This window comes from Struthio camelus, chromosome 6, assembly GCF_040807025.1.
Source record: "Struthio camelus isolate bStrCam1 chromosome 6, bStrCam1.hap1, whole genome shotgun sequence".
NCBI lineage: Eukaryota > Metazoa > Chordata > Aves > Struthioniformes > Struthionidae > Struthio > Struthio camelus.
The window spans coordinates 18,094,576-18,159,584 of NC_090947.1; the positions used below are offsets into that span (position 1 = coordinate 18,094,576).

Sequence of the window (65,009 nt, forward strand, 5' to 3'; positions counted from 1 at the left end):
AGGCCGAGGAGTCGGCAGCGGAGGCTGGTGAGTTGAGCAAGGGCATGGGCGGGAGGTGCGGTGGCGGCTGGGAGGAGGTGTTGCCTGCCGGGGCTTCTTGGGATGGGAAGTGGCAGGCGAGTGTTTGGTGCGCTTTGTTTTTGTCTTGCCAAGGAGCCTTAGTGCTGGTAGCGTAGAACAAAGTGGATCGTTGCCTGGGTGGTGCGCGTTCTCTTTTGCCCGGTGCGGGAGCCCGGAAAGGCGACTCCTGCTTTCCCCCTTAGCAAGGGTTGGTGGTAGAGCTATAGAAGGACGGCATGGGAGGAGAGCCTGTGTTGAAAGGGGCCTTGAGAGGTGAGTGGTGCCAGCTGTTTCCCCCCCGCCCGCCCCGAGGGTGACTTGTGACAGCGGAGCAGGTTCCTCAGGGCTTTGTGCAGCTGGTTGGCTTTCAAGCGCTTGCCTTTTGGCCAAAGCTGGCCTTTGTGCTGTTCTCCTTCAGCTCGTGCGGAAGCCGGAAGCCGGAAGAGGAGTCGTGTGGAGCTGCGGGTCAAGAGCGAGCAAGGCCGAGAAGACGGGCAAGAGCTGCGGATGGCACTCTGGGCACAGGAGGGGCCGGCCTGCAGTCAGGGCGCAGGTCCCACGAGGGCACGCGCGGCCCTGTGGATGGCGGCCTTGGCTTTGAGGCGGGCGCAGCCCCTGCCCCCCTCCCGCCCGCCCGCCGGCCGTAAGCAGGGCCGGGGTCTTGGGCTTTTTTTGGCGCGCTGCTTTTTTGTTGCTCCTTGTGCTGCCTGGGGAGAGTGACAACCCTGTAAGGAGGGTGAGAGTCGCTTTCTCCTCGCTCCAGGGGGAAAGGGAGCTCTCTGGAACCCGCTCGCAGCCGTGTAAGCAGGGCAGGGCCGGGCCCCTTAGCGCCCGCCCGCCCGCCCGCCCGCCCGCATGTGCGGCTTTCTGCCCGCTGGCAGTGAGGCCAGCGTGAGCAGCCCGTGCAAAGAGGGGTGCGTGGCAGCATTTGCCTGCCTGCACCCTGCAAAGCTCCTTGGCGTGGGGAGTGCCGCGGCCTCCGTGCAGCCTGGGCGCAGGCCCGAGCTCGACCTGCCGCTCGTGGGCGAGAGGACAGGTCCTTTGACGCTGGCTGCCCTGGGTTCTCCTCCTCTTCTGGGAAGGCCTTCTGGGGGGGGTGTGCGAGTGCGTGCGTGTATGTGGGTGCGCGCGTGCCGGTGGCTGCCTGTGTGCGTGCGAGCTTGTTTTGCTTTCTCTTGAAAATCGCTGCAGTATAGACAAGCAAGGCTTCCCAGGAGCGGAAGGAGAGCCCTGTGCACCAGCGGACAGGTCCTGCCTCGAAGCCGTAGGAGCTGAGGGAGAGCTCCGGCTTGCCCCTTCTTCCTTGAAGGCAGGCCACGGAGGCGTGTTTTGGGCAACGGGACCTGCGTGTAAGCAGGGGCGAGGAGTCTCTCTCTGCCTGTGTGGCCGCCTGCCCTGCTGGGAGCTTTGCGAGTGTGACGGCCCTGTAAGCAGGGCGGCTGTCACGAGCGGCGGAGCCCCTCGTCGCCCGGAGCGGCTTGAGCTGCCTGTAAGCAGGGCTCAGGGGCCTGCAGTACTGCAGCCGGCTGCTTTAGCCAGCAACCAGGAATGACCCCTGCCAGCTTTAAGCAAGGGGCAGGCGGAGGAGCTGCTCCCCTGGGAGGGGGCAGCCCGGTATTTCGTGCCGCTTTTTGTCTTGGCGTGACCAGCGGCAGCTGGGGGGCTCCAGGTCTTTGCTTGGGCTCCTGAAGACGCCTTGTGCTGCAGCCCGGATGGCCAGCCCGTCGCGTGGGTGTAGGCCAGAGCCCCCCGCTGTGGGGGGCTCGGCGCTAGCGCCGGGCCGCGGGGGTGACCGCCCTGTCGGCAGGGTGCTGTGTGTCCCCCGTGCGCCGCTGCAGGTGCTCGGAGCAGCCCCCTGTAAGGAGGTGGGCGACTCCTGCCCCTGCCTTTCCGAGGCGCGGGCAGGGATCTCTGGTGCTGGCTGTGCCCTGCCTGTGCTCAGGGCTGGCACCGCGGCTCGTCCGGCCTCTGGCCTTTGCGCCGCGCCGCGCTGCGCCGCGCTGCGCTGGCTGTTGAGAGTCATTCCTGGTGCTGTGGGGGAAGGTAGAGCTCTCTGACCCGCTGGGCGCCCACGTCCCTGTAACGAGGGTCTGGGTGGCTGAGGCTTGCCGGCCAGCTGGCAGCCCGCTTGGGGGGACCGCCCCGTAAGCGGGGTGTGCGTCCGCGCGCGCCTTGAGTGTGGGCAAAGGGGCCTTGTCTGCCCTCTGGGAGCAGGGCTGTGCGGGAAGGCGGCGACTGGCTGGTGCCCTGGGGTGCCCAGCACGATGCCGCGCAGGCGTGGCGGAGCGAGCGCCCTGTAAGCAGGGCTGAAGCCTCGGCCGCCACGGCTTGTTGCGCCCGGCTAAATGTGCCCAGAGTGCCAGCCTCGGGGCGGCCCCCATCTCTGCGGGCGCCGCTGCAGTCAAGGAGGCCGGGCGCCTTGCGCCCGGCAGGCGGAGGCCGAGGAGTCGGCAGCGGAGGCTGGTGAGTTGAGCAAGGGCATGGGCGGGAGGTGCGGTGGCGGCTGGGAGGAGGTGTTGCCTGCCGGGGCTTCTTGGGATGGGAAGTGGCAGGCGAGTGTTTGGTGCGCTTTGTTTTTGTCTTGCCAAGGAGCCTTAGTGCTGGTAGCGTAGAACAAAGTGGATCGTTGCCTGGGTGGTGCGCGTTCTCTTTTGCCCGGTGCGGGAGCCCGGAAAGGCGACTCCTGCTTTCCCCCTTAGCAAGGGTTGGTGGTAGAGCTATAGAAGGACGGCATGGGAGGAGAGCCTGTGTTGAAAGGGGCCTTGAGAGGTGAGTGGTGCCAGCTGTTTCCCCCCCGCCCGCCCCGAGGGTGACTTGTGACAGCGGAGCAGGTTCCTCAGGGCTTTGTGCAGCTGGTTGGCTTTCAAGCGCTTGCCTTTTGGCCAAAGCTGGCCTTTGTGCTGTTCTCCTTCAGCTCGTGCGGAAGCCGGAAGCCGGAAGAGGAGTCGTGTGGAGCTGCGGGTCAAGAGCGAGCAAGGCCGAGAAGACGGGCAAGAGCTGCGGATGGCACTCTGGGCACAGGAGGGGCCGGCCTGCAGTCAGGGCGCAGGTCCCACGAGGGCACGCGCGGCCCTGTGGATGGCGGCCTTGGCTTTGAGGCGGGCGCAGCCCCTGCCCCCCTCCCGCCCGCCGGCCCGCCCGCCGGCCGTAAGCAGGGCCGGGGTCTTGGGCTTTTTTTGGCGCGCTGCTTTTTTGTTGCTCCTTGTGCTGCCTGGGGAGAGTGACAACCCTGTAAGGAGGGTGAGAGTCGCTTTCTCCTCGCTCCAGGGGGAAAGGGAGCTCTCTGGAACCCGCTCGCAGCCGTGTAAGCAGGGCAGGGCCGGGCCCCTTAGCGCCCGCCCGCCCGCCCGCATGTGCGGCTTTCTGCCCGCTGGCAGTGAGGCCAGCGTGAGCAGCCCGTGCAAAGAGGGGTGCGTGGCAGCATTTGCCTGCCTGCACCCTGCAAAGCTCCTTGGCGTGGGGAGTGCCGCGGCCTCCGTGCAGCCTGGGCGCAGGCCCGAGCTCGACCTGCCGCTCGTGGGCGAGAGGACAGGTCCTTTGACGCTGGCTGCCCTGGGTTCTCCTCCTCTTCTGGGAAGGCCTTCTGGGGGGGGTGTGCGAGTGCGTGCGTGTATGTGGGTGCGCGCGTGCCGGTGGCTGCCTGTGTGCGTGCGAGCTTGTTTTGCTTTCTCTTGAAAATCGCTGCAGTATAGACAAGCAAGGCTTCCCAGGAGCGGAAGGAGAGCCCTGTGCACCAGCGGACAGGTCCTGCCTCGAAGCCGTAGGAGCTGAGGGAGAGCTCCGGCTTGCCCCTTCTTCCTTGAAGGCAGGCCACGGAGGCGTGTTTTGGGCAACGGGACCTGCGTGTAAGCAGGGGCGAGGAGTCTCTCTCTGCCTGTGTGGCCGCCTGCCCTGCTGGGAGCTTTGCGAGTGTGACGGCCCTGTAAGCAGGGCGGCTGTCACGAGCGGCGGAGCCCCTCGTCGCCCGGAGCGGCTTGAGCTGCCTGTAAGCAGGGCTCAGGGGCCTGCAGTGCTGCAGCCGGCTGCTTTAGCCAGCAACCAGGAATGACCCCTGCCAGCTTTAAGCAAGGGGCAGGCGGAGGAGCTGCTCCCCTGGGAGGGGGCAGCCCGGTATTTCGTGCCGCTTTTTGTCTTGGCGTGACCAGCGGCAGCTGGGGGGCTCCAGGTCTTTGCTTGGGCTCCTGAAGACGCCTTGTGCTGCAGCCCGGATGGCCAGCCCGTCGCGTGGGTGTAGGCCAGAGCCCCCCGCTGTGGGGGGCTCGGCGCTAGCGCCGGGCCGCGGGGGTGACCGCCCTGTCGGCAGGGTGCTGTGTGTCCCCCGTGCGCCGCTGCAGGTGCTCGGAGCAGCCCCCTGTAAGGAGGTGGGCGACTCCTGCCCCTGCCTTTCCGAGGCGCGGGCAGGGATCTCTGGTGCTGGCTGTGCCCTGCCTGTGCTCAGGGCTGGCACCGCGGCTCGTCCGGCCTCTGGCCTTTGCGCCGCGCCGCGCTGCGCCGCGCTGCGCTGGCTGTTGAGAGTCATTCCTGGTGCTGTGGGGGAAGGTAGAGCTCTCTGACCCGCTGGGCGCCCACGTCCCTGTAACGAGGGTCTGGGTGGCTGAGGCTTGCCGGCCAGCTGGCAGCCCGCTTGGGGGGACCGCCCCGTAAGCGGGGTGTGCGTCCGCGCGCGCCTTGAGTGTGGGCAAAGGGGCCTTGTCTGCCCTCTGGGAGCAGGGCTGTGCGGGAAGGCGGCGACTGGCTGGTGCCCTGGGGTGCCCAGCACGATGCCGCGCAGGCGTGGCGGAGCGAGCGCCCTGTAAGCAGGGCTGAAGCCTCGGCCGCCACGGCTTGTTGCGCCCGGCTAAATGTGCCCAGAGTGCCAGCCTCGGGGCGGCCCCCATCTCTGCGGGCGCCGCTGCAGTCAAGGAGGCCGGGCGCCTTGCGCCCGGCAGGCGGAGGCCGAGGAGTCGGCAGCGGAGGCTGGTGAGTTGAGCAAGGGCATGGGCGGGAGGTGCGGTGGCGGCTGGGAGGAGGTGTTGCCTGCCGGGGCTTCTTGGGATGGGAAGTGGCAGGCGAGTGTTTGGTGCGCTTTGTTTTTGTCTTGCCAAGGAGCCTTAGTGCTGGTAGCGTAGAACAAAGTGGATCGTTGCCTGGGTGGTGCGCGTTCTCTTTTGCCCGGTGCGGGAGCCCGGAAAGGCGACTCCTGCTTTCCCCCTTAGCAAGGGTTGGTGGTAGAGCTATAGAAGGACGGCATGGGAGGAGAGCCTGTGTTGAAAGGGGCCTTGAGAGGTGAGTGGTGCCAGCTGTTTCCCCCCCGCCCGCCCCGAGGGTGACTTGTGACAGCGGAGCAGGTTCCTCAGGGCTTTGTGCAGCTGGTTGGCTTTCAAGCGCTTGCCTTTTGGCCAAAGCTGGCCTTTGTGCTGTTCTCCTTCAGCTCGTGCGGAAGCCGGAAGCCGGAAGAGGAGTCGTGTGGAGCTGCGGGTCAAGAGCGAGCAAGGCCGAGAAGACGGGCAAGAGCTGCGGATGGCACTCTGGGCACAGGAGGGGCCGGCCTGCAGTCAGGGCGCAGGTCCCACGAGGGCACGCGCGGCCCTGTGGATGGCGGCCTTGGCTTTGAGGCGGGCGCAGCCCCTGCCCCCCTCCCGCCCGCCGGCCCGCCCGCCGGCCGTAAGCAGGGCCGGGGTCTTGGGCTTTTTTTGGCGCGCTGCTTTTTTGTTGCTCCTTGTGCTGCCTGGGGAGAGTGACAACCCTGTAAGGAGGGTGAGAGTCGCTTTCTCCTCGCTCCAGGGGGAAAGGGAGCTCTCTGGAACCCGCTCGCAGCCGTGTAAGCAGGGCAGGGCCGGGCCCCTTAGCGCCCGCCCGCCCGCCCGCCCGCCCGCATGTGCGGCTTTCTGCCCGCTGGCAGTGAGGCCAGCGTGAGCAGCCCGTGCAAAGAGGGGTGCGTGGCAGCATTTGCCTGCCTGCACCCTGCAAAGCTCCTTGGCGTGGGGAGTGCCGCGGCCTCCGTGCAGCCTGGGCGCAGGCCCGAGCTCGACCTGCCGCTCGTGGGCGAGAGGACAGGTCCTTTGACGCTGGCTGCCCTGGGTTCTCCTCCTCTTCTGGGAAGGCCTTCTGGGGGGGGTGTGCGAGTGCGTGCGTGTATGTGGGTGCGCGCGTGCCGGTGGCTGCCTGTGTGCGTGCGAGCTTGTTTTGCTTTCTCTTGAAAATCGCTGCAGTATAGACAAGCAAGGCTTCCCAGGAGCGGAAGGAGAGCCCTGTGCACCAGCGGACAGGTCCTGCCTCGAAGCCGTAGGAGCTGAGGGAGAGCTCCGGCTTGCCCCTTCTTCCTTGAAGGCAGGCCACGGAGGCGTGTTTTGGGCAACGGGACCTGCGTGTAAGCAGGGGCGAGGAGTCTCTCTCTGCCTGTGTGGCCGCCTGCCCTGCTGGGAGCTTTGCGAGTGTGACGGCCCTGTAAGCAGGGCGGCTGTCACGAGCGGCGGAGCCCCTCGTCGCCCGGAGCGGCTTGAGCTGCCTGTAAGCAGGGCTCAGGGGCCTGCAGTACTGCAGCCGGCTGCTTTAGCCAGCAACCAGGAATGACCCCTGCCAGCTTTAAGCAAGGGGCAGGCGGAGGAGCTGCTCCCCTGGGAGGGGGCAGCCCGGTATTTCGTGCCGCTTTTTGTCTTGGCGTGACCAGCGGCAGCTGGGGGGCTCCAGGTCTTTGCTTGGGCTCCTGAAGACGCCTTGTGCTGCAGCCCGGATGGCCAGCCCGTCGCGTGGGTGTAGGCCAGAGCCCCCCGCTGTGGGGGGCTCGGCGCTAGCGCCGGGCCGCGGGGGTGACCGCCCTGTCGGCAGGGTGCTGTGTGTCCCCCGTGCGCCGCTGCAGGTGCTCGGAGCAGCCCCCTGTAAGGAGGTGGGCGACTCCTGCCCCTGCCTTTCCGAGGCGCGGGCAGGGATCTCTGGTGCTGGCTGTGCCCTGCCTGTGCTCAGGGCTGGCACCGCGGCTCGTCCGGCCTCTGGCCTTTGCGCCGCGCCGCGCTGCGCCGCGCTGCGCTGGCTGTTGAGAGTCATTCCTGGTGCTGTGGGGGAAGGTAGAGCTCTCTGACCCGCTGGGCGCCCACGTCCCTGTAACGAGGGTCTGGGTGGCTGAGGCTTGCCGGCCAGCTGGCAGCCCGCTTGGGGGGACCGCCCCGTAAGCGGGGTGTGCGTCCGCGCGCGCCTTGAGTGTGGGCAAAGGGGCCTTGTCTGCCCTCTGGGAGCAGGGCTGTGCGGGAAGGCGGCGACTGGCTGGTGCCCTGGGGTGCCCAGGACGATGCCGCGCAGGCGTGGCGGAGCGAGCGCCCTGTAAGCAGGGCTGAAGCCTCGGCCGCCACGGCTTGTTGCGCCCGGCTAAATGTGCCCAGAGTGCCAGCCTCGGGGCGGCCCCCATCTCTGCGGGCGCCGCTGCAGTCAAGGAGGCCGGGCGCCTTGCGCCCGGCAGGCGGAGGCCGAGGAGTCGGCAGCGGAGGCTGGTGAGTTGAGCAAGGGCATGGGCGGGAGGTGCGGTGGCGGCTGGGAGGAGGTGTTGCCTGCCGGGGCTTCTTGGGATGGGAAGTGGCAGGCGAGTGTTTGGTGCGCTTTGTTTTTGTCTTGCCAAGGAGCCTTAGTGCTGGTAGCGTAGAACAAAGTGGATCGTTGCCTGGGTGGTGCGCGTTCTCTTTTGCCCGGTGCGGGAGCCCGGAAAGGCGACTCCTGCTTTCCCCCTTAGCAAGGGTTGGTGGTAGAGCTATAGAAGGACGGCATGGGAGGAGAGCCTGTGTTGAAAGGGGCCTTGAGAGGTGAGTGGTGCCAGCTGTTTCCCCCCCGCCCGCCCCGAGGGTGACTTGTGACAGCGGAGCAGGTTCCTCAGGGCTTTGTGCAGCTGGTTGGCTTTCAAGCGCTTGCCTTTTGGCCAAAGCTGGCCTTTGTGCTGTTCTCCTTCAGCTCGTGCGGAAGCCGGAAGCCGGAAGAGGAGTCGTGTGGAGCTGCGGGTCAAGAGCGAGCAAGGCCGAGAAGACGGGCAAGAGCTGCGGATGGCACTCTGGGCACAGGAGGGGCCGGCCTGCAGTCAGGGCGCAGGTCCCACGAGGGCACGCGCGGCCCTGTGGATGGCGGCCTTGGCTTTGAGGCGGGCGCAGCCCCTGCCCCCCTCCCGCCCGCCGGCCCGCCCGCCGGCCGTAAGCAGGGCCGGGGTCTTGGGCTTTTTTTGGCGCGCTGCTTTTTTGTTGCTCCTTGTGCTGCCTGGGGAGAGTGACAACCCTGTAAGGAGGGTGAGAGTCGCTTTCTCCTCGCTCCAGGGGGAAAGGGAGCTCTCTGGAACCCGCTCGCAGCCGTGTAAGCAGGGCAGGGCCGGGCCCCTTAGCGCCCGCCCGCCCGCCCGCCCGCCCGCATGTGCGGCTTTCTGCCCGCTGGCAGTGAGGCCAGCGTGAGCAGCCCGTGCAAAGAGGGGTGCGTGGCAGCATTTGCCTGCCTGCACCCTGCAAAGCTCCTTGGCGTGGGGAGTGCCGCGGCCTCCGTGCAGCCTGGGCGCAGGCCCGAGCTCGACCTGCCGCTCGTGGGCGAGAGGACAGGTCCTTTGACGCTGGCTGCCCTGGGTTCTCCTCCTCTTCTGGGAAGGCCTTCTGGGGGGGGTGTGCGAGTGCGTGCGTGTATGTGGGTGCGCGCGTGCCGGTGGCTGCCTGTGTGCGTGCGAGCTTGTTTTGCTTTCTCTTGAAAATCGCTGCAGTATAGACAAGCAAGGCTTCCCAGGAGCGGAAGGAGAGCCCTGTGCACCAGCGGACAGGTCCTGCCTCGAAGCCGTAGGAGCTGAGGGAGAGCTCCGGCTTGCCCCTTCTTCCTTGAAGGCAGGCCACGGAGGCGTGTTTTGGGCAACGGGACCTGCGTGTAAGCAGGGGCGAGGAGTCTCTCTCTGCCTGTGTGGCCGCCTGCCCTGCTGGGAGCTTTGCGAGTGTGACGGCCCTGTAAGCAGGGCGGCTGTCACGAGCGGCGGAGCCCCTCGTCGCCCGGAGCGGCTTGAGCTGCCTGTAAGCAGGGCTCAGGGGCCTGCAGTACTGCAGCCGGCTGCTTTAGCCAGCAACCAGGAATGACCCCTGCCAGCTTTAAGCAAGGGGCAGGCGGAGGAGCTGCTCCCCTGGGAGGGGGCAGCCCGGTATTTCGTGCCGCTTTTTGTCTTGGCGTGACCAGCGGCAGCTGGGGGGCTCCAGGTCTTTGCTTGGGCTCCTGAAGACGCCTTGTGCTGCAGCCCGGATGGCCAGCCCGTCGCGTGGGTGTAGGCCAGAGCCCCCCGCTGTGGGGGGCTCGGCGCTAGCGCCGGGCCGCGGGGGTGACCGCCCTGTCGGCAGGGTGCTGTGTGTCCCCCGTGCGCCGCTGCAGGTGCTCGGAGCAGCCCCCTGTAAGGAGGTGGGCGACTCCTGCCCCTGCCTTTCCGAGGCGCGGGCAGGGATCTCTGGTGCTGGCTGTGCCCTGCCTGTGCTCAGGGCTGGCACCGCGGCTCGTCCGGCCTCTGGCCTTTGCGCCGCGCCGCGCTGCGCCGCGCTGCGCTGGCTGTTGAGAGTCATTCCTGGTGCTGTGGGGGAAGGTAGAGCTCTCTGACCCGCTGGGCGCCCACGTCCCTGTAACGAGGGTCTGGGTGGCTGAGGCTTGCCGGCCAGCTGGCAGCCCGCTTGGGGGGACCGCCCCGTAAGCGGGGTGTGCGTCCGCGCGCGCCTTGAGTGTGGGCAAAGGGGCCTTGTCTGCCCTCTGGGAGCAGGGCTGTGCGGGAAGGCGGCGACTGGCTGGTGCCCTGGGGTGCCCAGCACGATGCCGCGCAGGCGTGGCGGAGCGAGCACCCTGTAAGCAGGGCTGAAGCCTCGGCCGCCACGGCTTGTTGCGCCCGGCTAAATGTGCCCAGAGTGCCAGCCTCGGGGCGGCCCCCATCTCTGCGGGCGCCGCTGCAGTCAAGGAGGCCGGGCGCCTTGCGCCCGGCAGGCGGAGGCCGAGGAGTCGGCAGCGGAGGCTGGTGAGTTGAGCAAGGGCATGGGCGGGAGGTGCGGTGGCGGCTGGGAGGAGGTGTTGCCTGCCGGGGCTTCTTGGGATGGGAAGTGGCAGGCGAGTGTTTGGTGCGCTTTGTTTTTGTCTTGCCAAGGAGCCTTAGTGCTGGTAGCGTAGAACAAAGTGGATCGTTGCCTGGGTGGTGCGCGTTCTCTTTTGCCCGGTGCGGGAGCCCGGAAAGGCGACTCCTGCTTTCCCCCTTAGCAAGGGTTGGTGGTAGAGCTATAGAAGGACGGCATGGGAGGAGAGCCTGTGTTGAAAGGGGCCTTGAGAGGTGAGTGGTGCCAGCTGTTTCCCCCCCGCCCGCCCCGAGGGTGACTTGTGACAGCGGAGCAGGTTCCTCAGGGCTTTGTGCAGCTGGTTGGCTTTCAAGCGCTTGCCTTTTGGCCAAAGCTGGCCTTGCCCGGAGCGGCTTGAGCTGCCTGGAAGTGTTGGGTCCTGTTCATGCTAATAAGACTCTGGTGCCCATTATTTTCTCAGTGAGTATACCCTCAGTTCCCTTTTGTGTTTGTGGCCCTAATCATTTACTTTGAGGTACCTGGAATATGAGACTTACAAACGAAGAGGAAGTAGGTGACATATATGTGGAGTAGACTTATAGTTTATCTGCAGGTTTGTTGTGGTTCTGTTTTTCCTAAGGTTTTGCAGATTTTTAACCTGAATTTATGCATCTATCTCTTTCAGCACCTTCATGGGTGAGGAAGTAATGAGAGCGTAAATTATTTCTCAGGGGACAGAGATATCCCTGATTGTTTTCAGCTTCAGAGCACTAAAGGTTATTTTTCCTCTGTCTGTTTGAAATGTTTCTGTATCTGCAGCTCTCCACTGAGAATACCAATTCTTTAACAAAATTCTGTATAAAACTCTTATATTTTTAGCAGTTTTCAAACCAACTTTGCTCTAACAACTGTCAACAGCGTTGTACTGCACTTTTTACTTTAAATTTGTATTAGTCACTGGAGTGTTGTAGTTTATTTCATGATGGTGTGTCTTTCTTTCCAGGCAGTTTTTGAATTTAATCTCAGGGATAATGTGACATTAGACTGTTGGAATCTGTTGATGGTAGATATTTTTGTGGAAATTTTTGAGCAGGAATTTTTTGATGGTGGTACTTTTTTGTGGAAGTTTTCCTGTAAGAATTTGTTGATTATGCACTGTTATTGTAAGAGGAGTGATATGTTTTAAGGCACAGTATGGAAGAAAGGATGCTAGTTTACTGTGTATTGGTGAAAGTTGGACAATTTGTAAGGGACAGTTAGGTGCAGCGTGGCAGGCAAAGCTGAAGTTGTCTGTGCAGTGCTGTGAAATGGTTGTGGAAAGTTAATTTGAAGTGGGTTTTTGAAGGTGAGGAGATTCCTTACCCAAGGGGCTACTTGAGCTTGTTTCCTTTTGCCTAAATTGGCTGAAGAGGACTATGTTCAACTGAAGTGTTTCTCAGTACCTTAGTGGATTACAAGCTTGAAACTTGAAAAAAATTAAGAGAATATGTACTAATTATAGAAAAATTTGGTCCTGTGACCCTGGAGAATATTTTAATGTAATATCCCTATGTACTCCATATAATGAAGTGTTTAAGTTCAAAAAAAAATCTCCCTTCTTTTTTAGGCAGACACAGAAGTAGTAAAATACAGGGGTTTTTTTATTTTTATTTTTTTATTTTTTTATTTTTTTTTAGTACTTAGCTAAATTATATACCACTGTGATAAAGGTGAGGGCTTGAATATGGGAAAAAGGTATTTAAGGGTTGCATCCTGTTTGGTGGAGGTGATGTCTGTAGTTGGGTTGCCGTGAAGGAGCATGAGAGTCATGTTCTATTTGGGATAGGCAGTTAAGAACAAGTGCAGAAGAAATGCAAACTTATTTTTAATATGATTTAAAGCTATTTTTTCAAGTCTGGGGCTAGCACAGCTGAACTGTCTAGGCTCTCTTTACAATGTTCTGTTTTGGAACGATAAAACCTGAAGAAAATTAATGCAACAACTGTAGTGGTAGCTTTGCTTCAAGAGGAGACATGTACCCATGAGCTAGTTTAAAAGAAAAATAAAAAGTTGTATCTATACTTTACTGCATTTTGGTGTTGTTTAACTAAGGGTTTTTTGGTATGCTTACTGGATAATAGATACGGAAACCTATTATTGCAAAAATTCAGTGGCAGATAAGCAGTAAAACAGTATGTTATTTCTAGACCTTCAAACCTGAAGGGTTGTGCAGTAATATTCCAGCTTTCTTTGGATTTGGAAAGTTGATGTGGAATAGGGTGGCTGTACAAATGTTAAAATATGTATGAAGTATTTGAAGCCCAAAGAAACTGATAGTTTCACAGTCCATTGCAAGTAATTGGTTATGGTAGAAAGCTGTAGTATGCGTAGAACATGCAGAATATTGCTAAGCTGATTAAGGTAATAGAAACGCAAATTATAAGCCACTTCCTGTCAATTCAAAATAATGGATACACTAGGAACTGAAGTGAGAGATACTGAATGAGGTTATAGTGTCAGCACAGATCCGCTAATGCAGATTTACATCTCTGCTCATTTGGCCAAGGCATATGCAGTTTCTTTGAATTAGTCTGTAGTTTGTTTTTGCCCTTTCTTGTTCAACAGGTGCTTTTCAGTATTATCAAGACATCTAGAAGGGAAATATCCTCTCCAGCAACTGTGAGGGGCAGAAAAAAAGGTTTTTCATTATTCGCTCTGGGGGATGGAGAGAGACTGCAGCTCTATGGTCCTAATACAGCTGCCATGAATTAGAGTTCTGCCAGCAAAGATGAAAGCCCAGCCTGTCACCTGTGAAGATCATTAGTAAAATTTTCATTGATTTCTGTGGAATTAGAGGTTGAATGCAGTAGCAGTACCATAAAGAGCCAAATTGTTCAATGAATGGAGAGCTGAAGGAGCCTTGGTTTTCTAATTCTGAAAAAGAAGTACTTTTCAGCCTTTGCTTACAGAAGTTCAGCTAACTTTTCCTGGGTTGAGAGAAATCTGCCTCATCGTTTGTGCAGGCTCTTATTCCGCTGGTATTCTTGAAGGTCAGTGTCCCTCATCTTAATCTGAGTATTGACTTGGCATTCATGTCAGATTCCTGTTGTCTGTAGAAAGAGCAGTTTAAAACACCTCTTTATGAGAGGCCGGTGTTAGAGACAAAGTGCAAACTCAGGCCCAGGGTTGAAGAAGTGCTCAGCTAGGGCAAAGAAGTTAAAGAATTAAGCAGTTAATGAAGTTTTGGAGATCTCCTCTGCCTTTATTCCACCTTATAGGCTGATAAAGGAGAAAGATTAAACAAAGTTGATCAGCAGGTATTTTGACAGTCTGCTCAGTCCTTTTTTCTACTTCCTGCTAGGTTAGAAAATCCAGATAATCATAATGGCTGTGTATCATGAATGGTTGCTTTTATACCCATGCTGCAGGTTTTTTTTTTTATTATTACCTTAATAGATTTTGCTTCTAGAGATGCAGCTGGGCATTCAAATGTCTTGGGGGATAGTTAGAGTTTTAAATAACGTGGGAAATATGAGGACTGATCTCTCTTGATTAGCCTAGTAAGAAAAAATAGCAATAACCCCACAACTTTCAGTTGAGTATTGTGTGATTCACCTCAGCCTCTACCTCAGACCAGAGGTAGTAAAGGTGCCACTCTGCAATGGGAGCATCCTTAGAACTTCCAGTGGTTCCTTGCGTAAAACTACTGTCTTAACAAGTCAAGAGGGTGATTTCTGAGGGGAAATGGAGGGAGTATATACACGTGGAGTCCTTGGGCACCAATATGGTTGTTAGAAAGAGGTAGGAGTAGTGTAAATTCAAAGTATGGTCTTGCTTTGTGATACAGTCCGAAATTCATCTTTTGAGTACACCATGAGCAGTGTTGGGCTCTAAACTGGGAGCAGAAGCTTACAGTAACCTTGGCAAACAGGCTAGTATGGTAAAAGGACTGACTTCCAAGAGATATTTGGTGCACAAGATCCTATCTGCATTTTAGTTTCATAGAAACACCAGAAAGAAATGGAAGGTAGAGCTGTGTCTTTTTTGAGCATCTATATTCTGGCTCTGTTCAAAAAGAGAATTGTCTCGGAAAACAGGGTCCCCACAGCCTTAAAAGGCTCGGTGTTGTCTTCTCCCCCATCACTCCCAGTTCTTCAGATAGAAATCCAGACTTGTGTGCCAGCTGCACACAGCTGTTTCCACTGGGAGAAGTTTTTAACTGATGTGATCTCCATCAGGTCATTACCAAGCCAGTATAGACTTAAACCCCTTGGCTAACCCTGCTTGATAAAGAGCTCTCTACAGGACACAGCTGGGTAGTACTGTTTTTGAATCTGTGGCAACAGCTAGATGTGAGATGTTTTCCTTTGGCCAGCAGGTTAGTATTTGCTACAGGATCAGCTGCTCAAAGGACAATTGCCTTCTCTAAGAGCAGATGGGGGTCCTGTCAGGAAATCTAGCTTGCTTCCCACTCATGCTTGCCTCGGAAGAAGCAGGGTGTTCCAGGTGTTTGCAGCTCTCTTCAGGGCCTGATGTACTAACCAGTCCGAAAACATCCTGCAGAGAGTTGTGCTTATGGAAATAACCCTGACCATAGAGTGACCTCCCATCTTGACAAGGTTGGAGCAGGTTTTAGTCCCAAGGCAGTGTAACAATTGCTCCTTGTCCCCTCAGCACCAGGGACAGGCAGCTCACTCCGTCTTCCATTTCTCAGGTCTCTCACTGCATTTTTTTTTTTTTTTAAACGTTGACATCTTGTGGCTAATTGTGCATATGACAAGTTCATGGGCTCCCATGGAGATGAGCTCATTCCATGTTAAATCATTTTTATTCCCTGTGGGATCAGTGGTTATATCTGTGGGTCAGATGGACTGGAGCTAAAGGAAACCAGATACAAAATCCGTGCAGGTGCTGAGGCATGAAGAGACAATACTGGTAAAGCTGCCATTCAGCCAGCCTCATTATCCCAGCTGCATTTCCAGCCTGAAGTCAGCACTGTCAGTAACTGCTCGGTGTCACCAGCACAAACATCTCTCCCTCCAAGCAGGCCTTTCATTGGTACCTTTGCTGTGAACAGTACAGCTCTTCTTACTCTTTACTGGTTATCTGAAATGTTGATTTGAGACAAATCATTAACTTGTTATATCTCAGAGCATTTTCTGTCCTGACTTTGGGCAGCACCTGCTAGAGGCAAGTCTTGGCCTAATCTAGGGGGCTTTGAGACAGGCCTAAGCAGGAAAAAACAGGTTTTTCCTCACTAGTTGGAGAGAAACAGGAAATTTAATGTGGTAGGTAAGTCAGAGCCCACAAATGTTTCATCTTCTAAGCCAGGTGGAAATAGCTAGGACTTTTTTTCCCTCTAGATTGATTTTTTTTTTTTCTTCCCTTTCTTCAGATGATGGCAACCCATGCCTGAATGTAGGCCGGAGCTCTTACGTTGGGACTAGTAGGGTCTATCCTTAACAGAACTTTATAAACCTTAAAGTTTTTCTTTACTGCTGGGTCTTACTGGTCACATGCAGTAGTGGCTTAATACAATGGAGGTAACAAGTTTTCATAGTTTTGGCTTTTTTAACTAAAGCTTTTAATGTGATTAAGCATGTTAGAGAGCTCTTGTGCTTTTTTTGTGCCCTGGCAGAAGTTCTAGTGGATTTTTGTCCGCTACCCCTAAACTTGTAGAGGTAGGCATGTAGCAACTTGGGCACTAAAGCAGTGTATAAGAGGAAGCTGCAAGGTTCTTTACAAAATAATGGCTAAGGGCTTTTTTCCCTCTCTTTTCCTCTGTATAACAGCTAAATATCCTTGTTTTTTGAGCATTGTCTTGATGATTAATAACTTATGCAGTTCCTGTTTTGTACAGTATGGTTCTCTTAAATCTCTGTTTTGCTATGCATGCCCACACGGAGTAAACTTAGTTGAAAACTTTCTGTTGAGATCCTCACCAGCTAAAAAGTGTTAGAACCTCCATCGCTGAGAACTATTATTAATTCTTTGTGTTTTTGTAATAAAGACAAGCAGATGGTGCAGCTAGTGGAAATTTTAGCTTCTCCTCATCTAATAAACATGTATTTTTCTGATACTTACCTGATCTGAGGCATACCAAGGAAATACTTTGTAATATAGTCCTCTCTTTTTCTAATTATTTAGCCCTTTTGACCCAGTTACTTTCAGGCTGGGTTTCTCAATTGTTCTTAAGTGGCCAAGGAATGTCTATCCATTTCTTTTGTTTGTTTTTTGTTTTGAAGGTGTGTTTAGAGTTTTCTGTATGTTGTTTTTAGCTCACCTAAATTTTTATGTACCTTTTTTTTTTCCTGTTGTAAATACATGGAGTTTTACAGGTTAATTCAAATTCTAGGAGAACATTATGGTGGCAATATCTATTTGAAACATTTCATTTGTAAATAAATTAAAGACTCATTTTATTTGTGAGTCAGTTTGGACTTGATACAAGTTCAAAATGTTCAAATTCATGAATCTTTAAAAAAAAAATCAGTATTTGTGTTTTTTTCAACATGAGCACATCCTTTTTGGTGTAAAAGCACAAAATGAAGCCTATGCAGAGGTGAAGATGCCTGTTTCCCAGTTAATGGACTGGATAAAGGGAGCAATTCTGGGAGGGTAGGAGAAATTGGAAATCATTTCTTCTTTTGTCCTAGTAATATGATCTGATACCTATTTAGAATAAATTCAGTAAGGATTGGTTTTTTTTGACTAACAAACATAACCAGCTGGTTGTGGATCAACAGAAATAGATAGTATTGACATTCTTTAATTATTACAAGAATCTCTTATGGGAGTTGATGGGCACCAATTTCCATAACATGATTGGCATCAGAACACCAAAATTATTGCTGACATTATAGAGGATGCAGTTTAAGGTTTTTTTTAAGGCTTTCATTATTGGAGTAGTTTTCAGACCAGTATCTAAAAGAACTAAATAAACACTAGACGGTCTTACTATAATCATAGTTTTCTTTTTTTTAATTGTTTTCTATTTAATTCTGAAGTGGAATGTGCTAGTGATATGATGAATACAGTGACAGAACTGCTGTGAAATATATTCATTTGTTGCAAAAAGTAAAGCTGTAGCTGTGCAAAAATTAACTTGAGAGACTATCTCCTGTAAAATTAGGTAATTTTGCTATTACTTCACAATGATCTCTGTAAAGTAGAAAAGGAACGCCCTGAAGGCTCATCTAAACTGAGAGGAAACTAGGAAATGGTAATGTAAGGCCATATGAGGAAGTTAAGAATGTTTTATCTATTTCATGGGTGGGTCTTGGTGTCTAGCAATGCTAATTTGATTCTGTTTGTCTAATACAAAGTATCAGTAATAACATTCATTATTCAGTGAAAGGGAAGAGACAATGCATGGTCTCTGATTTTATCCAATGGCACCTCGTTTGCTTTTCTCAGGTTGCCAAATGTATATGTTACAGGTACTCTTCAGAATGTGAGCTACAAGGCAAATAAGTTTCACGTGAACCAAGTTTAAGGCACTTCTTTGTTAATACACCCTCTTTCTCTATATTCTTATTTATCGCTGCCAACTGTTGAGATTTTCCCAGCTTTATAAAATGTCTTTCTTGACAGTGGTAAGCCAATTAACAACTGTACCTACGGTTTTTTGTTTGTGTCCCCTCCCCGCCCTGCCCCACATCCCCTGGAATATATGACACACAGTTTTTCATCATATATTTCATATCATTATGGCAAGAACAAATGTCTGGGATTTTCACATTTTAAATAATTAAAGTTGGCTGTGATGGAAATGTTCCAATTCTTAGATGAACAGAGAGCACACAAGCTGCTTCTTTGATAGCACCCAGAAACATTCATGAATTCTGCCTACTGAAAATTCATCATCAGGATATGTAATTAGAAATGCAGCTTCTTTAATAAAAAGTTGAGTCATTTATTGGTTAAGAATGCATATAAACTACTTATCATGTGTTATAAGCTCTTCAGAAGAGATATAAATGTATAAAATAGAACTGTATCACATTTTCAGAAGGCTTATGTGATGCTGTTTATCTTGCTTCTTTTAATTATGTTTTGACAGATTGCTGGGGTCTTGGGGGAATTCAACCAGAGGGTCTCACTGACTCAAAGTGGTTCTGAAAATAGGTCAATATTTGTGCCTGTAGTATGTCAGGCTGATTAGAAAACAAGCTTACTTTTAGACATATGGATTAAAAATGTACTAAATATATATGTTCCCAACTTACCTCATTAAAAGTTTTGCCCATTAGAGAAGAGTGGAGGACTGTTGGTTACACTGCAAATTAAAGGGTTAGTTTGAGGCAAATTTCTTTTTTTCCTCTGAACTTTCAAGGATAATGATTAGCTCTGTGTTCCCTTTTGTATGTCTGAATGGCTGCCTGTTCCTTCATATATGATTCATTCTCTGGAGAACACGCCAAAGCTATGTTATTTGATTGACTCTGGTATGGCCAGATTATCTTGTCTCAATCATCTGAATGATAATATTTCATCAGGCGGACAGAACTGTGGCTTGCTATTTGCAGTGTTTGAAAGTGAAATGAAATGAAAGCCTGAAATCGAATGTTCTTTATTCCTTTGGCCTAACCACTATACTGTGGACAATGCTGTGGTGAGGTTTTTCCCTGCTCTTGCTGTTTTTCATGGAAAAAATCACAATAGGGGTTTGCTCCAACATGGAAAGGGGGAGTTTTTGAAATGCAGAAGGAATGTATTGGCTAATAGAAGTGTTTCCTACTAAGCTATAGCATTATAGCATTATTGATGTGGGTGGAGAGCAAACCACAAAATACCCTCTGAAGTGAATTATGAGTCCAGTAGCACAGATAAATATTTCAAAGCAACATTTAGAAAATGTAATTATGTGCCTTTTAATTTTAACTTTGATTTTTTTCTCAGTTTGCATTTATCTTAGTGATGAGTTAACCTCTTTGCTTTTACTTTCTTGGCATTAATGCAAGAGTGGGAATTGACTGGAAACCAAGCACTTGTCCAAAGTCCCATAAATTACGAAATGCTAAAATCAAAACTTCTCGCTCTTAGTTCCCTTTACTCTTTTGACAATAATAGAGAAACATGCTCAGTGGTGGCTTGTAAACAGTGCAGAAAAACCATCTTTGTGTCCCCAGATAGTATGACTTTAGAAATCTGACATGTTTTGCTGCACAAAGCAGCTTTTGTTTTCCAACGTGTTCATCCAGGTAGGCTCAGCTATCTATCTGAATAGATGATGTTTCTGACCTCTCTAATGCTTATTACCCTTGTCAGAGCATTTAGGTGATGGTCTTTGAACTGAGAGCTGCAGAAAGTATCCTGGTAGGGGCATGAGGAGTTCTAGAATGGTTCTTGCTTGCTTACCAGCACAAGTTGGGTATGTAAGGTACTGCAATTAGCTGTGCTCAGTGGCAGATGGTTTAGCTTCCAGGTGAGCAGAGCCTGCAAAAAATTAAGTGCAACCCTGTGTTTTGACTTTCTTGCTCTTGGGCACTTAATAGATTCGTTAGCTGCTGCAGTCTCTCCACAGCTGAGCAGATAGAGAAGTACAGTGTGCCTTTGTCCACCTTTTCCAAGGTGGAAAACTGCTGAGCACGTATATGTACGTGAGCAGGAGGAAGACTACAATGGTTAACTTCAAACTGCTGGAGGAACAGAGAAGGGAGAGGTGATTGTCAAACCTTGGAGAACAGCTGATTACAGTAACCCTTACTGTGGTGCACACAAACCTGCAAGGTCTAAATAAATGGGTTAGAATGTTATAAAAGTAGCATGTGTGTTTCTAAAGAAATGCACTAAGCACGGACTACTCAGAAACGTGCTTGAAACATGCTCTTCTAAGAATATGATGTTAATGTTGTAAATTCTCTTTAGCTCTCTTATCATGTGGTTATGTCTATAATTTAAGGTGATGGGTACAAACGGAGAATATTCACTGCCACCTGCTGGCAATCCGGTTTAATTTTCATTTCATTCTATCTGTAATATGAATGCTGGCTGTTTGCTTAAATTACATCACAGGATAGGAGAAAATGAAAGAGAAAATATGGTATTAGTAACAGTTCTGTATTGGTTACCAGTTGGTCTAAATGGCAAATCTACCTCTATAATGTACTTAAGTTCCATAATAGCTTAATAGGTACTTCAATGAGGGCAGATATCTCGTCTGTTTATATCCATGGTCAGCAAAAGAATGAGGGCTGTATTTTACTCCTTGTTGAGGAAAGGATCCTGGCTCTGTGGAATTTGCCTTCCAGATTCCCTCCAAAACAGGTAGAACAGAGTGATCCCCTGAGTATGTGCAAAGCCGTTCTATGGGTCTTTTGTGATGTGAGCAAAGCACTTTCTTAATTTTTGTTCAGGAAAAATAAATTGTTAAGTCTATGCTAACAGCTAGTCAAATACATTTCTGTAACAATGTGTTTCTACAGATGTGTTTCTATAGTAAATAGTGTCTGAATATGGTATAGTGTTTGAATACTGATTACTTTTACCATAGGAATATCAAATATCTTGAATTCCATAACTTACATTTTTACTTAGTTATGAAAAATACTTTCTTCTGATTTGTCACCAGTATTTGGCTAGAGCTTTCTTGTGTGCTTGAGACTGTCTGTCAAAACAGCAGACAGCTTATTTTCTCTGTCTCAAAGAGCTCTCTCCCTTTCACTGGCAATGGCAATTCTGTCCATTCTTGAATAGCAGCATCAAGCCTAGTGGACCTTAAAAAAATAACAAATATTGTCTTTACCCATTTTTCTGGGCACTCTTGTCCATGTGCACAGAATAGACAGCAAATCAAGTCATATTAAGGGTTGAATCAAAGACAAGTTAATGACTGAAGTCGTGTTGGCTATTTTTGCTAAAAATACATCCAGGAAAAAAAAAAAGGCATTTTAATTGGTTACTGCTCCTGATTCTTAGCCTTGCTTCTCTGTTGAACTGTAATCACTGAATGTGTAAGATGGTGCAAGCGAGGAGCCAGCACATACTTATTTCCAGAGCCCCTGCTAACCTTTTCAGAAACAGAAGGCTGGGGACGCTGACTTTATATATTGCTCTAATATGAATACTTGAGAGGGAGTATTTATGCGGTACTGCTTAAACCTGGGAGTGAGCACAGAAGCACTGTGTAATACCAACCTTTGTTAAAGATGTGAAGCCAATTAACTTGAGCTTTTAGATGTTCCAGATCTTATCAAAATGCCAGACATCTAAATTGCATTCCATAACGGGTCTTAAATTATCTCAGTACTGATTTACACCAGTGTCACTTGTTAGCATACCCAGGAACTTAGTGGCGTCTGGCATCTGAAACTTTTCAATAGACGGGTTAGCACAAACCAAGCAGTTGAAACTTGATTGTCTTCTAAATCCAGAAAGCTTGGGGAAGGGACTTAGCGCTCACTGTCTGATCTGGAATTTCATCCAATTTTAAGAGTACAGCCAAAGAGCATTTTATTTATAAAGGAATCTCTGCTGTTTTTAAAGGAGTTTATTGTTTATGCATAAGGGAGTTTTTTTTATGTTGTTTGGTGTGCTTTTTCTTTAATTCCCTTAACTTCTTGCTTTCTTCCATCTTTCTTTTAGGGCCTGAACTAAGCCATTCTCACATATCGCTGACACAAGGAAAGGAAATCCATGAACAATCCACAACTTAACTTAAAAATGTAATTTTTTTCCTCATTAAGGTCTGAGATCCCTCTGCTTGAGAGTCTTTGAAAGTGCTTTTCTGCAGATGAGAAGTTTTAAAGACTTTTAAAAAAAAAAAAAATCCATTCCTATTCTTCCAATAGGAAAATAGTCCTTTCCCTAGACATTGTAATGTTGGATGCATATTCCAGAGACTTACAATATTGATGCTAACCGGGCAGGTGAAGGTTGACTAAAGAATATAGGGGCACTAGGTGCAAAGTAATTTTTCTTTGGACTGTATTACATTGCACAGTTAAAGCAGCCCTCGTAGGGTCCTATTTTGCATCAACAGTGTGCTGTACGGGGAAAAAAATAGAGCAAATATCTCTTTTGGGATTTGCAGATGCTTTCTGCAGACTATCTGGGTAGAAGCAGGAGCCTTTTCACCTGCTATGGATAATCTAGTTACTGTTCGTTATTCAGGTGATATTCCTAAGTATGCGTACTGATTTAAAAGGTTGTGTTATTTTGACAGAGAAGAGCATGTGTACTGTGGTTTAAGATGAACGTGGCCTACAGTTTGTTGGCATGTGATATTTCATGTTTGTGTCTTGCAGTCAGATTACACAAGGAAGTTGCACACTGAGATGCTGTGTCCTACAAGAGTATTTTTCTTTTTTGCATGGGTAGGGAGAATTTTTTTTTAATGCACTGAGATGTTGATGATGTAGCACCACCTTGGATGGCCCACACTGATATTCACAAGACTAGCAGTCTTCTGTTTTACCAAGAACAATGTAATGAAAAAACATTTCTGTAGAACTGTTAAATAGATTTGCTTTAAGAAAAAACTTGTTCTGTAAGCTTAGTGAAATTGCTGTGGTGTTCTGGTTTTACTAGAAAAATGTTGGATTCCTGACTTCAGAAGCAAATCTGCCTTTCTCACTTGTTTGAATGTTCAAAAGCGTTTTGTTCAGTATCTACATGTAAATTATTATAGTATTTAGTTTTTAGCCTGGTAGATCCTCTGTACTCTACTAATTATTCTGCAACAAGGTAGCATTCAGAAGTGAAAGTAAGTTGGGAAGAATATATACAAGTAAGACTTTTCCCTGCTATTTTAAATCACAAGCAATACTACTGCTCTGCTCTTTTCTGCTGTGTTTAGCATGAGCCCCCTTTAGTCTCAGCTAAGCAAATATTCTCTAGAGTCCCATAGGAATTTGGTCTTTTCTGTATAATGCACATACATATTTACGTACTGGAGCCTATAGCCCTCAGGCCCCTAAGTACAGAAAAAAGATGAACGCTACTCTTATATGTGGGAAGGGACAGATGTGCATCTAGGATGGCTTTAGGGATTTTGTGGCAGAGGAACCATTGTAGGAGCACTTCACTCTGACTGTTGTGGGCCATTATGAGGGTCCCCAGGGAGCTGGTCCAAGCTGCCATTCTCACTTTCATCCTTACTATTCCCAGAATCAAACTAGTTCCTCAAACAGCTTGAGTACAGAAAGGTGAAAAGGTGACAGAAAGCACCTACTGCACTTGACTTGGCTGACCTGAGTGCAGCTGTGTGTGTAACACTGTAGCCTACAGGGAGTCACCACATCCTGTGTGCTGCCTTTCAGCCCAAAGACAGCCATTGTTAAGGCTCTAATTCTCCACCTGGGCCTCAGTCTAACAGCAGTGATTGCAGAAAAGGGGTATGCTACCGCTACGGTTCCATGAGAGCTCCCTCATGTGGGGGGGGGGGGAAAGAGGTGGGGGGGACACAGCAGGATAGGAAGTGGTGCCACAACATCAACCACTATTTGGCTGTAGTGGCTGGCCAGGCACACATATACTTCATGCATGTTGTAAAATAATATACCTCCAGCCTCAAGATCATGCAAAAAGCCTGTGTGCTACAGACACAGTTCACTCACTCTAGTGTATAATGGGAACAGTGAAATCATTCAAAACAGCAATTCAGGGATCAAAGTTAGGACAATAAGGTATATGAACATAATTACTGAAAAGAGAGCACTGAATTATAGCTGCAGGGACAGAATGGGACTATAGTAACTTTTCTCTGTTGTTTAGATAGGACATTTTTCTGATACAGCCACAGCAAAAATGTAACACACAGTATCCTGAACTTCTGTTACTGAACTGAGATCCTGTGATGTAACAAAAGATTAACTAGCTACCTAAAAGTTTTCTTGATAGGAAGGCAAAATCAGAACTGCATAATATACACATACATACATACATATTAAGAGGCAGAAAATGTTCTTACAGGGATTGTAGGAATGTTTTTCTACAAGGATTATAAAGACTATCTGAAATACATACTCTAGGAAAAAAATGATCCTCCAGAAACCCCAAGTCAGCCATACGCGTTTCTAACGATTAAAAGGATCTGTAACCAACTCCAGGTAAGGTGCATTCATGTTAATGTGTTCTAGTACTTGATGCAAAAGAAAATAGTAAGGTTAGTCTTCAGTTTCGGAGGCTGCGCAGTAGCCCATGATATGCAGAAATTACACCTACTTCTTCATGTAAGTTTGAGCTTCCTTGTGGAAAACAACTTAATGTTCTGCCTCTATCCCTTCACTTGAGCCCTGGAAAGCAAAGAAAAATATGGCAGTACTTCCTGCTTCCACTCCAGCTTCACTTTCAAATTCATCTCTTTCTTTAGGTCAGACTTAAATCTTCCATTATCAGTTAGCTTAAGCTAATGAATGATTTGAGGATGTGCTATGCTATTAATTCAGCTGAAGTTAATTGATCTGCTTTGCAGATCAGTTAAGACTGAATTACTTCTGATTATAAGCGAAAGTAAGGTTTCAGGTATGTGAAACCTGGGCAATGTAGGTAGCACAAAGTCTTCTGGGCTACCACTTTGAATATTTAAGGTGCTTAAATACCCTTTAATAGATTTCAAGCCTGTTTGTTTTGGATCTGACTCTAAATATGTATCTATCTAGCTCAAGAGTCAGGATGAGCACATGTGTAGTTGTAGAACTTTCTACCTACTCTAAACTATGGAGGGAAGGAATGTTTTTGCCATCAGGGAGTGAATTTTACAAATAAATCATGGGAATATTCTAAATTGCTTTGTTTTCTACATTTGTACAAAAGGGTCCTCACTGTGTCACTACATGTACGTACACTGACATTAGGGAGCTTGAATTTGGCTCAGAGCAGATTGCATAATAAATATATATTAGCATAAAGGCAATTGTGATTAGGATTTCAGGCAATAGGTAGATAAATACTTCTAGGACTAAAACAGGATGAAGAGATAAAGTTGTATTTAGGAAAAGCTGAAGATATATAGAATAGGAAATAGAGCAAGCTGAAGCATGAACAGAGCTACAGTAAAGCCAGAAAGTTCTCATAGTACTGTTATCTTACTAAGGAGACAGCTGTGAAGCAATCACACTTTTATGTCCTACTATTCTGTTCCTGTTAACAGAAAGGAGAAACTGTACAAACATCCATATTAGGTTATATTTATGATTTGATTTTTAAGAGTAAGATCAAAGAACATGCCATTAGGACAACATTCACCAGGAAGAAGGTGGGAACTGAGATTGTAGTTATACATACATCCAATAATTGATCAAAACAATAGCTTGTATTCAAGTAACAAATGTTTAGGTTTTCCCTTTAGACTGTGATGGATTGAATTTGAGGTTTGATTCTGTGTGGGAGGGTCTACTTGATTTAACCAAAAAAAAAAAAAAAACCAAACCCACTCCTCCCCCAAAAACAGATGCACTACATTCTCTTTTCTGAATGCCTCAGAGTTACAAGAATCTCCTCCTTTTATTTATTTATTTTTCTTGCCTTCTTCATAAAGTAAATTATTTGGGGATAGCAATGTATTTAGGAGTTTATAATACACATGCTACAGTGACTACTAATGCCAAATCTAGACACATGGAGACGGGCAAGAAGAGTTCATCTGACAAGTTCTTAGCAGCCTTTTATTGAAAAAAAAAAATTATTTTGAAGTAGAACTTCCACATGCAGCAGACAGGCAGTTGTCTTCAGTAAATGCCACACAAATTTTTTGTCTATTGAGAAGCTATGAAAAAATATTACTCTAAAGAGTGGGATACATTAAGACATATGAGGAGATGTTGTAAAGTAGTGTCTGTTATTAAATGAAAAAAGGCACTTGCTATTTTGCTGGCCAAAAGATGGTTTTAAAAAAAAAAAAAAAAAGTCTGCAGAGAAAGCAACAGTGCAAAACTAAGAGAGGTTAAATGTGTCCACAGACTGTGTTCTTACTTAAAAACACACAGAGTAGTCATAATATATTACAAGCTAATAACTTACTTATGCAGATGCTTCTGTCACATCATTTCAGTTCAAATTTTGAAAGTCAAGAATACGCTGAGTTTGAAGTCCTTGATTTATTTTGTTGATTCTTTTTTTAAAAAAAAGAAAATGAAAAAAACATGGCAAACAACCAAGAGAAGCTCTTCAAATTCTAGTCATCCTGGTACCACCACCAGTGCTACAATATAGAAATATCTTTCAAGGACACTATTCGAGCACAGGAGCAATGCAGTTGAATAAACCTGTCCTGCAACCAGTTGTTGATTTTATTTCTTAGCAATTGACTAGACAACAACACAACCCCAAAGCAAAATTATTATCAGGTAAAATTGTTTGTCTTTCAAACAGACAATCCCTCATCATGTTTCTGCATTGCAGAGCACTTTGACTGCATATTCAGCCACAGGCTGAATGCCACGTTCAAGAAGCGTTTGGAAAAAGACAGAACAAAATAAGGTACTAAAGGGTAGGCAAAAGTGATACAGTCCCCATTTCTGGTCAGGTCCAATGCTCCATTAGGAAGATAGCTGGTATATCAGAAGAGGGACATGCAGAGTTCATGTGCAGGTACTTTGAATGACTACACCAAAACCAAATGCTTTTATCTCCCTACAGTTTAGTAGAATTCAAACAGGCAGTCCTGTATGCCCAAGACCTCAAACTAGTCTTCATTTCTTTTGTCCGGTTAATGAATGTAACCTAACTTTGTATTTTCCTCATGCTATCTTCTGTATTCACAGCTTCAGAGTATTTTGAATCTTATCCACCTCCAGTACCACTCAGAGTTCATCCTGGTGATAAGAAAATCAGAATTAACAGTTATTCTGAAAGAACAAATAAAAGTCTTCTGGATTGTTATTTGTGTACAACTGATTTTAAACTTACAGTAGTACTACAGAAACAGCTCAGCTGATCAAATATTTCTTTAAAAGAATTCAGTATACTGAATAGCTGTGTATTAGTATCTTCTTTGTGAGATAACATGACAATTTCAGTCTTGAACTAATATGCCTCTATATTTTGCTGCCTGTTTACTAAGTCTAGTTTAAGGAGTACACCTAAGGTACAGCGTATCTGTCTATCTCAACCATTCTTCCATATGGCAACTGTCCCATGGCCATCTATAAATTCTGTTAAGTCTTGCCCTAATTGATGTTGCAACTGCACTATGCTCTACTGCATCTGTAGACTTGCAGAATTAGGTTTGAGGAAGTACAAGTAACCAAAACAAGACTGGAAATAAAACCTGCCTAGTACTGTTTGAAGATATGGTGTTTAATATTTCATAAACATAAAGAGCAAAGACTAACGTTGTATTAAATGGCTATTCTTTACATTAATTTCAATCTTTGCAGAATACCAGAGAATAAGAATTCTTACCTTATTTCTAGATTTTTTTCGTTTTCCTTTATTTTGAATTGCTTCTAACTTTTCATTCAAAAGATCAGCAATACCTTTCGCATCTCTGCTGTCCATATGTTCCCCAAGAACATTTTTCTTGAAAATAATAATAAAAATTGTGTAGTATATTATCTGTGCTCTCCAGTGAACAGAAAATAATCTGCTTACTTTCAGATAAAATTCAGGAGGAATGTTGGGAGACAGAAGATGGTTTTAGTAAGTTGATTTATGATTCATAAATATATTTTTTGTCTCCATTTCCACAATACTAATTCTCTTCATACTAAGAACCACTCTTAGCTGCTGGTTTTCAAAACCACACAACTTTTGTCTTGATGTTTAAAGTTAAGGAAATGAGAAGTAACTAGTTATAATTTCATCACATTCATTCATTCAACTAAGTATTTCATGTAGATAGCCAAATTTGTCATTTTGTAATCAGTGTTCACCAAATTTGTCAAAGTGAGTTGCTATTGTGAAGACCGGAAAATACATTACTCTCACCATAGAAAAAATCTCATTAAATTTCATGGGATTGTGTGAGGAAGGATTTCTAGAATCAGGTATTAACATTCCCCTAAGAGACTCAGTTTAATAATTAAGCTAATCCTTTTAATTTTTTTTTTTTTTTTGAGTGCATTGAATACTTTCTCTTCAGCACTAACAAATACAATCAAAAAGGTGACTGTAATGCTCTTAAATTTAAGAGCAGTCAACTGTTTTACAAGAATAAGGGTGATCTAGAACTGTCTGGATATCCGTTAATAGAAAATTATTAATTTCAACAAAAAGTCATTTAAAACTGAAGTATTTTTGATAAGGTTTGTCTTTTTTGTGTGACAGAGCCCAACTAAATACTTCGACTTAAATATTGTTTTTTAAAATGGAAAATTGAAGCAAAATTACAATGAAATGCTTTATGTTAAAAGAGTATTTCTCCTAAGCCAAAACAAATCTGTGGCTGCTGGTGATGGTTAAAGAACATGCTATTTTAACTATATTACTGAAATCTCCTAAAGTTAGTATCACAGAATGGCCAAGGTTGGAAGGGACCTCTGGAGATCACCTAGTCCAACCTCCCTGCTCAAGCAGGGTCATCTAGAGCACATTGCCCAGGATCACGTCCAGGCAGGTTTTGAATATCTCCAGCGAAGGAGACTCCACAACCTCTCTGGGCAACCTGTTCCAATGCTCTGTCACCCTCACAGCAAAGTTTTCCCTCAGATTCAGATGGAACTTCCTGTGCTTCAGTTGGTGCCTGTTGCCTCTTGTCCTGTCACTGGGCCCCGCTGACAGGCCCCAGCCCATCTGGCCCCATCCTCTTGACACCCTCCCTTCAGATACTTGTACACATTGATCAGATCGCCTCTCAGTCTTCTCTTCTCCAGGCTAAACAGGCCCAGCTCTCTCAGCCTTTCTTCAGAGGAGAGACGCTCCAGTCCCCTCATCATCTTTGTAGCCCTCCGCTGGACTCTCTCCAGGAGCGCCATGTCTCTCTTGTCCTGGGGAGCCCAGCACTGGACACAGTACTCCAGGGGAGGCCTCACCAGAGCTGAGTAGAGGGGCAGGATCACCTCCCTCCACCTGCTAGCAACGCTCTGCCTAGTGCCGCCCAGGATACCATAGGGCATGTTGCTGGCTCATGGTTAACTTGTTGTCCACCAGGACACCCAGGTCTTTCTCTAATATCTATATAATATACTTTTATATGCTATAGAAACAGTTTCTCCGAAGCCTTAAGTGTGAAATGAAATTCACCTAGTAACAGTACCACCTCACTGTTGTACACAAAGGAGACATTTTACCTTTACCTTTGTTCCTTGGTAGGGGTAAAACTTAACAGTAGGGTAGGCTCTGATATCAGCATTTTGACAAGTCTGAGCGTACGCCTGACAGTCTACTTTTCCAGCTTTGACTTTTCCTTTCATGGTCTTAAAAAAAAAAAAAAACAAATAAAATAAAACTTATTAGAAACAAACTCCAAGTTTCCATGGCTGACTACAAGCAAATAACTTAAACAGGCAAGCAGTGCAGCTAAAAATAAAACAAGTTGCTTAAAGTAACTCAGAGTAATCCTTTGCTTGCTTCTGACAGTGTTAACCTTGCATCAGAAGTCATCAGGTGTGCAGCAGAGCGCTCCTAGTTGATTTCAGCACAAAGCACACCACAGTTGTAAAGAGGGGCTATGTGTACGTGTCTCTGCAAGAGACTGGCAAAGACTGACTGGCAAATGCTGGCTTCCAATTAGAATTAGACTCCCATATCTTAGCTACTTTGAAAATATTATTGGTTTGGGCTATTAAGGATTTTGAGGTGTAAACTGTAAGATTACAGCAGACTAGTAGGACAATAAGAAACAAATTTGTCTAAAAAAAAGAAACTTACTTGCTATCATCACTTTTGAGGGTGCCATTCTGCATTGAATTTTTGTTGTATGAAAAGGACAATACTTGCCTACCTCAAAGACAAATCTCACTAAAGATGGATTAATGATTATGCCTCAAACTTAAAAATAATGGTGAAAAGCATAACGTAAACCTAGAAATCAACAGTTAGGTATTTAAAAACTGAAATATAGTTCTATTCTGTAGATAAAAAGGGATATGTGATTTCTGGCTGACTGCTAAGAAATAAAAGTGCTGATGAATGATCCTGTGTACCATAACATTACGATCAGACAGATGCAATCCACTAATATAGTTAAAAAACCTACCCTTGCGAGGATCTCAAATTCAGGAGCAAAATTTTGGCAAGGTCCACACCAAGGAGCATAAAAATCAATGACCCAATGATCTTTTCCATTCAAAACTTTTTCTGTGAAACTCTGAGGAGTAAGGTCTACTGACACTTGTGGTAAATACCTGTGGAAAGGAGGAAAAATGGTCATAATGCATTCAAAACTTCAAACATACCCAAATTCCATTTAAGGCCTAGAAAGTTTTCTGAAATTAAGGAATAATATTAATATTCTGGGAATCCCTGCTTTACAGTTTGTAGTATTAAAGAATTACTTTTTAAAATAATAGACCAAATAATGATCTGGTATTCAGGAAATGAATGGACTGTAAGAAGTATGCTATTTCTCCATAACTTTAAAGCTTGAGTTAAAAGATGTGGAGACTTTAACAGATCCTACATGAAGCAATACATATACCTGAGTGTTTCTAATCCTTAACTTACATAGCTTTTAGATATTAATTTATTTTAGCAAGAAAATTATGTGAGCAGCTTGTGAACAAAGTTGAATACAGTAACTCACCCCAGTGCCCAGCCTCTCAGCGAATACGAATCTCTGTGCCAACCATTGTAGCTGCTATGAAAAGATTAAAAACAGAATAAAAACCCAGTTATATAGCAGTTTGAATTGTGTTTGGGGAAACAAAAAACAAAACTGTAAAGTAGTGACGATGTAATAAATAATGAATTTAAATACATATATTTTAGACTACTTCTACTGGTTGGATAAACCACTCTGCTTTCAAGCCTGAATAAACAAGAGCCTCATTAATACAATTCAAAGGCACAGAATTAAGGACTAGAAGATGAAGAGAAGAAAAGGAAGAAAATTCTATGTTAAGAGATTAAGAAACTTAGTTTGTAACCCGTTAACTTTGATAGCTGTAAGTATTTTGAATGAATTATCTTTGGTAACGGTTCCAGACAAAATTGCAAGGTCTATTAAGCATGAGAATGAAATTGAAATATGTCAGTGTATTTTCTAATTGACCCTCATTTATTACAATGAAACGCTTGCACATTCTATATTCTTCCCTCAATTTAATGATGGGGAAAAACAAGGGAAAACTAGTTATTCAGACAAGGATTTATTATTTGGACTTTCAGAAAACGTTTCTTATCCATCACTGGAATTTCAAACTAAACAAAGATTACTTGGGATTCATATCTACTAATTTACAATAGTGTAACAATTTATTTTTCAATATAGAGGTATCTGGTCAAAATACGATCTGATAGTTCTTGGTGATTTTAAGATAAATTTCCAATTTTTATTTTGGCATATTTTTGCAGGAAATAGATGACTCATGATTAGAAATTTGATGCTTACTACTCATATCTAACAATCTATTTGTTTTCAGTGAGGAAAAATAAAAAAAATTTGCTTTTAATAGACATTTTATCTAAAAGAACCAAGTAAAAGCAAGCAGTCCAGTGATGAAAGCTACAGAAGCCTGCTATTAAGCACTATGCTGAGTTTCTTTTTGGCCAAATTTCAATTTCCATTGATGCATTTTTTTTTAATCATTAATTTATGCACAACAATGATACAATGAAAGGGATGACTAGATATACAAAAAGAACAATTTCTGCAGTGGTGTTAGCAGGCTGTTGCCTGTGAGCACAACAGAATGGCTATATCCTTCAGTTCTCTAAAGATGAAGTTGCAGTGAATCAAACCTAACAATATTTTTATATTATTTCATATATTTATATTTTTTATATTTAATAATATATTTATATTATTAAATGACTTATATCATCTTGTTTAGTAGGTTACTGAACTTAGAAAACTGGTATTCCTTAAATAACAAGCAGTAAAAATTAAGGTCCCAGTTCAACTTAATCAACTGAAATGACAAAATAAAATTGCACTGGTTTGAAGTAACCAAGTCAATGTCTAGGACAATAATGTCACAAAAGCCTTTTTTAATAGCTTTGATTAGTGGAAGATACTACTTCCCCAACCTTTTATACACACCAAAATACACAGATTAATTCTGTTCCACATCATAACATTTTCCAAACTTAAACTACTTACTAAAACTGTTGAGCTGCGTTTGATTTTTGAGGAAAGAGTCTTATTTCAGGATATCCCCGAATACTTTCTTGTTGACAGAAAGAATAATATTTCTGACAATCCACACTGCCTACACTGATCAATCCATTTAACATCTAAAAAAGAAAAAAAGAAAAAACTACAATCAAACATGCAAATCAATATTACCATAATTTCAGTAATATTTCAGAATTCAAGTCTTAATCATTTGAACACTTAGTTTGGGGAAAAAACAAACCAAGATTATCACATGACTTTGCCGTAATTGGAGCATTAGTATTTAATGGGAATCACCCACTCACATGCACTCCCACCATGCTCATACATTACTCAGTATACATATTTTAGTATGGGTTGTGTGTACGCGGTTCATCAGGCACGTACCTTGTCACACGGGTACATACAGGTGTGGTTATTTAGCATAAGGACTACCGTATTATCATGTAGGATTCCAAGACAAAAAATGTACTTGTTTCATAACACAGGCTCAGTAATTATGACATATCCTGGATTTTAGTCCTTCTGTGCTGGCACATTGCAGATATGCTATCAATTGCAGTGTAGGTCTGTCTGATTTGTTGCAGAGGCCCAGACCACCCGCTCAGTTCACGTGCGGAGAAGGTGATGACTACTGAACGCGTACTATGGAGCTGATAATACCTGACAGACATTTGACTGGAATACAGAATCACAGATAGTGCTCCTAGTCTGACGGAGTCCTAAATGTCTGAAAATCTTGGACTGGTTTCTAAAGCCCACAGGTTTTGTCCAAAGCTTCTAGTTCGAATTCCTGGAAACATGCCCAGGAAAACCCATACGGTCGTCAGCCCCAAGTAATATTACCTTTGAAAGTGAGAGAAATCTAGTGACCTTACAAAACAAAAAAACAAAAACATCCCCTCACCAAGTGCTTATCAAAGTATGCATAATTCAGCAAACTGGCCATCAGCCTTAAAGATTATGGGATTTGGCATTTATTTACTTTCAGTGAAGAAAACAAGATTTCAGAAAAAAAATAATGTAGGAAAGAATTTAGATGGGTAATACTGAATTCCTTTATTTTGAAGTTAAAAGCAGAGGTTTCATAAATGTCTAAGGCAATCTTAAAAATGACTAATGATCATACTGAGGATAAAGTAGCAGATTATTTCAACCAATTCTTATCCAGCTTATGGATAAATTTTATTTCTTTTAAGCTCTGAGGTTTTGTTTTAAATGCAGAGCTGCTATCTACATAAAGCCTTAAGCTTCAAGGGAAGTTATTCTTAAACTTCTCAGGAGCTGGAAAACACAGTAGCAAAGTTGTATCATTAGAAAAACTAGATTACAATGTCAACTAAAAACCCACCAACCCAACCCAACCCAACCCACCACTTTCTAGCTGAAACAATATAAAATTGTCAGGTAAGGACTCCCTATTTTGTCAATAATATTAATCACCGTCTTTTTCAGTTGACAGTTCTCTAACACAGCAGATGTGCAGTCTCAATGATTAGGATTAAGAACATGCAAAAGCAGAAAAACGTTTGAATGCTATTTACCCTGGCCATTTTTTTCCATTCTGGCATTAAAGCCTGGCAAGGCCCACACCATGGAGCGTAGAAATCGACCATCCAGATCTCCTCTCGTTTTCTTCTCTTAACTAATTCAATAAACGTCTCTGGTGTTAGGGAGACCACTGATGGATTCCTAAGATCCTAAAGCAAAGACAGCTTACAGATTCATACTTTGCAACAATAGGTTATCCCATATCTAGTGCCACCATGTACAAACAGACTGTAGAAAAAGCTGAAAACATCCTGCTTAGTGAAACTGGTTTGCTGCTGTGGAAGGGAAGATCCACACCACTGAAAGACAGGAAAGGATGAAAAGTCATGCAGTCATCCTGACAGTCATATGCCCAATCTGCTGGGAAGAGCTATTAAAAACATACAACCCGATTGCAAAAGGGAGAATTTCTGCCTTTTCTCTATAGTGGGGAGGAAATTTCACTTCTCTTCATTTGTAAGAGGAATAAAACTCAGCTCAGCTGGCAAGAACAGGGATTGTAAGACTCAGCCATGCTATTTAGTCTAGAAAGCAGCTGAATGGTTAAGGTGCACTAGGGGCCTCTGAACGCTGACTGAAAAAAAAAAATTTAAAATATTTTAAATATATTTATTTGAAAAAAGTTGATCTCTGCTTGTTCCTGCATGTGCTATTGTGGCTGCTGTTTAGGGACTGCCTGAGAGAATGAACAGTCTCTTCAAAGCCTGGATCTAGCAGTGAGAGAACATGAATGCTGGAGGAAAGGTGGGCATGAGAAGTCAAATAGTAATAGTGATGAGTATCAATCACTTGCCCTCTTATGAGCAAACAAAGTTTGAGAAACAGAGGAGAATCATGCAGGGGAGCAAGTTAATTTATGAAAATATGAAAATCCTCCAACGTTAAGAAGCGTAGATGAGCATTTTCACCATAATATTACAGCCCTTCTTGTTCTTAATTCTTTTATCCTCTCTAAGAGGTAGGAATCATTAGTATTATTTTGCAGATTGGGAAGAGATCTTAAGTGATTTGCTAATTATCTCAAAGAAATTGCATGACAGAGTAGAGAAATAAATCTACTGGGTATCAAGTCCCAAACTGACAGTTGTGGGATCACTTCTTCCTCCCAAGATTTCATCACTCCTTTTCTCACTAGTGTAACTAATTAAAAAATATCTTAGAATCTTTTGCATCTAAAGAACATGTTTGTGGATATAAGCTGCGGGTAGAACATGACTGCAACAAGGCTTGTAATTTACATACCTCTATAAATTCCAAAATCTGCTCAGCAGAATGATGTCCTTCATATTCATGAACATCAGACTGATTGAACACAACTGTTGTTGGATAAGCTCGAATGTTATGCTAACAAAAGAGACAACAAGAGAAATTGCAAGGAATGATTAGGTCCCCTGTACTTCCTTTTAGCTGTTACTGGTATTGGTGGCTCAGAGCTGCTAATCTGTCCAGTTTGTAGCATGCAATTGCTCACACCTACACGAAGATAGGAGCTTGGAACCTTTCCAAACCACTACGGAAAAAGCATCAATTGTATTTAGAGACAGTGAAGTTTGTCCCGAACATAAAAATCACCCGGTACTTCTTCTGTCATGCTCCACAATTACAGGAATTAATTCACAGTCCTTCTAAACCTTAAGATTTTTAAGCGTGGCTATTCCCAGTCTTCAGGTGGAGACACTGTACTGCATGAATAACGGTAGTGTTTGGCATCAAACGCAGATGCCTCCATGATTAGAATTATACAGTGTGTAAGCACATATTTTATTTACAAAAATTTATTTTAAAGCTTTTCCTTTTTTAAACCCATTTTTCATACGTTTTAAGACATTTTGAACACAAATACACAAATACTCCAACATTGAGAAACTCTTAAGAACAAGAAAATGCGCAGTTGCAGCAATGCTGCTAAAATGTATTTTCTGGAATTCTGGGAAAGCAATAACAATAATTTCTAAAAAGACAAATCAACTGAAGCAAAAGCTAAGCATATTTAAACATGGAGAACTGGGAAAGATTTTTAAAATCTTTTTTCTTAAGCCTTACAAAACAAACACCAAAGCCAGTTAGGGTAAACTAAACTAAAAGTGGTTTTGCAGATATCTTCAAAAAGTATTACATCAACGTGAACCCTGTATTTTAAAGTGTCTTACTGCTTTTATCCTTCTGTGCGAAGAAAATAAATGAATGCATGCGTATATTTATATATAGACTAAAAAAAAAAAGTTTCTGGGTCTGCTTAATTCATTTTTCTCTTTAAAAAAAAAAAATTCTGACCAATTCCACAGTCTTCCAAAAGCACTATGAGACCAGAATAAAATTTGACCTGTATTTTGCATTTATACATCATCTCTAGAAATTGTGTAGTTTATGCCTTTAAAAAAAAAAAATCTCGATATTAGACCCTTGTTTCTGTCATTGACACTAAAAAAAATAAACAAAACATCCCCAAGAACTGTAAGAAAGCAAAATTCTTTGAAACAAGTTTTTAAACTCCTTCAGCTTACCATGTTGCAAAGCCCTTCATGGACAGTACAGTCTAATGTTCCAAATTTAAGCTGACCATACAGATGTTTGGATGCTTTTCTCAGTTCTGGTAACAAAGCTCGACAAGGAGGACACCACTAGAAAACAAAATATGGATAAGTGCACTTGTTTCCCCTGCAGTTGGCTCACAGGAGAACGTGAGCTGGTTGTGATGAATGATATGTTGCTTTGATAATAGGTTCCACTAAAGACAAAAACCACACGACAATCTAGGAACTACTGCAGCAGAGACTGAGAAATCACAGTGTTGGCTCATGATGCTGAAGGAGACTTTAAAGATATTGCTAGTATTTGCTACATAGTTACATAACAGATTTTAGATAAAGGGAAATGTAGATATTAAATACTTACTGGTGCAAAGAAATCCACAAGCCATGGTTCTTTCTCTCTGTCAGGAAAATTCTGAGGCCCCAATGTGATAACATGAGAGTTTACACTCTCTTTGGCAAATGCAACAATGTCATATAAGATCTTCTTTCCTTCAAAAGGACAACGTAGACAGAAAACTTTATTTTTCCCTATGAGAAGTCTTACTCAAAAGCTCACTGATAGCAGTGGGAGTCCTTCAGTTTCCTTTACTGATCTTTAAACAAGGCCCGCTTAAATAAATTGAGTGGGTATCATCTCACCTTCATGCAAGAAGATGGCAATTAAACTGGCTGAAGGTACATAGGTAAGACATACTGTCTCTAGACAATACTTGCTACTTAGCTAAATCTTAAACTGGATATTTAGCTGACATTAACCACATAAGTTTCATGCAAGACAAAACATAACACAAGCATCCTTCACAGAGACTGTTTTTGTGACTAGACTACTAGCTGTTTTACCAGCCTACTAATACTTGTTGGAATTAAAAAATTAATACCTTGCCTTGGCGAAGGTAGTAACATAATGAAAACTTCAAGCAAAACAAATCGTATTGATAAATCATGGCTTTCCAGGCATAACTGAAGTTCCTGTTGACATAGCTTCAGCGATCAAGTCTCTTTACACCCTTCATATCCACGTTTGTCAGCAGAAATGGGAGTCCGTGTCTTGAAATTAACTGAGTATAAGGAGCCTCAAGGTAACCAAATGTGAAGTCACTGCACAATGACTTACTAAGATTTATTATTGCTCTCAGTTTTTAAACTGGTCAAGCCCTTTAACATAGTATATAAAAACACCTGAGCCTTTGTAATATTAAAATGTTATAAATACTGAAGTGAGATGACTGTTGGCAAAACCCGTAGATGCCATCTGTTTTATAAATAGTACAACAAGCCATTTAGAATACATATGTATTTGTAGTCTAAGGTATTTCTCTTGGGCTATTTGTAATCTTATGCCATTACAAGAAGTTCTAGAAATACTATGTATATGACATTTTCCTGGCTCCTTGTGAAAGAATCTGAATCTGCAGCAGTAGAAATTACAGAGAGTATATAAGGCTTTACCTGACAGCAAACATTGGGTTTACAGGATCATCTTTGCCTTTTTAGATATGACCAACTTTTTCTGGTCAGTCAAAAAACTTTTCTTTCTTCTTTATTACAATACTCAGATTTTTGCTTTAATTTCTTGCAAGCTACGTTTCTAACGCTTCAGAGGCTGAAAAATCAAAACCTCTTCTTGCCTAAATGCCTTGTGCAACATTCTGGAGCTACACTGATTGATGCGAGCTACAGTTCTGTATCAGTCTTCTTTTTCCACTGTCATTTTTGAATCCTTTCAGAGGGACACAGAAACACAGTAACATAACCTCACCTGGAAACAAATGACTATCTCCGAAATGAGTTCATGTGGTAAAAGTCTCAATACAGATTTTTTTTGGATGTGAAATCAACAAAACAAAGAATTAGTTTTCATGCAGGAACACGTGAAATCAAATGCAATTTTCTCAAGTTGATAGCATTGAATAAGCAGCATACTAAGCCTCTACAAAGGGTGTGCCTTACAGCGTTCTTTGGTTATCCTACCCAAAGCAGAAGCTGTCCTGATCAGCTTTGGACATTTCCTTTTTACTCAAAGGACATGAAATGTTTTTGGAACAGACAGGATAGCAAAGACAAAATACATGTTTGATGACTGCATACCAAAAAAAAAAAAAATTACAAGAGCTGTTCTTTTGGAAAGCAAATGCAGTTTGCCAAAGATAATGTCATCTCAAAGTGATTGTATAATTGTTTAAACTTGTTAACGTTTCCCTTACCATGATGAATTTCATAATCTTCAGTTCCTTTTCCTTTGAAGACTGCTAGACATGGCTGATACACATACAGTTTATTGCAGATGGTTGGTGAGGAAAGGCAGTCAAACTTGCCAACCTATTTAACAAATAGCACCATTTTAATAAACGCGTCCCAATGTATATAGATTAACACATCCTGGAAGGCAGTATAAGTTAGGATACATTTAAAACTAAAAGGTAAAAAAAAGTGGAAAAGTAGTAGCCTTTTTTAAATAACAAAGGTCTTAGGACAATCTTATCACTGTGATGTTTGAGGAAAACTATTATCACAGCTCTATTAGGTTGTTCTACTAATTCTTAAGGCCAGAATAGGGAATAAAACCTTGAAGAATCCATTTTTTCCCCCAAATAATATAATGAGGAAGGAAAAAGACTTCTAAAATAAAATACACTAAAATTCTTCTAGTCAATGCAACAATTCTTTTGAAATTCATAATTATAGAATAACATGGTCCATGTGTCTTTAATACAAACTTTGAACTCCATCTAAAAGTTTAAATTTAGTTTTTTTTTTATTGAGAACATTTTCAAGATAACATTCAGAAGGTTTTTTTTCAAATGGTTAAAATACAGTTTCACATACAGCATAATGGGGTTTTTATATCTAAATGCAAATGTCAGAATAAGATACATCTCAAGTAGAGCCATTATTTTCAGAAGTTGTTGGTTCCTTTGACTGATGCAGCCGTCTATCAAAAACACCGCATGATTGTAGTTGTTAACTGAATGAGATCTGCAGTAACATTTCCGATGACAGAGATTTAGAAGATAATCTTCCCTAACTACTTTTAAATTACTTAAACTGTATGGCAAACTTCACTGCCTGCTTTAAATTAAAAACATTACTCTCAATCTACCATAGCACAGCATATTTCTTCCAATACCAGAAGTAGCAGGTGGTAATAACAGCTAATACTAAGGAACAACATACTGACTAGTTTTCTGAATGCAAATGGAGGTTAACACACCTGAATATGTTCATCTTTAAGTAGAAAGTTGAGTTTTTTCAATTCCTGTACACTTGATTTGTCACCCTCTCCAAAGTGGAAGAAAAGCAACCATCGATGATGAGCCAGACGGTCCTTAAAATGGGGGGAAAGAAAAAAAAAAGAAGAGAGAAAAAAATATTATTTCTAATTTTTATCCATTTATAAATTCCTGTAACTTTTTTAGAAAGGTAAATGCACAATTATTCACCTGATCCCCAAGCAATGCTCCCCTAATTGATAAAAAAAAATCTTTCACTACAATAGTCCTTCAACTAAACTTTGTTCTACAGTATCATAAACGGTGAAAAGGAAAAATCTGAGAACAAACTGGCTACATGGTACTCATTAATTTTTCTTTCCATTTACCTTTCCTACTGCAGATCAAGCAGCTAACTGCTACTGCTTCAAGTGTCATCAGTTGTGCTTTTTTTCCCCCAACACATGACACATTTTTATGACTTCTAATATAAGGAGACAACACTAGGCCAGTCTAAGTGGGTGAAATTCAGTTCATGCGTAACTTATCATGTGGAAACAAATATTTTTTCTTCCCTATATTATTCACCCCGTACATTTAAAACAAAATTCACTAGAACATATACATAATCTCCCTACTTTTCTTCTTGTGCTAAAATATAGAAGTACATGTAGATAAACAGTGTTAAGCAATTTTGGCTAGAGAAAAAAATATCACTGTCAGCTAGAGAAATACTAGGTTGCTGTACCAACAGGATTTGAAAACATAAAAGTAACAACTGATGAAAAAAATATATTTATATGATTTAGAGACAACGAAAAGTATTTTTAAAAACCTTACCTCTAAAGAGGCTGCAGAGAGAATTTCAAAGTCTGGCAGATGCTGCATTACTTCTTGATATATTTCTCTGGCATCCAAGGAGTTAAGAAACTAGAAAGCAAAGTCAAGCTCTATTTATTATAAGAAACATATAAACATCAACCTGATTGTTGATGACAAGTATTCAAACTGTCAGGGGAATTATTCTGATTCGTTTCTTTCCATCAACTGAAGAGTACAGTTAATACCATGGTATCTGATTGACTTTTTTCATATATAGACTTTCATAAACATCGTCCTCAGAAGACTCTTGAGCTTGTTCTGCTATACTATTAAACTTAAGATATCATTTTTTGTCAAAACGAGTCCTAAAGGTAAGTCTCAAAATCAAATTTCAACATCAAAACTGAAATCAAATTCTACAAATCCCAGTTTACAAGAGTTCAAATCCAGTTTTACAGGCCTTCTCTAACTGCACTGTACAGATTTCTAAGTTTCAGTAGTTTGTAAAAATTAGCAATGAATAGGTATCAGTAACTCAAAGTTGGCAGGTTACAAGGTTGAAAGCATGTAGGTTGTGAATTTAATTTTCTACTTTTGAGGATACAGGAGACAGCAGTGACAATGAAGGAACAAGTCATGCTTCAAACTGAGAAATTTCCCCCATCAATTAAGTTAAAACTACCATACAAATGTAGGAGGAGGTTGCAATAATAGAATAGAGAGGAATAATAAAATCCATACCCACAGACAGTGTAGGAGTACTTTATCACATATATGTCAGTACTCTGTTTAGAGTAGTATTTCTCAAAGTTGTGATACCTGACACATGTTCTTTCTGCAATAAAATTTGCAGGTGCATGGCAAATCTCCCAAGCCTGCCCTGGATAACTGGGCAGCAGCTTCAGGACTAGTTCTTGGGGCATCCCACCCTCTAGATTCCCAAGGCTGCTCAGGGAAGCTCCTGACAAGGTGGCTGAGCAGAGCCTACCAGCTTCTGCTATTGCTCCTGTTCACTCTATCAGCACACCAGCAAGCTGGGTAATACCACTAAGGATCACTGCCTTAGAAACCAACAAGGATGTAAGCTCATACCCATGCATAGAAACTTAGAAGAAAAAAAAAAAAAAGGGCATCTATTCAGCTGTATATAATCAAACTGTTATCGTATATTTGTATATATCACTTTGTCATTGCCATAACCATTTTTTAATCTAAATACAGAACTGTTTAGAAGCAACTCATACCAAAACACCTCCTTTCTCTTTGTTATTTAAGGTGGCTCCAGGTGGAAAGTATGCTGTAGTACTAGATGAGATATCTAAATTATCACAGAGCTCACCCTGGGTGCCACAGTCCGTCCAGCCTACATTAACAAGACCTTCCTGTAATAAAACAGCAAAAGAAAAAGAAAAAGAAAAAAGAAAAAACACAGTATTTTCAAATTCAGGCTCAGAAGTACTTCTGAAAATCCAACACAAGCAATTATATACTATATTTAGAAAACGGAAGGAGGAGATTTAACGTAATTCAATGTTTAGTATTAAAACATTCACATTTCATACATTTTTTTTTAAAAATTTAGTGCCATTCCAACAGCTATTATTTAAAAATATTTGATATTTTCCAAAAGCTAATGGGTAAAGTCTTGGTTCCACTGAAGTCAGTGAGAGTTCTGAATACCACTTTATGCTTTCACTTCTGTTACTTTGTTTTAAATATTACAGTTAATGCTTTCAAGTGAAGCTCTGCTTACCAACATGCCAGCAAGCTTAAGGCGTGTTTGGTAACTCAAACAATCTGCAAAACAAAAACCATTTATTTACAAACATAGAACTTCAAGTTACTAATTCGCTAAATCTACTCTTGTTTAGAATTATCCTCTTTCTCCCTACAAAGACGACTATTTCAAAAGGCATGCTTCCTGGCTGTTTATCCAGCATTTCAGTGGCTCAAAGTATTGATGTCTAGTAACCAGCACTTGATTGTTTTCTACTGTAAGCTAAAATTGCTTGAGAAATACTGTTTTATCAACACAAAATTCTCTTTTAAAAAGTATTATTTGCTTTACTAAGACTGACCTTTGAAATGTCTTCTTATGTGAATCAACGTTTTAAAAAAAATCACCTATGTACTGTCATGGAACGAGATTTCAGTGGAACTACTGATTTCTTTTATTTCAAGTAATAATTACTCACTACGGTAAATACATCATATGTTCCAATACCCATCCAGACATAGTCTGAACAGTTACCCCCCGATGTAGATTTTTTTCTGGAATAACAAGATGCATCAGCATCACTTTAACTGGACCAAAGTTGGAATCTTAATCACAACTTGAAATCAAACAATGAACAAATGTAAATCCAAGACTGGAACTCTGGTTATTCATTTCACAGTACAAAGGTCTCTTCAGAAGACAGAGAAATCTTTATTTGTCAAAGGTGAAGCAAATTCCCTTAGCTCTACCAGCAAAGGCAACTATCACACACGCAGTATTCACCAGCTTTCTTGGGAACAGTGTTATCAAACCACAGAAACAATTCAAATCTACACTCTGTCATGAAATCAGTGGGAAAAGATAATTACTACGTCCAATCCTCACTTACGACTTGTTTTATAGACATCAGACAACACCTTTCTTTTCAATGAGCAGAAATTAAGAAATGTTTAGAAAGCTTTCAAAGTAAGCGATATTTCTGTTCTTTCACAAACTATTGGAAGAAGTGGCAAGCAAGTGTGATGACTGGTTTCAGACGAAAAAGATCACTGGGACTAAAACCTAAGAAAATCCACTAAAATCTTAACATGTAATGAAAACGCAAGCTAAACTACAGGCAAAGCTCAGGTATTACTCAGGTAAATACCATATTCAATGATACAGTAATGCTTCTGTATTAGTTAACAGTATTGGTTCAAGTACTATCCTTGTATAGTATCAATCTCCTTGTTGGCTAATCTTCCAAGAAAGCTCATTGATCTTATTATGGTTTCTTCAGTTTTCAGCACAGGGGTAACTAAGAACTGGTTAGATTTTTCATTTTCAAAAAAATTTTATGGTGCTTCACAATTTTAACTTTCAATCACAGGGTGTGTGTGTGTGTGTGTGTGTGTATGTGTGTGTGTGTGTGTGTGTGTGTGTAAATCCTAGAATAATACGTGGAAAGTCATCTAACAGTTGATTTTGATTCTGTAGTGTATTAGATTTCTACATGGAAAAAATATATCCCAGCCTCATGCACTTGCTCTGAAAAGTTATCTAACAGTTTAGATAACACTGTTAATTGTCTAATTGACTATGTAAATTCATTTCTTCTAGAAATTTTAGGGGGCCAAATATTGTCCGCTCCAAAATACATGGGCTTATTAGGAAGAAAAACAAACAAACAAACAAAAAAAATCAAAGCCCAACAACTGAAACAACTCTGTGCTAATTTTTACAAACTAAGTGAGCATCAGATACAGACTGGCCATCATCAGATGTAAAACCATACTACATAAGGGATTTTTACTAGAACTTCTGAGAGACTACCTAGCCGATTTTTGGTAAGTGGTGGTTCAAGGGGGAACATGCATTCCTCCTCCTACCCAGGTATCACGACAAGATGGTATGCACCTATGCAATATTTGTCATTTGAGCCTGAGCTGAAAACTGAAGTCAGAGCCCTTTTCTGCCAGTTTCTTTCCTGAAGGTGTTATACTTTTATGCCATTTTAGTGACTCATGTGACATTACAGAAGCACAATAGGATAATTTTTCTATTAACGTCCTTTTGCCAAACTGCCTCTGAAATGGAACTGATATGACGCATAGTCCACATACTGTGATTGTCTTAAGAGACCTTGATGAACTTTACTCAAGAAGGAAGCAAGAGGCATTACGCCATTATCAATAAAAGCACTAGTTTCCTGTTTGCCTTATTTGAAAAGTATATAATACACCTACCTCCACGTTCAGCACAGAAAGTGATCAGCCAACCAACACCAGAAGCAAATGAAGTTTCAATGGCATTAACAAAGTTCCCTAAGAATGAAACAACTTGCGTAAGTTTTTGACTGGTTTCATATATTTAAATATGATTATGAAACAGGAAGGTTTTGCATTAGTAAAATTACAGTAAACACTTTTTATCTCAAAGATAACACTTAGCAACAGTTGACAGATTCAGTTTTATGAATAGTTTCTGCCATCTTTTATATTGTAAAGATCAATGTAAAAAAAAGACACCTCAAAGAAAATACATTAACATTACCTGCCCATAACTCAGTGACTGTGCTCGTAACATATTGCATAGCAAAGTTCTTTAAACTCTCTTTTGACCTGTCTCCATAATATTTCACTGGTTGCTACAAAAGACAAAAAATAAAATGTATAAAATTTATAAAATTTATAAAATTTACTAGTGTTGTTAATACCAGCACTAATGCAATGGTGGACCCCAACAAAAACCCTAGCTCTAACTGTTCTCTCCCTCCCACAGTGGGATGTTTGGAATTTAATCTTGATTTGAATTTTGTAACATGCAATCTCCTTCCCAAGTCCAGCAACGCAAGGATAACTAAACCTTAGAAACACCAACTCTCGTTAACTACATTTCTATTTAAATAAAAATAAAATTGCCTGCATCAGTCCATTTAATGTTTGCACAATCCCTTTTTCAACCTCTCAGAGCTTATCACTGTCAAAATATACCTAACTATTCAAAAGTGATTTGTACACCACCACAGGCTTTACTATTTAATTCTCAACAGGCAGGTATAAAACATGAAGTATGTAACTTTGCTATCACAGAAGAAATCTTGTGGAACTAAATTCCAAGTTTCTTTAAGTACACAATCATATTAATTACTTAGACTCAAAATGCAGACTATTCTTTGTATCTGAAAACTTCGTTTTAACACTGCAATAGAAACTATTTAGGCTGTTCAAGGGCTTAGACTCATTGCTTCGCTACAGCACCATAGCTGAAAATATCTACTCACATCGAAAGTGATATGTTGCATGGTAGAACGATTCAGAAAAAACACTTTTATAAAGCAGGTAGCTATTTTTGAGGTTAACAGCTTAACAAATTGAATCAAAGAGAAAATGTCTAAATTAATTTAACCAAAGTTAAAGAGAAAAAAAAAAAGTAGTAATTTGTTAAGAGGAAGTTAGGCAAATGAAAAGATGATCTTTTTATAGAGATCTATGACCGAACAAGTATTTAAAGAAACAGTCTTCCAGATTTCAATCTTTCTGAAAACGTTTAAAGCTTTATCACTCACCATTCCAGTTTTAAAAACATACAGACTGGGATAACTGTTAATCCCTTTAATTCGACAAAGCATTCTATTATCTCCACAGTTGACAGCCCCAATGCGTATTACTCCATCCATCTCTTTAGCAAACTCTCTCCACTAGAAAAAGAAAAAGAAAAGAGAAAATTGGATATTTTCCTATAAGGAAGTTACAAAAAAACTGCACGTTTTACTCCTGGTATCTTGAATTGTTATCTTAGGTTTCAGCTTCAGCATAGAAATACACTTGAACAACTTTTATGCTGACTGAAAACCATGTTGTTGAATTGTGTTTTCAGCATTAATCCACTTGCTGTATACACATACCGTAGGTGCTAACTCATGGCAGTGAGAACATCGAGGAGAATAAAAATTCACAAACCACAGTTCCCCAGAGTTAACAGCAGCATCTAGAGTGAAAGAAGAAAATTATATAAAAGTAATGTACATCTACAACGTAGCTCGATCTAGCATGCACATTTTTACTACATTTTTCCCCAAAAGCTGAATTAAAAATTTATGTATCAGATAAGTTAATAACAGTAACTCAGATGGGATAAAGACTGCATCCCACTTGCATATACTTGCCGGTGTAGGCAAGCACATGAAAATTGTACTTCAAAGGATATCAGCAGCTTAATTCTCAACATCTGTTTACTTCTATTAATTGAGCTACTAAAAGAGCAAAAGCTTAAGCATACCCTTTACAGATTAACCTAGCTGATATTTTTGAAAGTGTAAGTTTGGTTACCTTAATAACAAAGTACAAGTATTAAACCACTCATACCCAAAAGAATGTTCCATTTCCTTATAATTGCTTTACTTTTTTGCTGGGTTCCACCAGGCCATCTGTTTTATGTAGACTCCCTGTGCAACACTTGAAGATGTTATTTAAAATGAAAGTCAAAAGAGTTACTGGAGAAGCCAAGGAAAGCATAAAGAAATAAGCTCACTACTAAATATACATACATACACACAGATATAGATTTAATCAGCTTGATTTACATGGCTTTCAGTCTCTCAATTTTTGGGCATAAATTCTGATAGTGAATTTTGTAAGTCATATTTGCCTATATTAAAAAGTCATCACAAACAAGGACACTAAGGAACGTGTAGATTCTGGAAACCAATTAACCAAAGGAAGCCCAAGTTCTCATGTAGAACGTTATGAGCTTCTGTGATTAGAACAGCCTACAAAACTAGTTCAGCTTGTAGATCCAGCCTGTACAAACAAAACCGCACTCAAGATACAGATGATGCAAAAAATAATGACATTTCTTTCTAGTCTCTTTTAATTATAAAAATCTTAGCTATGACTTTTAGAAGAAAAAACTAGATGAACTCAATGAAAGTGTTATCTTTCCAGACCTTGTTTTACTGAGATATATTTTCAATATCTGATGTCACCTTCTTGAACCTCTTGTGCAAGACAATTATCTAGTTTTCACTTCAGAAAAAACAAACAGAAATATAATAGAAAGGAAATTCTAATCAAGTTCAATTGCAACTGACTGAATTGCCTAATCAGAAACTTACAGTGACAACAGAGACCATAAAACAGTGACGATAAACAGGATAAACAAAATTTTAAGTGAAATATTTCCTCTTACTAGGTCTCACAAAATATCTTTCAAACCTAATCTAAGGTGTTTGTAGATACCCATCTATTTGCTAACTAGCATTTGCCAGGAAGCGTCAAGGGTTTTTTTTGGTTTTGCTTGTGTCATCTGAAAATGATTTTCTGACAGATTTTTAACAGGTATATAATAGATGTATATGACATACAGCTCAGAATGCAAAAAAGGGTTGATATATTGGCAAACAAATAGCTATTTAAAACTTACCAAATTCTCCTCTATCCAACGTTATAATTTCAGGATCATCATCATAAATGCCTATTAAAAAAAATTAACAGTTGGTTTTTGTCATCTTTAAAATGAAAAAAAAAATACCAAACTATAATCTTGTTTACAAGACAGAAAACAGAGGACAGTACACTTAAGTTGCAATAGTAAGCTGGCAGAGCTAGTTGTCACAACAGAATTGAATCAATTTAGTAATATATAACCTTAGTTTACTCTCCTGTGAGGTCCCACGCCTTCACACTACAGAACCTCCCCATTTTGGTGTTTTAGTAGACTAGTCATTGAGTAAGCAGAGAAGTTGAGTTATCACTTTATACCAAGACACTGTTTATTTATGAGATAGATAAGGTATTACAGCAAAAGTACTAGGAATAGCAGTTGCCAGATTAAAAATGAAGAAGCTTCAGCTCTAGGCACCAGGTCGGTGAGAGAGCTATACGTAACGTCTGGAAGCTTACGCTTCCTCTCTCAAGCTCAGGCTATCTAAACTATACCATAAAGCCCTTTCAGCCACAAACTCTTTCACTAATAGAACATGTGTATGCACTGGAATAAAATGCATAAAATAAAGGTAAGGAAGACAGGTCTCAAAACTGAACAGTCCTACCTAGAATGTTATTAAAAAATGGTCAACTACTTTGAGTACTCCAGCAAGGCAGTGCAGGGATACCAAAAATATTATTAAACAGCAAGATATTATACTACTATTGCTACAGATCTTTTACAGTACCTAACACAGTGAGATCCCTTTTCACCTGAGGATTTCAAGGATTAAATACAAATAAATAGCAAGAGAAATTAATTTCCACAGCTGATGAGATGCTTTCTTATTCCTTTTTTTTTTTTTATATTGCATGTAGGAGATTTATATTGCATGTAATTACACACACAAACACATACTTTTTTATATATATATATATATAAAAATAGATCTATTAACTAGTCATTTGGAGTATATATAAGTTCAAGGATATTATTTCTCAGTCAAGCAGTGCAACTTCAGACATAAATTTTCTTAGATCTGTTTAGCTGAAGAAGCTCTAGGGCAGCTCCCATTCTTCTGTGACAGTTGCCTCCGGTTTATTTAATTTCAATGTGTACAGACCTTAATTTTATAGAGACTGGACATCTTATATCAGACTACACCAAAAAAAATGCAAAGCATTTAAAAGAAATATATCTATCTTGTTTGCTTGCTGGCTTTGCCTATTTTGACAAAGTGGAGGTTCATTTCTGCTTGCTTCTTCACACCAGTCAAACCATGTTCCTCAGCTCTATTTTAGTTTCCTTTTGTTACAGTAGCTCTGAGAACAGTTCATCCCTGCCAGGTTTCCTGCAACTATCTAAACAACTGTTAAGACAAACAGCAAATAATTTCTTTCAAAATCATTTTAGGTATGATTCTATTATTATGTTTTCATTTTCTGCTACAACTTTACTGATCTCTAATAGCATCTCTGTTTATAAAACAGGTTTGAGAGCGCAAAAACCTCTCAAAATCCACTTGAGACTGCTTTGAAGTACAAAATGTCAACGGAAAATAAACAAAAAAGGTCTTCCTGCATTAAAAAGTTAAAATGAATACTGATGGGAAACATTAACACTGGAATTCAAATAAAAAAAGACTCTGCCTTTTTAAAAAAAATACATAAAAAGTTAGGTGATCAAAAAAACAGTAGATAGAAGGAAAAAAATGCTAGATCAGTAGATTATTACATTGTTAGTAGTTTTTGGATAGCCATTAAAAGGGTAAATAAAAGCAGGGTCAATAGAGAGAAAACAACAGCTACAGGAGAACAATAGAGCAGGCAGAAATTTGGAGAAAGGCTATATGAGAAATGTGTAAAAAGAACTGGCATAGATCTGAATATTTAATTTACTTATGACTGTTTTAAGCAAATCACAAATATCATAACTTACCAAAATCATAGCGATAAAAGTTCCAGCTTTCGTAACGACCTCCCTGCTGCTGATCCTCAAGACCCTTTTCTCCATATTTATCATACTTCTTCCGTAGATCTTCATCTTTAAGTACTTCATATGCTCTATTTATTTTCAAAAAATTTTCATGTGCATTTGGATCATTCTATTTAAGGAAAACTACAATTAGTAAGCAACTGATAAACTATATTGTACAAATACTCCTGAGAAATTAATCCTTGGAAATACTTCTGTATCCCTGTCAAAGATGTCTGTTGTCTTTTGGTGGAAGCTGGCGCTATGGAGTAATCGCCAAACAAATTACAGTAATGTTTTCCTCAAGAGCCCAAAGGTCCTAAAGACAGCTAGGTCTTCTGCTCATTTCCTCACCCTCACTAAGATACCAGCTGAAACACAGAGCGGACTGCTCGGAGATACAGCTGGGCTATAACATTCTCTAGTGATCCCTGTCCTTTAAATGAGCACTCTCCCAGCTGTTGTTTGTTCCTCTCTCCTTCTGGAATAACCTTTCCTGCACAGGTTGTATTATCTTAAAAAGATTATTACAACAAAGCATGCGTGCCTACACTTCCAAATACAGCAGGAGTCCTGCTTGTTACGACAGGTAAAATACCATCATGTATCTCTCAGCTGAAGGTATCTCGTACTTTCGGAAGCAGCAGATTCACCGAGTTCTTCTGGTACAAGATCTATAGACTGGCAGAAGGGTGTTCCTTGTTTTCCCCCCACTATTTTGTGCTGTGCTGTAACGTATCTTGTTTTGCAAGTGCCAAGGAATGAAAAGAAAAACATTTGAGTAAAGCTTTAGCATTTCCTTTATGATCTTCTCTACTTCCCTCAGAGCCCCTTCTTATCCCCAGTTCAAAAACCTATGCTATAAAGACAGACTCACCCCTTTTGACCTTACAGTGTAGTGGCCTCCTTACTTATTTAAACAGCATTTTGTTTCTAGGTAGCTTCAGTATTAGAACAGGAAAGTATCCACAGCCGCGTTTTGAACTCCACTTTTGGTCCTGAGCTGGGGCAGTGCTAACTGTGGTGAGCAAAATCCACAGCATTCTCCCACCCTTTTAGCTTCTGCTTAAAAAATTCGTTTCAAAAAGACACCTTTTTTAAGGATTCTTGATCTATTTGCGTAGAGGCATAAGGAAGAAGTTAACATTATTGAATTTGTGTAATTGCTTCATCTCCTATATGCCATCTTTAATGTTGAAAATAATCTGTTAAAAATCTTCCATAATATTTTAGTACGGTTTGCATACTTCGGAAACTGCAGAATCTAATCTGAAAGGTTAACACTTTGAAAGTATCAAAATAGGGAAATTATAACCAGTTAATGCCTGCAAGTGGAGCAAACTTCCTAACTTTGTTGAGATTTTGGCTACTTTGCCTCAGGGTGTGTACCAGTTGCCACCAAGTTAATCTACGGACAATCTCATGCATCTTCGAGAAAAAGGAGAGGAAGGAAGGAACAAGGCAAAATAACATTAACAAGTACCTATCCTGAAATATCCTCCTCAGCACATAATCCAGGGTTCCACACCTAATTTCTTCAAACATATATCTACCTCCTTGTTTCGTGCTACAGAGTTTGTCTAATGTTTTCTTTTGGAGCTTTCGGATGTTCAAATCCGTTGCAAGAATGTTAGCGCTTCGGATGCTTCAATGTGCCCCGTGCAGGCACATGGAACAGGGTGCTCTAGGGCTCTGCACACGCTCAGCTGCACATATATTTAATGATCAGAACCCCTCATCTTTCCTGTGAATTTCTGATTATTTCAGAAAATCTTGAGAAAAATTCATGAAAACTAAAAAGTGATTTCATTGTCTTTTGGAAAATACGGTACGACAGATTACGCTGAATTGTTCCCAGTCTTCTTACTCTAGTCATTCTATGGCTCCTTATTCCCCTCCCTCATTATGCCTAGGCAGTCCCAGAATTTTTGCTTTGTCCTATTCAATACTTGGAGATTGATGTCTCAGTACAGTCTAGCGCTGTTTGCTGTTTCGATGAGACTTCGTGGTAGCGGAACAATAACTAACAGCTAAACAGACAAACCCATCAGATTACCAAAAATATAATACAGTACAGACATAAGTTATTCTTCTGTTCACAAAAAAAAGACTGACAATTAAATGGTCTTACTTTTTTGTTTACTACAGCAATTTAATATGGCCCAAAACAACAGCATATCTATCCCTTTTCGTAAGTTTTCTCTGCAGATAATCTGAGCTGAACCATGTATCAGGTGGTTACAATTCTTCAAATATGTTTTAAATCAACAAAGAAACATTTTAGAAAAAGTAAAAAAACTTTTTGTTTAAACCAACATTATTGAGCTGTTACAGAAGTAACTTACCTGATTTTTATCAGGGTGTAACTTTAATGCCAGTTTCTTGAAAGCTTGTCTGATTTCTCTACTGCTTGCTTCTTTGGATACTCCAAGTAAGCTATAATAGTCCTGATCAGTGCACACAAGAACTGTTAGACAGACTAGAACTACTAATAAAGTTCTTTTAAAATATCTAAGATAATCTCCTTTGGATAGTAAGAACTCCATCACGAAGTTTTTGGAAAGTTCACAGGTTCCGGTCTGAGCAGGCTTTGAGAAGAGTCTCCAATAAATCTCCTAACGTGCAGAGCAGAGGTATAGCTGTATTTAGGACAGAGCTCTTCAAAATTCTGGTTGTCCTACTTCATGTCACAAATCTTGCAAAAGTCACAATCTATTAAAAAAAAGCGGGGGGGGGCCATTAAGCACATATTTCAACGCATTTAATAAATAAATCAGTAAGGAACCACGTGACCGGTTTCTGCAGGCTACACGCAAGTGTTAAACTACTAATCACTTGCCTTTTGCAGGCCGCACAAGTAAGAGACGATCTCCTCATTTTCCACGTTGCCCAACGAGGTAATTACAAAAAGCTTTACATAAACGGCGAGCACTGAATCTACACACGTACATATGTTTTTTTACTGCCGCTCCCTCCCTTCTCCTTCCACCCGGCGCTCCGCGGCACCTCCCGCGCTGCCGGCGAGCGCACGCCCCTCCGCCGGGACCGGCCTCGGTAAATAAAAGGCGGCGGCCGCGCCGCGCCCCCGGCAGGCCCCGCCGCGGCGGGAGAGGAGCCCGGCCGGCCGCCGAGGGGCCCCCGGGGCGGCAGCGGCGGGAGGGTCCCCGCGGCGGGGGCGCTGCGAGTCCCGGAGGCGGCGCGGAGCGGCTCTTACCGGGCTGTGCGGGGAGCGGCGGCGGGGAGGGAGCCGGCGGGCAGAGCAGACCGGGCCGGGCCGGGGGCGGCGCGGAGCGGAGCGGAGCAGCCTGGGACGGCGGCGGCCTCCCGCCGGCGCCGGGCGGAAGGGCGGCCCGCGCCGGGATCCGGCTCTGAGGCGGGGCGGGGCGGCCGGCAGGGCTGACGTGGCGCCGCGCCGAGCCGAGCCGAGGGGCGGGGCTCGGCTGCCCCCCGGCCCCGCCCCCACCCTTGCCGGGCCTCGGCCGCCGCGGCTGGGGCGCGAGGGCAGCCGTTAGGCGGGGGGCGGCCGCCCCTCGGGGAGCCCGCCCCCACGCCGCCGCCGCCGGGGCGGCCGGAGGGGGCTGGTAATAACGCTCGAGGAACAGCAGCGTGGCGGCCTCGCGGGCAAACCGGCGTCCGCACGAGGAGGAGAGCGGCGGGTGGGGCGGTGCTCGTGCTCGGCCGCCGCCATGCCGCAGCCCTGCGCGGTGCGAGGCCCGCGCGTCCCCCGGGCCGCTTCCAGGCCTCCGTCTTGACCCTGAGGCCGGGGGCCTCCCCGAAGGCACCCGCTGAGCCCCCAAGGGCAGAGGGACCCGTTTCCGCGGCGCGGCGGCCCTGCCCGAGGGCAGCGGCGAGGGGGCTCGCCCGGGGGGCGACTGGCCGCGGTGGCGCCTGCCGCCGCCCGGGCCTGCCCGTGGGATGGCAGCCGGAGCGGGCCGTGCCCGGGAGCCGCGCTGCTGAAAGCGCCGCGGGCACGGAAGAGCCAGTAGCTTGTGAAGTGCGATGGAGCAGTGAAGTGCCTGCTGGAGGGCCCCGAGGTGCTGCCCGGTGCCGAGGTCGGGTTGGGACCGTCAGCGCAGTAACCGAGCGTGCTGAGGCTGACTCAGGCTTTGAGCAGTGGTGGGGTGGTTTGAGGGGTGTGAGGTGAGAGATTTCTTTTTTTTTTTTACTTATTATTTTAGTTCAAGTAGTTACAAACTACTCAGCTTGTTGCCAGTTTTCGCTATCTGGGGAGACTGGCTTTGAAAGCAGATTCTCAAATACATACGTTAAGTCCCAAAATGTAAGTTTGTCTCTCCAGGCACTTAATTTGTTTTAAATTACGTCAGGTAGTCTTACGGGTCCTTATCTGAACTTACTCGTTTATGTAGACAAAAACAAATGCAAGTTTGATATTTCAACCAATGCCAAACTGATAAAAAACACTGTCAAAAGTGATTTTTTTTGGTTGTTTTTCAGTCTTAGTTATTCAAACAAAGTTTTCTATCATGAAATATCTAGGGAGGAAAAAAAAGTTTAGCTGACAAAAATATGCTTTGGTATAATGTACTTAATTAGTTTCTTATTTTCATGTTATTGCAGACTTATGAAAATCAAAACATATTTATGTCAAATCAAGGAAGATAAAATATCAGCTGAAATGCTTACGTTTTCTTCCTAATAGTTTTGTAACGAGTAATTTAAAATGGTAGGTTCGTTTGTTTTTGACTTTTCAGAGTTTAAATGATATTTTTATAGGTGGACTATCTTTTTGTTGCAACTTTTAGCCTTTATGGCTGTGTTCACTGACTTAGAATTTTTCCAGGTCGTTGGAGATGTTGGGTTGCGATGGTCGTAGTTCCTTTAGCACAAGATAATGATACATAAAGTCTTTCAGGGGTACTAAGAAAAGTATCCATGCTAAAGTATTTGAAATATCTTAGTCCTAAGTGAGGTCTGTGTAATTAACTATCAATGTTAATTGATAGTTCCTTTTTTTTAACTCAAGCTTCACTTGGAAGGATATAAGCAATTGCTGGGTAAGGAAAAAAAAGTTATCCCTCTGAAGTAGTATATTGGTGCCAGTAGAAGACCATGTTAGGTGGATGGCAGAAAAGGGTAGAGGCTCTCTTCTTTAACTAGAAGAACAAAAGAAGAATAGTCTTCTTTCTTCTTGATCTTCAGTTGTGATTAAAACTTCACTAACAACTTTAACTTATTCAACAGTATTGCGGATGCAGTGGTTATTTATACATATTTGTGAAAACAATGCATGTCTAAAAATATTCACTAAGCTATTTCCTTTAGTTGCTAATGGTAGCAAGCTCCATAAGTTAATTGCTGTTTTTTTAGTAGTTTTTGAATGCCTAGTGTGTTAGAGGAGACAGGGAGCAGACCAACTCTTACTTAGATTTAAGAATCCTGATCATTTTAACAGCTCCTAATCCAGTTTTATCATATTACTTCCATTTTTTTAACTCAATAAAACAGCTTAGTTTTTTTGCAACTGCATTTTTAAATCACAATACAAAACAAGGTTATTCCTCTATCTCTTATGCTGTACTGGTGTATTGCATAATTGTGCTTCATCTGCTAAGGCTGTCTTTAGTACTCACACAGTTAAAGAAGCGCCTGCCTTATTGATTATTATTTGTCTATTTTTACCTTTTACTTGCTCAGTTTTGAATCAGCTTTAAAAAGGAGTGCTAGTAACTGTAAAAAATAATTGTGAAATCCTCTCTTTCACTTGACTTACCAGATGAAGTTTGTATTTACTAAAGATTTTATGAGAACTTTACCCATTGTGCTCATTAGTTTTTTTGGTCTTTCTTTTGTGTTCCTCTTTTTTTTTTTTTTTTCCAAACTCTGTGATTGTAGCTTTGTGAAACCAAGTAAACTGATTTCATTTTCCCCTGGAAAACTCAGGGTCACCACACCTATTCCCAACTTGTCCTTCACTCATGGTATGAATTCTAAGCCATTTTTTTAAACTTTCTTCATTAGTATTTCTTTCACATCTTTCATGCTCTTCACTGATTGTATCTTACTATGACAGTAACATCTGTATCTTGTTTGCAATTAGTTATAAGTTTCTTCATAAAATAAATTCCATCTTCTTGTTTCTTGTTTCCCTTTTATTTTTTTAAAAGGGATGGGAAAATCTAAAATAGTGACTTTTAAATTAGGACTATTTAAAGTAAAAGAATCTAGTAGAATTATGAAAATGTTAACATTATCACAATGAAGAAATAAAAATACAGTTGTCCATCTCTTTGTTATTTCTATTAGAAAGTAGAAACTAGATTGCTCAGTTAGTATTGGAAATGAATATTTTTATTAGTTTTCCAGTTAAAGTGGTGCACGCATAAAATTGCTTTGTAATTTAAACTTAAAAAGTAAATCAGACAGAATGCCATCAGAGATAGTTTTATAGTATATATGAAATGTTTGATTAAGCAATAAAGCCATATAAGCCATCTGCTTCTGTTTAGATAGTCAAGATGCTGCAGAGCAATTTCTTGTGAACATTTAAACATGAATGTTTAAAACATTATTCATTTTTTTTGATTACTTTAAAGTTAGCATTCAGCTTTCCTAAGGACTGACTTTTTCTGTAGCAAAACATGCAATAATTTATTAGTGAAGAGCATTTTGTACAGAAATTCTCTTAATTTTAGAACTTTTGGAATTTTAACATTGATTCTATCATTTCATTTTTTTTGTTCTCATTAAAGTTTAAAGAAGATCAAAGGCAAAATACAGCTGTGGGAATTTGAAGGTTTCTGTAAGATGTACTGCATGGCAGGTAGTTTAGGAGGATCTGAGTTTGTTCTTTCAATTGATCGACTGGGTCTTTTTCTATAAGCTATATTTAGTAGCTGAAAATGTCATAGGATGCAGCTCTTGCAGGCCGCAGTACCTGCAGACTAAGTCATGCTTAAAGTTGCTAAAGAATCAGCATGAACTAATGTTAGGTGGAGCTGGCAGGAAAAGGGGTAGGAGCAGAAAAAGATGCAGCTCTTCAGTCATTCCCAGTAGCAGAATTCCTGGGGAACCCCCTGCACAAATGAAGCTGCCTGCCATATCCAGACTAAACCCTAAAAATACAAAGGCGCCCACCAGGAATTCCATAGCTTTAAGAGATTTTCAAAATCTTGTATAAATGAAGTTTGATTTTACAAGTGGATTAAGTTTGACTAGAACTTCTAAGTGTATTTGGAGCTTCTCTGATGCAATTGAACAGCTGTTTGCAAGCTGCAGTGTTTGCCAGAAAGACAGTTTGACGGTTGAAAAAAGATAAGAAGATAAAATGAGGTGTGACTGTGGGAGGAGAGGTTTCCTGTAACATGTGCTTCACAGTCTAAGGGTTTCTTCACAGGTCTTGAACATAAGAATGTACTTTCCGTCTGACTTGGTCTGCAAATGCTTGATCTTTTAAATTTGTGATTATGGTGGTCAAAAGTATTTTACATTACAAGGATTTGGGGCTCATTTTGTTTTCAAATGGCCTCAAAGAAATCCTAATACCAACATTAGTGTACAGTTTATCTACAAACGTTGCCATAAGAGCTCAAAGTATTGCCACTGAGGGCTTTTTCAAGATAAATTTCTTTAAGCTGCTGCAATATTTGTAGCATTTTCAAACATCTCAGCTGAAGAGATGTTCAGAGGTGACTTCATATGTATAGTCCATTAAAAAGTAAAATTTTGGCAAATTTGATTCCAGACTGATGTGCATATTTTGAAAGCTTGTATGTTCCAGCTGTAGATTTGGATTTTTTTTCCTGTTCCATTCCAAAGAAGATGCGTTTAGTGCAAATAGCTAAATAAGCTATATTTAGGTTTCCGTTTCTTTCCTGTGTCAACTTTTCACTGTGCTAATAAAGCTGTTCTATAAATGTGTTTAAGGAGTCTAAACACAGCTATCTTTCCCCTAGTAGTCTTAACCATAGCCTAAAAATTTTTCCAATTCCATAATAAATTATGGGCAGAGGTGACTAATTTATGTAAAATGTATGCATAAACTTGACTAGTTCTTTAAAAGCCCCACATTTCCTGAATTAAATACTGTTCACATAGATTAGGGCACAGAAACTGCTGTAGTGATGCAGATGGTGTAATTGTCCAAGTATTCTGACATTTGGTATGTTAAATATTAGTGATTCCTACGATCATTGAAGGAGTTTCTATTAAAGAGAGCAGAAGAACAACAGTGCAGGTCCTCAAAAATCTAAAACCAAAGCAAAAACCTCCAAGAAAGGTTATGTGAGTGGCACTTCTGAGAGAAGAGCAGTGAGATTCATCTGTCAATTGCAGGAAGGAGGCAAAAAAGGGGGATGAGGAGGAAGAAAAAGCAAACAAATCTTGGAACCCATTCTTAATGGTCAGAGTATTTAATCAATATGAAAGATGGGCTTCTTCCTTCTCGTCTTACTTGTCACTTAAATTACTTTTTTGTAGGTATTATATTTTTGGCCTCCTATGCTAATTCTACTGATTGCTATGACTATTTTGCATGCCATACTAGTCCTTTTTCAGAGATTCTTAGCTGTCTGGAACTTCTTGAAAAAAAGCAAAACATTCTTACTGCAGTATTACGATTGCCTGTCCTTAGAAACTGCATGCTATAGCTATGGCTCCATGAATAGCAAGTCAAATTGTTCAACTTTAAACCAGTGAAATGAATTAAGCTGAATGAGACAAGGCTATATTTGTCCTACTTCCTCCTTTCACTACACGGCTTTCTCATTTCTCAGTAACAGACTTGCTAGTGTGTATGTGTACATGCTATTCAATGGCTTGCTCCAGATGGAAGCCCAGATTCTCGGCTCTCGGTTCATGGGCTTTTGCCCATGTTACTTGGAGAGCACTGTTACTCCCCAGTAACATTAATTCCATAGACCATTTAGTCCAAATTTAGCTAGACTGAAACTTTAACTAAGAAAGGTTGTAGTTACAGGAGTTAGAGACAAAAGATAAAACGCAAAAAGTGGAACCAGGAGTTAGGCAAATGGAGTAGGACTGATGAAACAAGAGTTGGACATTTTTTGGGATATAAAATCATGCTTGAGAACAGAATTAAAATGCGTCAAAGGGTTGAAAGTTATTGATGGGATCATATGAGGTTATTGAAAAATTGTATTTTTCATATTAATGCTGTACGTTGTGACCTTTTAATCTCACTGTCAAACTGTTATTCACAAAAACAGTTCTTTGTCTTGAGCGTTATTCTTGTAAATGCTCTTCAGCGCAAAGATTTTGCGACGGGGCTCTCTAATGCTATTTATGCAGTGTATCTCCCCCCAGCAGTCTATCACAGGTGTATTCTACTCATCTTTGTGCCTCACTATTTCCTCAAGACTGTTAAATTTATTTTAATCTAAACTATAACATGGGGAGTGTAGTGAAAACCATATGTCTTTAAAAATCTTTATGTATTCTGATGGATAGTAGGGGGGAACTGCACAGCAGCTTGTTTGCAGACTAGAAACACAGTTGTTCTGTTGTCAATGAGGTTTAAAATCGTTCTCCTTGGAGCATATAGGTCATTCATTTTGAATTATTATTTTACCCTGAAGGATAGAACCAAGTCTTTTACTGCTGTTATTTGCAAAGGCAGTGATGCCTCTTCCATTTTGCAAGTAGATATATGTCGTTATCCATTATGGACGCGTTCTAGCACTGCACTGGAACATTGAGCTGTGTAGAGGTATATACTGTACTAATATGACCTCTTCTAGCTATGTTGTAACCATCTTAATATGTAATGAGATTTTTGCATTAAATATTTTGCTTAGTTTGATTCCTGAGGGAGATATTGTGAGGAAAAAAAGCATTTATTTCTACTGGTATGACATATGTATCACTGTTTATACTTCTGACTGTTAAGAGTACTGCAGTTTAAGCCTTTTCTGAGATAGTGCAGAGAATTTAAATTGGATTTCTTTGCATTTTCCATTTATTTTTTGTAGGTATAATTTCTGATGAAAAGAAAATATTTTATTTTACATTTCTTGTTACTCATGTCTGAGTGTCTTTAAGGAGCCTGACAAATGATAGCTTGCTAAACTTGGCTCATTAATTTAAAATGATTTTAATGGTATTATTTTTATCTATGTTCTTTTAAAATTGTTCCCTGTGCTCCTGTAAAAAAATTTTGATCCATAGATAGGTTCCTTAGGCTTAACTTCTATGCTGAAATTGTAATAAATTGAATGTTTCTAATAAACATTAGCTTTTTAAAGCATCAATTCAGTAATTTTGCACTTGGAACACTTGCAATAGATCTGTGCGCTAAAGTCTAAAAACGCAATGTTTTAACTTCTAAATGTCCAGTGTGGTTGCTGGATTGGATCCTGAACAGAGAACTTTGTCAGCTCACGACAGAGTGAAAGCTAAGCTCTATTGAACTCATTGGGAATTGTCACAAAGTCCTCAACTTTGGAAAACTCAGCTTCTTTCTTCCACTTTTTTAGTAAGTAGTATTAAATTAATACCTGTTGAACTTATGTTCAAGCACTGTCAGAAGTGGACACAGTCAGGCAAAGATCTCAGGACTACTGTCCCTGAGAGCATCTTGATTGCTTTTCTCTGTCGGTTTAAGGTGGGCGCCTGTGTGTGTGGATGCATCTCCTATGTTCCACTCTCAGGTTAGGCTAAGTTTCTTGGCTGCACTGGGACATAGCAGGTGCTGACAACCACTGTGGTGTGATTTGAATGCTAAGCTGTGTTCGAACAGCTTAATTCAGCCCCAGAACAACAGCAAAGCAGTAATATGTGCAGATGCCCGTTTCATTTGAGAAGGATGGTTGCCAAGGCGCAGCTGGGATGTGGGCTTGCTTCTGCGAGTTCCTTCCCTATGTTGTTGTGATCTGATAGAAGTTAAGGATATAACCTTAATTTGACCACAGGCACTTGTCTGAAATGGAGTGGAGTACAGAGGAGCTGTGCTCATGCTCAGTGGGGACATTCAGTACTAGTGCTAGAAGCAGCATTGGTTCAGAAGATAGCAGTCACTGCTGCAAGGGATGGTTTTAACTTTCATCTCCTGGGAGGGGAATAAATTTGGTGCTTGACTCAGCTTGGATGTGGCAATTTAATGCTCAGATCTGTCAGCTTTGACTCCATCCTGTCTGCCTTACTTATTAGAGCTCCCAGAAGAGTGCTGCCTTGTCTTTGGAGCAGGAATGCTAAACACCTAGTTTAGCTTAGCCCCAGGCCGGATATGCTGTGTGGACTAGCTACAATAAGAACATGAAGCTGCAATAGTTACCCTGCTGCAGGGCAGGCTAGTGGGTTAGTAGTCTGCTGTGGATACCTCAATTTCCTAATTCAATCAATAGACAAGTGGTTTAGAGTAACTGCTTGTTTTATTCATATTTGATCACATTTTTTGTAGAATGTTGTCATAAAATGATTTTAATCTCAGACTGAATCTTATTATGCTTTCTAATAGTGTATTGTGGGATGCAGTACATTCAAGTTTTGGGATGCGTATCGATTAAAATCCTTTAAAATAAAAAATGAAACTACCAAAAGGATCTTCATAAAGGAGTCTTCTACTTTGATAGGGATTCATTTAATTATTTTTCAAAAACTTACCTTCCAAGCATGCTAAAAAATACACCTTTTTCCCACCTTATGGGAAGCTGTAGGACCTGTGGAAGAAGAAAGGAAGGTGATATGAATTCAAGACGGTGAGCTTTATAGGAAGTCCTGAATTGCTTTTGTTTGAAAACGTATGTGATGTTGCATGTAATATTTGATAATCCTTTCCAACCTATAATGACAGGTGCTAGCAGGTTTTATTAATGGGTAAAACTAGGAGAAAGCTGCGTTAGTAATGAAATCTTGCTTGGTGTAATTATTGTGCTCTGAAGGTTTTGCATAAAGAAAGCAAAATTTATGACATAGAATGCATTTGTTTGTCTTAGGAGTATACTTACTAAAATAGGGTGCTTTTTGGAAATGAGAAACATTCCAGGAATATTGTTTCTCTTTAAGGCTATAGTTCTATTGACTGAATGAACTCTGTTATGTCCCTATCAAAAGAGACTGCATGATTCCAGTCAACCTATTCTTTCAAGAGCAATGCCACTGTCATTTTAAGAGATTATGTAGAACACGTTTTGTGCTCAGTTCAAGAATTAAGGAAGGAATTAAGAAGTCTTCTTAAGGAAGACTGAGATAGTCAAGACTGCACTTTTCTCTTGTTATTCCTTTCCTTTGCTAGACTCTCCAGAGGATGACTGGGATATCAAAGCAATGCATCTAGGATATTGTAATGCAAAAATGGAAAATATGAATTAACTGATAATCTGCAATGGGAGAAAAATCATTGAAAACTATTCTTAACTCTTCTGAAGAAGACCTAATATTCACATGAATCTACTCTGCTTGTCTTAAAGTATAGCATAGATCTTAAATCTGGAACTGTAGAGCAAAACAAGCATGTGAATCTTAAACTTAGGAAATGAAGGAAGCATTTATGATTTCTTTTCTCTCTTAATGGCAGGTGTTTATCCACATGTCTGTTTCTGATTGTAATTTCTGTATGTGTAGCTGTGTTAGTTAATTACATATTTGTAATTGTCAGTTTTATGAAGAGCTGGTCATTCTAGAAGAGACTGTCACCATCTATAATGTATATTACCTGAAGGCAAAGTGTTCCTCACTCATTGTGGGGGTGGAGAGAACAAAATAACATAAAAACAGAAGGCTGAGAAAATGCTAATTTGGACTGGAATGTCATGCATTCAAAAGTCTCTCTCTGTTGGTTTCAATTGTTTGCTGCTTTTGTGTTACCAGTTTATGGTTAAATGAAATGAAACAGCTTATTGTTGTAGAATCATTCTATTTCTTGTCCCTAGGGTCCATCACTGCTGGTTTTATTAGGCTGAGAAAGAGATGCTATGTATTTGTACCTCAGAGACTGTATACTGAGATTCACAATCTGCTTTCCCCTTTGTAAAGGGAAGAACTATGGCAGCCTTTTTCCTGGCTCAGCTTACTTTCCCATCTCTACTGGGTCAGCTCTGCTGCCCTGGTGTGCTAAGTGGTGAGCAACAGAGAAGAGCAGGACTGAGCTGTGTTCTCTTTCCCCATCTTCCCTCCCCACTCACTGTCTTCTGCGTAGAAGGCAAGGATATGTAAATTGATTTATAATACAATATTTTCTATGGCTGATGGCAACATTTGTCCTTAAGGCACACTCCTTATACCTTTCTTTAGCTACTGTAGAATTAATAATCTGATGGGTTGTTAATAAGCAAAGACTTGGTATTTCTCATGTTCATGTCAGTAGGAAAATTTCCATCAACCTGAATCAAAAACGTTCAAGCTCCAGATTGCTGTAAGTTCTGCTTCAATTACTGAAACAACTTTAAGTGATGTTAGGGGAAAGGGGTGTTTTTATTTATCCATATGGTTTATTTAAAGATGTATTTTTTTTAAATACAAATAGAAGAATCCACTTCTAAGCTTACCTTCAAGTTTGAAATATCTCCAAATTTAATTAATCTTGTGAGATATAGAAGAGCAAAATTTACTGCACTGAATTAAGAAATTAATTGTTCTGTACAAATGGATAAACTTATTTAATTGGGAATGTAAAGCTTTTTCACCAGTGGGATCTCAAAAATGTTTCTGGAAGGAACCAAGTAGGATGGTAGTGCATATAAATGACCTCAGCAATCTTTTAGAATTCTAAGTTTGTAGCAGAGAGAAAACTCTAGAGGGAGCCCCTCTCACGTAATTTTCCACATTGAGAGAAATGGGTTTACAAAGATAATAAAACTAGTTCTGTTAATGATTCAGTGTAAACTCTCTTCTGATTCTGAGATATAAAAGAAGATATTACAGTACCACAGGACATTGCTTTTTGCAGGACATTTATTTGCAAACATGCTGATAAAGCTCTTCATTCATAAAGTCAGTTCTATCTTATTAGAAGATAATAATGCAATTATCTGCATTTTGTGAGTGCTAGGGAGAGTGTACTATAAAGGAATTTTCAATGTAATGGTTGCATAATAAAAAAGTATGGCCTTTCTCTTTTAAGGAATTCTCAAAGCACTGCAAGTGCAGTAATAGAGGGTAAAGTTTGAGAACAGGCAGTCTGAGGCATTGCACTTGCACAAGTAGATGTGGGAATAGCAGCTTTTTGAGGAAGATGTCCAAGTACGATATTTTACACTTGCTTGTGAAAGCAGGATGTTACCTGCAACATATATGCTACATGTCAATAGGCAGAAAGAATATGGGTGATGCAGTAGTAATGTTTTTAGCTGTGATTCCTAACTAGCTTAGCTATGTATCCTACGTTGACACTGGGCAGTGGCCTTATGTAACGTTAGAGCAGTTTATAGATCATGCCTATAATGAGTATTTGATTTTACCTGTTTAACCTGTTGGTTGCATTTTGCTTACTAAGTAGAGTTTAGAATTTAGCTAGGTGTTTGTCCAAGGCAGATTGGTTAAGGCCGCATCTACACTGCGGGATGTCTGTGTCCTCTGGTTGTCCAGACTGAGGACCTGTTCAGAATGTGCTATGGTTCCAGTCCATCCTATATGACTGGGTTTCCTTCCTGTGATACTTCCAGAGGGGCAGAAGAGGGGAGAGGAAGTAGAAGGGATGGTGCCCATCCAGTCCCATCCTGATATGGAACCGTGATGCGTGCTCAAATAGAGAAGATGGGAAGCATTCCCGATGTCACTTCAGATGAAGCTGCAAATGTCAGTGAAAGTCTAGGTCAGGTCAAAAGTGGTCGCTAATTTCAATTACCCAGTTTTATGTTCATTGTGCTGGATACCTTCTTTTGAAGACAGTGGGAGATGGAATGTTTCCAAAATGTATATTAACAGAGATTAGTAGAAAAGCTTGTTGTTTTGATAAAATACTAAAATGCAATATTTATTCATTCTGAGTGGAGTGACAGCTTCCATATATGATTTAGTAATTCACAAGGGATTTAGTACTGAAGACATTCAATCTCCCGATTGCACTTTGTGTTTAGTCTCTAAGTTTATAAATGATAGAGCTAAATCCATCAAAAATCTGTTCACAAAGTCAGCGTTCAGTATTAACTGTTTTTCACTTGCATCCAAGTGACTCTGTTATGCTTCTAGCCACCAATAAACCAAAAATAATGCTTCACATTAGCAGAAGATTATGCAAGTGTGTACTGCGGTTTACTCAGATGTTAATTTGTATTAACATGGTAGTTGCAATTCAAACGGAGAATAGAAATGTATGTGACTTATCAGGATACACTCTTTCCATTTGTCTGTTACTTGCACTATGCTCTTTGAATGTTCTGTGAACTTAAAAGAATATTCACAAAATACTCAAATGTCTTTCCTCAGTGTCTATACCCTTTGTCACCATGCACTATACTAGTGGCTTAATCCCGATTATTACCAAGGTGCCTTCTAAGCACAGAGAACTGGAATAGGCTAAGATTGACAGGAAAGTATTCAAAACTGTAGGAAAGCACAGCTGCTTGTGCAATTTTTAAAAAATTTGTAGCTGTTACAGTTGCTTTTGCACATGTATTGTAATATATTCTTAACTTAAAAATATATATTTAGTGCATGCTATTCTTCATATGTTGTTTTCACTGTTTG

The 65,009-nt window shown here is 42.1% G+C and overlaps 1 protein-coding gene across 4 annotated transcripts; it reads right to left on the minus strand.

Annotated features, from left to right (window-relative positions):
* Positions 1-25,618: 25,618 nt before the first annotated feature.
* Positions 25,619-52,806, minus strand: DNAJC10 (DnaJ heat shock protein family (Hsp40) member C10). 4 transcript variants are annotated; one of them, XM_068948373.1, is made up of 23 exons: positions 52,624-52,806; positions 51,755-52,121; positions 49,374-49,539; positions 47,433-47,483; positions 45,916-45,998; positions 45,577-45,708; positions 44,562-44,655; positions 44,255-44,332; positions 42,066-42,109; positions 41,557-41,694; positions 40,331-40,420; positions 39,493-39,606; positions 38,486-38,600; positions 36,643-36,770; positions 36,252-36,368; positions 34,990-35,091; positions 33,741-33,896; positions 32,182-32,315; positions 30,664-30,717; positions 30,118-30,265; positions 29,216-29,335; positions 27,384-27,500; positions 25,619-26,794 (listed from the first exon to the last, which is right to left on the minus strand). In XM_068948373.1, exons 2-23 carry the CDS (start codon positions 51,953-51,955, stop codon positions 26,783-26,785), a joined length of 2,394 nt encoding a protein of 797 aa, XP_068804474.1. In that variant the 5' UTR covers positions 51,956-52,121; positions 52,624-52,806; the 3' UTR covers positions 25,619-26,782. The 4 variants fall into 4 exon arrangements, with proteins under 4 accessions (XP_068804474.1, XP_068804473.1, XP_009674623.1 ...); XM_068948372.1 differs by having other exon boundaries at positions 29,210-29,335; XM_009676328.2 differs by lacking the exon at positions 52,624-52,806 and adding an exon at positions 52,249-52,289.
* Positions 52,807-65,009: the final 12,203 nt, after the last annotated feature.

Bases quoted from the DNA above. Each gene is read 5' to 3' on its own strand.
- DNAJC10 (XM_068948372.1), bottom strand. From the start codon at position 51,955: ATGGAGTTCTTACTATCCAAAGGAGATTATCTTAGATATTTTAAAAGA. The intron at 42,110-44,254 runs GTAGGTGTATTA...TTTGTTTTGCAG, and splicing joins TTTCTGTGCTGAACGTGGAG to ATTGTTTGAGTTACCAAACA. The intron at 33,897-34,989 runs GTATGTAAATTA...TCTTTGCTTTAG, and splicing joins AGATTTTGGAATTTATAGAG to GATCTTAGGAATCCATCAGT.